Raw genomic sequence first — 72,089 nt, 5'->3', positions numbered from 1 at the left:
TAGATGTTATTTATTTTTGTATTTGGAAGACAAATGTATTGATAGACTAGCAATGTTCTTTTGAAGTTCTTCTAATAGGTTCTGTAGATGAGGTACTAAGATCACTAACTTAGTAGGCTAGTGCAAAAAAATTGTAGCTTACTATACCATTTTTTTGCACATGTGTAGCGTTTGTTAACCATAAAGGGAAATGGTTTTAATTGGTGCTTTTTGGTAACTTTATTCTAGGCTTGGTGAGATGGGAAGATCCACCAACCATTGGAGCAAAGACTTTCAAATGGTACTACAAAAGGCCACAAGCGCAACCATGGAATCTCATCAATATTTCTCTGTCTCTCTTCCTCTCGTCCATTCATACAAACTGTCACTCTCTATCTCTCTCTATCTTTTTCTCTCTCTTCTTCTACCCCTTAGCATCATAACCTATGATCATTACCTCTCTCTCTCTCTCTCTCTCTCTCTCTCTCTCTCTCTCTCTCTCACACACACACACACACACACACACACACACACACACATCTCCACAAATGAATTATACAATTTCAAAACAACCTTTACATGTAGTTCATCTCATATTTCTAGCATGTTGATGTTTCCTCGAAGTCCTAAGCACACTGATTTCTCCTAATGGTCTTGAGACTTAACTAGAATCTGTGAATTACAAAGTCCACCTTTCTAGTACATCCATTTGAAGTTGTAATCTATACTAAATCAATAAAATGAAGGGCCTTCTAAAATGCATTTGTGGTTATATTTACTGACTTGCTATCGTCTATATGCATCAAATTGACTATACAAAACATTTTTATCTTTATAGAAACGAGGGTTTCAACAATACCTCTCCATACACTCATCAACAATATATCTATCTCCATCTCTATCTCTCTCTCCCCCTCTTTTTGTGCCATTGCTTGCTAGCTCATGGGTCACAAAGAGCATGGTGACACCTAATGATGATCTTGCAACTACTCGAAGTAGAAAGTGCTTCTTCCATGGCATTATTTTGGACACTTTCCTCTTCTTCTTCATCCTTCTTCAATGTGTCACAACACCAACATCCTGTGCATGGATATATTTTTGAGAGCGGTGAATTTTTCCTAAGCAACACACTTTATATTTCATGTTGCAACAAAATGTATGGCTTTGAGAAATTGATGCATGGGTTGCTATTTTGTAGGTGATTCCGAATGCCATATGGCTCATTCCAACATCTTCTTCAATCGGTGCTTCCATGCTAGCCAAATGAAGGTGATGGTGACAAGGTGCATCCACGATAGTCGAGCAAAAAAGAACATTAAGTTGCACCCTTCTCCGACTAGCTCATAATGATTTGACATACCATATCACAGTCACATTTGGGATCAATGAATCCATTGTATGAAAGTATTGTCATATAACTATTGAAATCCTTACAAAAAATTTGAGATCCAACTCCATCTTGATTCTTTTAGGAGACCATCTTAGAAATATTTTTACGATTTTTCAAACATTGACTCTTTTCCCTACTGCATATGGGGTAATCGACAATAGCCATATTAAACTTGCTAGGAAGCCTAACATTGAAGACATACCTGCCCAATATTGGTGCAAGCACCACTTTCACTTGGTCCTTTTGTTAACATGCAATATGTTATGCATATAGACATGTATGGGATTTTTGTGTGCTAGTGCCCAGAGGTGCAAATGATGTAGGCCATTGGAAAGCTTCTTCCACATGCAAGCATTTTAGAGCTCTAGGTGCTTCAAGAGCTTGTCGTTCATTTCTAAGGTGTCTATGTCATGCCTTACTTACTTACCAACAATGGATTCAGGGCTTTTAGGCACCTCATCACTACCTTCAAGAAGTCTCAGCTTCCAACAAGCGATGACTAGAAGCAATTCAATTGACACATGTCCAAAGGTCGTGTACGCATTGGAAATACATTTGGAATGTAGAAGAATCATTGTTGCATTCTTAGATATATTAGTTTAGGTTGTGTTCCCATGTACATTGTTGCCTATTGTGTTCTCCACAATTTTCTTTTAGAGAACACAAGTGATGAATTTAGGGAGGATAACTTTGATGCACACCCTAATAACAAAAATGTTGTCCAAAACATCACAAGGCCTGAACGTGTTGAGGGCCAAACCCTACGCTAGGAAATGTTTGAAGAGTGGAATGCCCATATTAATCTTTGAGAATGCATGGTTAAATATTCCTTCATTCCAATATTTCCACATTTTTTGTAATAAAATGTGTGTTATGCTTCCTTTTTTAGAATTTGAAATCTAGTCCACAAAAGAATATTTTCACTTACGTGATACACAACTTGTATTCTTTGTTTTTATTTTGGTGTTGTGCACACATCCTTCGCACAACAGAGCCGTACATAAATCTTTTTTTTTGTGTCTCTTACGCAATTGTGCTTCATGCAAACACGGTGAACATGTTATTGTTTTGAACATATTGTGAGGCACATGATTGCTGCCATAATTGTTACCAACTTGCCCCTATTTTAAAATAGTCCTTGGTTGTCCAAAACCAGGTTGAAATGAAGATTCTCTTCTATATTTCCTTCCATAGCACTCTGTAAGCTCAATAGCCTTAAAGAGAGAAGTAGGGTTTTGTGCAATGACATCAACTGATAAAGATGGCTCTAAACCATACATGTACTTGTGGAGCTTAGCCTCATCACTATTGCTTTCTACATACATGGTTAGATTGAGAAATTGGTTAGTGTACTCTCTTACACTTAGACCTCTTTGCTCCAAACCATACCAACTCCGTGCCAATTTCTCTTTTTCAAGTGGGGAGACAAATACTTCAGCCATAAGTGCCTCGAAAGCTTCCCAATTCTCGACAAGTATATTTTCCCTTTTTATATACCTCCACCAAGTATGGGAAAATCCCTCCAAATGTAAAGAAGCAAAATGAATCTTCATGTCATCCGTTTTGGAGAATATGTCAAAGTAAGATTCCATCTTAGAGGTCCGCTCCTCTAAATCAGATGGTGAAGATGACTGACCATTAAACTTGGCTAAAATGATCGTGTATTTCAGCTCTCTTTCATGGAATGGTTGTTATCCCAAAGTAGATTGATCATGAGTGCTATGCATTGAACCCCCAAATTGAGATGGAAATCTCCCAATAGGTGACTGAGAATCACTATGCAATCTTCCCATTGGTAGTAGAGGACCCCTAGGAAGTTAAGTATTCAGCCCGAAAGTTTGAGAGTTGGCTCCATTCAAACTGCCCAAATAGTTGTCATGCCTTTGTGAAGTCTCACCTACTTCATATTGGCTATTTGGGATGCCTCTTCGTCTAATAATTCCATGACCATGACCATTTTGGTTAAATGGTTGAAGTGGGATTGAAGGCTCATTGTTTAAATAAGCTTTCTCCTTTGCTTCTTTAGATCCCATTTGCATTTGCATCCATTGGGAGAATTGAGCCATAATTTGAGCATTGGATTCCACCAACTTGTCAATAAAAGGCCTTTGTTTAAGTCATTGAATCCACTAACTTCTCAATGGAAGACTTCGTTTGATCAAGAGATAAAACCATTTGCTCCATTCTTAATAATAGGGCCTCATGGCGTTCTCTATGCCTTCGTTCATGTACACACAAGGTATCATTGAGTACACTAATTTCTCCTTGTTATTGAGGCTCTTCAGGGCTCTCTTGGGGTATATTCTCCAACATGGAATCTCCGATTTTCTGAGCATAATCATCTTGGACCTTATTTTTACCCGTATGCCCTACCATAATAGTGTAGTCCATGCCTACACCCTATTTTAACCATAATACCAAACCCTACAGAAGGCTGAGTAGGACCTGTGGGTACCCTGTAGTACCTACACCTGTACTTCAGTAATGAAGTTTGTACCTGTATGGACTTGTAAATGCCCTGCAATGTCCTGTAAAATTCATGTTTTACCCTGTTTTGATCATGAAGATACTTGAGCCTTTGGAAACTCTTCAATCTTCAATTCTCCATTCGTTGTACTTGTGTGAGGGATAAAACGGCATGACAAGCTCCCTACATGGGCTCCGAATCACTGGGAGGTGGGCAAACTTCCCCCTGGATTGGTTGGTTGCACCCCTTCGGGATCTTTGATAGTGAGGGAGGGTCACCTCTCTTTTGTCCCACTATCTCCCCCGGCATCCACCTTTTTCCTCGGTGGGTATATCAATATGGCAATGTTATTCTATTATAATCAACCAGCATGAAATGCATTGCTGAAATATTCATTCTTAGTCCCTTTCATGAGATGCAATTGAATGAAATCTGAAAATTTTGGATAAGGAAAGGGTCTTACCAATGCAATTCAATGACTCATTGATTGCTTTAGTACTTACCCTTTTTACAATATTTCAACTTGGACAAAAGAATTCAACCAAACAAGTCAAGGTTATGCATCAAACTTAGCAAATGATACCTATGATGAGATTATGATTGAATCAATACTGAAATTCAATGGAATAGGCTAAGATTAATGAAAATAATACTAATCTATGATCTATTGATCAATTCAAACAATTAATTGATCAATAATCTCTCATCAACAAGTGGAAAAAGCTTTAGCAAGTGGATTATTGAGAGATTTCAGAGATTAAGCAAGAGAAATACCTTGATTAAGCTTGAAGAGGATGACAGATGTCAGGTCCAATCCCATTGATGGAAGAATTCTTCAAAATCCACCATGAAGCTTGAAATATCCATTAAATTAGTCCATAAGAGCTCCAATATGATCAAACCCACGAAGAATCAATGCCCTGAGCTTGCTTGAACACTTGAATACCAAAGATTCAAGCCTCTTAAAGGAAAGCCCCAAAATAAACCTTCAATATGAGCTCCAATGTCCTCCACAAGCTGAAATCCTTGCAATTTGTTCAAGAATCCTCACTGAAATGGTGCCATGGTCTGAATTGATGAAGAATCCTTAAGAAATTGTTGAAGATTGAAAGCTTGGGCTAAAGCTTTCATGGCTGCCTATGGACTGTTCATGTAGGGTTTCAAGAGTGAGAAAGGATGAAGAATATAGCCCCATTTTGGAGTCTACACATCAAAGAGTTGAAGTAAACAATGCCAAAGATCATTGAGAAGCATCAGTGCTAGAGATTAGCTGAAGATTGGTGAAGAATAGGCTGAAAAAAATCAGCGCAATTTTCGGGTTGATGTCTTGCACATGTGGTTGTTCCTTTAGTCATGAAAATGGTGTTCAACATGTAGCATTTGATGCCAAGAAGGCCATTATGCATGCCATTGTTGAAGGAAAGCAAGGATCAGTGAACAAAGAGAAGATCTCTGTTGAAGAACTCCATGCAAGCTTGGCCAAAGCTTGGAGAAAGAGGAAAGGAAGACCTCTTTTGAAAAGTAATCATAGTTTAACCCCAAACTAAGCCCGATTAACTCTCCTTTACCCTAGTTATCTCTAGTTTTGCATAAAATTAGATGACAATATGCTACTTTAGCCATCCTCCGCCATATCTGACCTTGGAGATCTTCAGATGTAGTCTCTTACTAACTGTAGATGGTCTACAATCCTCCACTAGTCACTGTCTTGTCCAAAACTTGTCTAAAATTGATTTTGAATGGGGAAAATAGGATTGAAAATAGAAGGAAAAAAAGGATCAAAGACCAATGCTCTGATACATTTTGTCAAAGAGTGGACTAGAGAGAGAAGAAGAGGAGAGAGAAGATTGCAGAAGAGAGAGAAAGTGAGTGATGAGGAGAGAAAGACTAGAATTGGAGAGAGAAAAATAGAAAAGAAAAAGAGAAGCCATAGAAGCTATGAGTAAGATGGAAGAGAAGGACAGTAATTGTATTAATGTGTCAAAAAGATGTTAAAATTTACATGTCCTCTCCTTTTAAACCAATGTCAATGTGACATGGCATAACATCCATATTATTTGTACACTAAATCCTTATTCTTTCTAGCTTCTTACAAAAGCAAATTGGCAAATGCACACAAAGGCGAAAAAAGTAAAGAGAAGTGCAAATCAAGTGAATGACACAATGCATATAATTTTTTGCCAAAGCTCGCAATTGTACAATTCATTGTAATATTATTTTGAAACCCAAGCATAGCACCTCTACAAATTGTAGAAAGACCCATATCTCAGCAAGGGTATATGCATTAGCTTTCATTCATTTTCATGACGATCGTTATAATTTAATACGCATGTATAAAGTGGAAAATGCCATTCAAGAGCCAAATAGGAGAGATGGGCACCCAACTTAAGTGGAAACCTAGACTCCAAACCCCATGTATAAAAATTGAAAAGAGAATAGATAAGCTCATTCTTGTGGCGTGCAAACTTGAGCATGTTTCTTCTTCTTGCTTCTAGTCTCTATCTACTTGTGCTCTACCTTGAGAGTGAGAAAGAGTGAGATTGTGAGCACGAGGGAGAGAGTGAGGGACTTGAGAGGTGAAGCTCCTTCTTCACGTGCCCTCTTCTCTTCTTCCCCTTCTTGGGTGAGAGGCAGTTTGGGGGAGAGATTAGGTGTCCTTTCTTCGTCTTTGTGTTTTCTCTCACAGATCAAGTGCTTGCAGATTGGATCATAAGCTATGGAGTAGAGGTTGCAGATCGAGTACCATCGCACAAATCATGGAGCTACCATCGAGCCTTTACTTTGTGGTATGAAGGAGAAGGTAAGGTGGTGAGTTCACTATACCCTTGTCGATTTGTTTGTTCTTGCTTTCATGTGGTTTGGGAGAAGAATGGATGGATTTATTTGTTTGCGCTTCAAACAACAAGCGTTTTGTCAAGTTTGGTAGTTGAGCTTGTGAAAGCTCTGCCAACATTTTGGTTTTGTTATTGAGACCCAACGGAATCATGTGTGAAGGAAAACATTCTGTTGATCATGCATCAAAATAGAAGCACTACTCTGAAATGGAATAGGAGCATGTGCTTCGAAACGGATTAGAAGCAGAGATTTGATGAATAAAGTAGGAAAGATTCAAAGATTTTTGGTTCTAGAAGTCGGATTTGAAGTAGATTAGTGGGTCACTATGACTTAAGAATAAACCTTAAAAATAAAAACAACAAAAAATCTAAAATTTTGGCCTGCTTGTGAGTCTAAGCAAGGCGCTTGGAAAAGTTGGGTGTTTGAGGTACGTTACAACTCATTGTAGGTGCTGTGAATTGAGGGAAAAGTAAGCCTTGTATAATGAATTCTCTTTGAGAGCTATTGGGGCATGGGTTGGTCATTCTTCATCCTATTCAAAATACTTGTGCTCTAACCTCTTGGATGTGTGTGGCTCCTCCTTGATTGAGTGGTTAGATTGGTTTAATTCATGGATGTCTTCCTCTCGTTCTACACTCTCTACTTGCATCTCCCGGACCTCCTTAGAGTCTAATTCCAAGACCTCCTCATTCGGCCTATTAAAGGGTCTACACCTCGACAAGGAGGCCGTGAGCAATAGCGAATTGGTGGAAAGGCTAAAAGCCCATCATCGACTTCGCGAGTGGCGGTCTACTACTACAAGAGGAGCTTTTAGGGGGGGAGAAACATGCCTCGGCCCTCCAGGCCAAATGCCAATAACCCATCGCCATCTTTCAAAAGGTCATTCAGTCCATGACTTGCCATTTCAAGGACACGCGCATTCACTCCTCCCCACTGCCACAGTCCACTCAGTCAGTCGGCTGTTATCCATGGCAATGCCCTCTAAATTTCGGCTGCTTTTGTTTTATTAGCCTTTAAAGCCTGAGCTCACCTTATAAGTTATCGGCCGGCCATCCTTCACATCATCACAAGCGCTGCATAGTCGACAAGGCCCTACAAGGCTTAATATACTATAATATCATTGCTTAATACGCCCACCAAGCGAGCCATTAGACGATGAGCCATGACATGGAAAATCAGACGACAAGGCGGGTCAAATGAAACTTTTTGGTTGATCATGAGGCCGCCGCGACTTGTATGATGACCCTCATCAAGGGCTATCATTTGGTATACCGAGTGCTATCATGTATTTGATGGAAAGAAGCCACATGCATTTGATTCGGCCATGACCATGCCATGCTAAATAAGGGAGCGACTCATTGGGTGGCCAAGTTTTCCCCTACAAGGTGGGCAATAAGGCCCCTTCCAATTTACCCTTATTCGGCCTCTCGCAGGCTACCGAATAGACCCCACCACCCTCATCACTTTGGTCCTCAAGCAATGGGCATGTGGGCTAGTCACTCATTGGCTTGCCTCTTAACCTCCCAGCTTCAACTCAACCATCATATCTTCAGCCTACGCGGCTAAATCTATTCTCCTGGCCACCAAGGCCCCACGTTACACCTTCGCTAGCCATCCATATTCATAAGCATGAGGGGTAGCACACACCCATGCTTGGACCCATCAAGGACTCCACATAATCACCACCTAGAGCATTCTTCAAACCCACTTGGACCATAGTGGCACCATTTTCACCTTGGGGTTTGCAGTAAACCATCACACTCATGGCCACGCCACCTTACAAACTTAAGACTTACACAACTTGAATGTTTGCCATAGAACAATTCCAACATTTGCTTACATCCTCCTAGAACACGAATAGGACCATTGGATTGCTTATGGACATTTGACTATGTGATAGGGTGATGATTGCAAAAATAGCATCCTAAACCACCACGTAAGAGCCAATATGATCACACCACTTTAAGATAACACCAAAAATAGCCTCTTATCCATACCTTGACCGAGTTTCCTAACCTGATTAGATCCTTGGTAAGCTCAGAAGGACCAAAGCAACCATTAGGGGAATCATAAGGTGTCAACATCATGGCAAGAATTTTTTAACCCCACCGGCAGGAGGCAAAGAAACCCCGCTCACTAAGAATAGAAGATCAATTGTATACTTGGTCCTAGACTAATAGCCTAACCTAGCCATACAATGGCTAGTTTTGATCACTACTCAATTGAACATGGCTAAATTACATCTAGTTCCTTGGGACCAAAAATGCATCCTCTCAAATGACACCATTACACACCTCACATTATCTCATAAGAAAGCCTAATGTGGCTCACAGTTCAATAAATTTGTTGGGATAACCATAATACACGTATTCCACTACATGCACAATAGGCACAATGTGCATTTACTTTTAGCTTTTCATGAGGGGTGAATGACCCTAGGAAACCATTAAGGTCACTCCATAGAAACTCAAAGGCAGAATTCTATGCGCCCCAGTGTGTAGGGCAAGGGTCAAAATAGAAGCAACGATGAACAACAATGTGTTGGAACCACTAATGTACTTGAGGAAAGACAACCTAATTTTAACATACCTTCAATTGAACTTGTACAACAAAGTCACCAATTCAAGGTATTTCCCTTGAGCACATCCAACTACTTGAATTTTTCCTGCACATATCAATTGAGGGATTGAATACTCCACTCTTTGGGTTGCAAACAACTCTCCAATGTCAACTAAAACCTAAATCTATCAAACTAGCCCACCCCACTAAGCAATGTGGGGGTTCAACTACTTGAATTTTTCCTGCACATATCAATTGAGGGATTGAACACTCCACTCTTGGGTTGCGAACAACTCTCCAATGTCAACAAAAACGTAAATCTATCAAACTAGTCCACCCCACTAAGTAGTGTGGGGGTTCAAGTGGGGACTTAAGGTTATCTTGAAATTCAAAAGCAAGCCATAACATAACCATCCCATTGAAAAGTTCCAAGTGGGCTAAGATTGAATGTTCACAAGCTATCCTAGAGCTTCACACAAGCTGCACTCAAGCATTAGGGCTAGGGATAAGGAGGAAGCTAGTGATCTCACATTTGCATAATTGGCAATGAGAGGCTAGGTGCATTTTTTAATACTAAGTTGGAGCTCTATATCACCATTATTTCTTTTAGGAGAAGATACAGATAAGCTCAAGTCAGAGGGTGAAACTCACAAGCACTTAACACATTTTAAATTAGACTTATAGAGAACATGAATAACTTGAGATGGACTATGATGATACCATGTCAAAATTTTCAAGAGAAACTCTAGCAGGAATGTGATGTGTCATAGGATAACCATAAGAAAGATAGAACCTAGCAATTTAAACCACTAGCAGAGAAATAGGACCTTGTAGTTAAAATTACAAAACAAGGCTTGCTTGCAATAAAGGAACCCCATGAACTATCAATGTGGAGGACCTAAGTTAGCAAGCATTGGGATGATCAAGTGCTATCAAGAGAGAAAGCATTGGGACAATATTCGCATATGCTAGCAAATTGAACTAGAGGACCTTAAGCTTGCTTGCTTGCTGATGAAACCTCTAACACAACAAAAGTAGGCTCCTACTAAGCTTCACATCAGCACACTATCTCTAGGACTTTGAGACTCTTGACCTTAAGGAATAAAAAATCCCTAACCTTTGTTAATTGGTCACATCCCAACAGAAACCACCTCTCTAGCACTCCATTCTCACATAGGCTTCACGAAATAGTAGCAAAACCCTCAACCTATCTCATTGGAGTTTTGTTGAGGGAAGAAAGTAAAACTTGCATCACAAGGCCATCTAGCATGAGAATCCTAGTAGCAGATCCACACGCTAATCTAGAATCTTGCTAGAAGCACCACACTCAAAACCAAAGAGCCAACTACAAGTAACTAGTGACAATAGTTCATTCACATGGCTCACAATTGCATGAAACTGATGCACATAGTAGCTTAGGAGTTTCTTAGAAAGGACATGAAACCCTAGGTTACTCCCACACTTGGACACTACATGTTTTGGGGTCCATTGTCATGTAGGTTACAACTAGGAGTGCATTGTCATGTTTTGGGGTCCACTGTCGTGTAGATTACAACTAGAAGTGCATTAAGTAGCATTAGAGCCACCACCATATGCACTAGTCGTGAGGAAAATTGCATTCTGTTTAGAATCCCCAAGGTTACAATTGAAAGTGCCAACAAGTCCATTCTTAAATAAAGGAAACATTGTGTCTAGAATTGAAGAAAGGAGCTACAATTCATGGTTTTAGGAAGTTGATTGTGCATCCAACGATGTTGATTGAGAAGCAGAAAGCTTGATTGAGTAAGAGGTTGCACCTAGGAGACTTGAAATTACCTATGGACACATTAGATAAGAAGGCCAAAATCTTGTTTTTGCATGCTCTTATATCACAAGATCCTAAGGGAAGGTCTAGAACATCACATGTCCCACGTAATGAAGAGCACAAAAGAGAACAACTTGTCACTACATTAAACAAAGCAGCAAGCATGGAAGAATTGGAGACACCATTGCAAAATGACAACAAGAGAATAACGAACCACGCCAAGATATAGTTACAAGAGAGACAAAGGTACCATTAGAACACCAATGGGAATGAGCCAAATAAGGGAGCTTCTAATGAACAAATTGGAAAGAAAACAAACCTAGAGATAGGTCTAACAACTTAGATAGAAGACAAAAGAAATGGAACATTCTATCACTAGAAAGCCCACACATAACGGCTAAAAATAGAGATCATAGAGCTCAAAGGGGCCACACTAGCTATCAAGGGCAACTAGGCCACCCAGGATCATTTGCACATTGTAATTCAGATTGCACTTAGTTTGAACAAAATGCAACACCAACACAATAATAAATCAACTCAACAACTCTAACCTTGAATGCAATAACAGTAGCTTTGCACGAGCAAGCCATAATTCCAATATGCAATCCACATCTAATAGTATAGCTAAGAGTCTACAGATCTGCATTCGAAAGGTTGGGGTTATAGAGTTGGGTGTGAAAGACAATGAATAATAGCTCTTGCTTATCTTAGTTCAAAATTATTGTGAAAAGAGTGCATGTTGCTTATGCTCTCATTGGCAAAGGAGTGGACTTTCATATTTTGACCTACGAAGCATGGACTTAAATAGGTCAACTAGAGCTTATATCAACCAATGCAATCCTCAATCCCTATGGAGGAGAACCATATTTTCTCTTGGAAAAACGCAAGATCCTCACAACTATCAAAATCAAAAGCCTACCCACACCTTATTCCATGTACTCCCAAATTGTGAGGACGTGGGAAAGAAAATACTTTTTACTAGAGCTTTCAAGCGAGCAACAAAATGTGAGGTTCATTATGTAGTGCAATAGATACATCTAACCCTCCCGAATGTGAGGATAGTTACAACTTTCAACAAGGGTGATCTTGTTTACCCTCAAGGGAAAGAAAAGAAGCAACTCTCTAACCTAAAAGAGATATCAACTAGTGATAGAAGTAAGGAAACACTTGAGGACTGCTCAAATGAAGAGAGAGAACCTGTTAGCACAATCATTCTTCAAACGAAAAATTTAAAGAGTGATACCAAGGATACAAAATGGACCTACAAGAATAATAGAAGACTATTGAAAAGACTCAAATTTTGTCAAAAAAAACCTTGGTTGCCCAAACCACTTGCAATACCACTTCCATTACACCATGCATGAATGCCTCCTCAATGGAAGAAAAACAAACCTAAATATAAAGCAAGCATGAAAGGGAACAATAGAAGGAGGCAACATTGACTATAATCCCTTAGGACAAGCCTTCCATAATTAAATATTATAAAGTCCCAAAGTTGGAAACTAAGCAAGTGCAATTGTTAGCACCCATAATTAATATGTTTAATGAAGGGGAGAGTAAGTAAGAACAATTGTCGGCACCCACAATTAATATGTCTAATGAAGGGGATAAAGCCCCAAAGTTGGAAACTAAGCAAGAACAATTGTTAGCACCCATAATTAATATGTCTAAGGAAGGGGATAAATCCCCGTATTTGGAAATGAAGCAAGAACAAATGTTAGCATCCATGATTAATATGTCTAATGAAGAGGAGACAATTGAGAGGGTTGACTTTGCAAAACAAGAAACAATTGAATCAATGCAACCTAGCAATATTGCTCGTATTTGACCTAGGGAAGCCTCACAAGGAGGAGACAAAAGGGAATGAGATTCCTAATGAGCAATCCAATGAACCTTCATTATCCAAGAGAAAGAAAAGAAAGAAAAAGAAAGAGCAACAATAGTAAGCAATTGCACAAGCCACGAAAAAGAATTCCATAAAGTTGAGCAAGAAACCAACCACCCTAACATGTAACTAAGCCATAGACACATCCATTTTTACTCCTAGAACACCATCATTATGATGAGCTACTAGATAATCTTCTACAGCACATCTTAGATGAGAAAGCCAAAGAGCACCGCTTAACAGTCACACTAATGAAGTGCTTTGTCAACTTGATGCTCAAAAGGCCGAGGAGTTCAAAGAACAAGTTGAGGGATGAAGCCAATTCCAAAAATGGTGGTTCAATAATCGAGCTTTGATGTAATGACTTGTCGTAGAGGAATGATGAGATCCAACCTATGTAGCCCCTATGTCCTTTCACGTCTTGGCTATTGTCTATGTTATGCCCTTGGTAGGACCCATCCTAGACCATTCCTTGCTTGACAAAATTCTAACGAAAGAGGAAATACATGTTGTTAGTAGATTAGGACAAGGAACAATACTACCTGATGTTACACAATACTTGTCCTTCCTAGTAAAGTTTTCGCAACTCCTTGATGCTTGCACTACACTAGAGTATAATCTGAAGTTCTATGATTGGCTTGTCACATCATGGACTGACATGGATTCGTTAGCTATGAACATGTACATAAATTAAATATACTTACAATGATTGTGTACAAATCAAACAAGGTTTTATTTATTTATTTATTTATTTTTAAATCGCACACCCTATAAACAATGACTGTCAAGCAACTATAAACACAATCGAGGTCATTACAAGGAGACTCAAGTAAGTAGTACTTTTTCTAATACATCCCTATCAATGGATTTTGAAGCACTCAATTACATGTACTCTCATATTTTTATCAAGTAACTACACGATAATCTAGCTAATCAAATATTTGAAGCCACCAAGAATTATTGTCACTTGGAAGAAATACTGAAAGCACTACACAGAAATAAAGGCATAACTCAAACATATCACTCAGAAAGACTTTAAAGATCACATCTACAAAATCATGCTCCATATACAAGTCTATCTCCATTGGCATTCTCTTAGTTATTTTCTCTTTCCAAGAACAAGGCACAATAGCCCACGAGAAGATAAGCTCCTATCAATGGCGAAAGCTCCTTCATCAATCAAGCCATAATTCAATAATATCTCACCTTGATTTCCATGAACTACTCCATCCTCACTTCTCCCACTTTAAGAGCCTCCTTAAGTCTCTTAATCTTATTGTATCCTTCTCACCAAGGCTAAAAAGTCCTTCTGCAACATATTGTATTTCATAGAAAAAAAAAGAAAATGAAAAAAAATGAGAAAAATATACATGCACAAACATGGGCACTGCACCTAGGGGGGCTCAAGTTAGGTATGCTTAGTGGCCTTGGTTGACCGACTCTATCCCTAGCCCCACTTTCTGGTACCCAACATACACTCAACAAGGGCATGATACACCTAGGGAACCTTGGCTCAACATGTCTCCATGATTCATTTGCACAAGTTCTTTCAATCTCTTCCAATCTCTCACACCTATAACAACAATATGGGAAGTACAACAACCAACAAGTTATCTAGGCATCACCCAATGATGCACTCCTACTAAGCATCGTAATATCTATTCATTAAAAGGAACCTCTATCATCATGTCCATGAATGTGAGCCCCATTGGCTACATGATACTTAGAGATTTTTCTCATGATACCCTATAGATTCCTCCATCCCTCAACAACAAATATAATGCTTTCTATCACCTACCCATCAACAATAGGTGCCTTATTTCATTGAGAATCAATAGACTAAAGCCTTCATGATGTCTTCTAACTATGTAATAGTCTACATAAGCATATGCACTCACATAATCATTGCACCATAACTTATACATGGATTGGGTCCTCGAGTGTGGGACAACACTCTGGCTTTTGCTTCAAGTTTGATCAATCTTCCAAACCATACATACATCATCTACATGCAATCAAACTAGCACTCCCCTAGAGAGAGAGGCATGAGATGTTTGCCCTTGTGTAGATACAAGCTAATATAGTGGCTTGCAACTTCTACCTTGAGTCAACATCCGTTGTGATGCCTAGCTTCAACCAATCCAATTGATTTCAAATGGCCTCTCACCACCAAGAGATCCTAATTCCATGGGCTACATTCAATCCATATTTCCACTTTCTACTTGGCATCCAAAGTGCAAAACAACTCCAATTCCCACAAAGACCTTCCAATGACTTCAACATCCAAATCAAGCTCCAACAACAACCACCATGCTCCTTGTAATGATTCCCTAATTGTCCCTCACATTCTTCGTCTTCAGTTCAAGCTAAAGCATGCTACCTCAACAAAGAGTGCCATGGGACCAGCACTCATCAGAAAGGGGATAATGTTAACCATAGGACAAAAGGCAATAGGATAACAAAGCAAACCAGCAAAGAGGATCAAAGGTAGAAAAAGTAAGCAAAAGTGCAAATCAAGAAAGAGGATCAAAGGCAAAAAAAGAAAGGAGAAGTGAAAATCAAGCAAATGGCACAAGGCATATACTTTTTTGTCAAAGCCCACAATCATACAATTAGTTGTAATATAATTTTGAAAGCTAGACATAACACCCGTGCAAGTTGTAATATTTTTTACAAGGTAGAAGGATCCGTAGCTCAGCAAGAGAAGGAGCACTAGCTTTCATTCACTTTTGTGATAGTCGGTATAATCTAATGTATATGAATAAATCACAACCAAGAGTCAAATAGGAGACATGACTTCCAACTTAAATGGAAGCCCAAACTCCAAACCCCATGTATAAAAACCAAAAAGTGAATGGATAAGCTCATTCTTATGGTGTGAAAACTTGAGAGCATACTTCTTCTTCTTGCTTCTAGTCTATCTACTTGTGCTCTATCTTGAGAGTGAGTGTGAGAGTGAGAGAGTGTGTGTGAGGGACTTGAGAGGTGAAGCTGCTTCCTCATGTGCCATCTTCTCTTCTTTCCCTTCTTGGTTGAGAGTGTGTGAGGGACTTGAGAGGTGAAGCTGCTTCCTCATGTGCCCTCTTCTCTTCTTTCCCTTCTTGGTTGAGAGGTAGTTTGGAGGAGAGATTGGGTGGTCTTTCTTATTCTGTGTGTTTTCTCTCACTGATCAAGTGCTTACAGATTGAATCGAAAGCTATGAAGTAGATGTTACAGATCAAGTACCATCACATGGATCATGGAGCTACCGCATCGAGCCTTCACTTCATGGCATCAAGGAGAAGGTAAGGTGGGGAGTTCACTATACCTTTATCAATCTATTTGTTCTTGCTTTCATGTGGTTTGTGAGAAAAATGTATGGATCAATGAGTCTAAAGGATGTATAGGCTATGTGAGAAATCAAACAAAGCACTTGAAACAATAAGTGTTCCATCAAGTCTTTCGATGATTGAACTTCCAAAAGCTTTGACACTCCTATAAATCAATACAAGGGACTTTCTAGTTCAGATATATTTTACAAGATAGATAAAGAGGTATTTGTCAAAAAAAACAAAGACAATAAAGTTTGAAGGACTAAATGTGCGCTTAGAATGAAGAAAGCCTAAGGAGTCCACCCAACATGGACATGCACCTCAACATAAATGATCATGCTTGGTTTGCTTTTTCTACGACAATGGAAAAACAGAGAGTTGATCTTATGTGTTACCCTTAGCCATGAATTCATGGAGCTTCATTTGATCTTAACAAACATAAGAGCCTTAACTTCCCAAAAATTCCAAATCTATTTGCCAAGCATCTTGATTCAACATACTTATTTCACCCCAAGGATATGGTGCCATTATTCTCTACCTTCATCAAGACATTTAGAAATTTTTTGGATCCAACTTTCTTGATCATTTGCAACCATCTTCACTATTCATTCTTCTACTATGATAATAGGCAATAGCATATGAGAGTTAGCTGCCACCACGACATTTGATGTAAATGTCAAATTGACCAACTTGCCATGGCTAGACTTATTCTCCATGGGACATCCTTACTAGTTTATTTCTTGGAGTTTTTGAGAGACATGGCTAAGAGTCTGTTTGTCTATTTCTCTCACCCCTCCCCTTCCACAATCGCCCATCCAAATGTGACTAGATGTCAAATACTACTTGATGAGCAAGGTTTTCCTTTCTCAATCATTATATCCACAGCTTGAGAAGTAAAAAGCATTAAAAGGAAGAGAGAACGAGGAAAAGATGGAAGAAATAAAAGAGAGCAAAAGCTCCACTATTAGATAGGTGCATACACTTAACACTACATCTACAGTTCCTCAACTTAGAGGTTTCCTATGGCCATAGTCAATGTCACCTCCATCTCTAAACCCATGTCCCATCTTCTCCCACACCAATAATTTAGGGCACACAACATCCATGGCCCTCTCCTGTGAGGACCTATCACCTTAAATTTCACTACACAACCACCACCTTACTAATTGCATCATGAAGTATGGTGCATATGTAAGAGGTTTAGACCTTCCTAATGATAGACCCATCTACCAATCACATTGCATGAGTGTGCACTACTAGCACCTATAGATTCAAATATTACCTCAAGGAGAGAATGAGGTTTTCCTCTCAGGTACAACTCAAAGACATTACCACTAAAACCATCAATGTCTACCTCTGTTCTTAAGAGCTTCCATCCCAACCATTACCTCTTCATCTTTCACATCCATGCATTGAAGTCTTTAGTGCTTGCTACCATCGCTTACCTCAAATTGACATGCCAAGGGACTAGTACTCATCTAGAGATGTGTCAAATCAATAAAAGTTCAATCAAAGGAGGTGGAAAAGACCAATTAGTGGGCCAAGAGAAGGAACCAATTCTAATTGCACATAAATAGAGTATTGGACTTGAAGATTGACTATTTTTTGAGAAATAATGAAGATGCCTCGGAGACATGACACTCATGTGTCAAACAACTTAGCTCTTATGATATCACCAAACAATTGGCCTCACCAAAACAAGCTACCAGGAGTTTAGGGTTCTAAGGGAAACCTACAACAACAAACACATCCTACAAGCTGGCTTCCAAGATGTGCATGGCACTCATTATGCAAGAACTCATCAAGATAAGGTGTTTTACTCAGTGAGGATTAGGATTATCCTTTCTTAAGTTCCAAGTTACTTGGGCCCCTAAACAAGATGCTTGGTGCCTACTCTTATGAGGTAATTGGTCTTCCCGAAGCTATCAACCAAAGTGGAACTTGTCCGATGAAACCAAGGGTGAAAGCATTTTGACCTTGTGATGGCACTAGAATGTTAAGAGGAAAACGTTGAGCCATCTAAGACCTTTAATAATGCTTAAATTTGTTATAAGGTACTACCTAAGCTCTTTTTTTTTAGGGTCAAGCTTCTATTTTCCAAGGTAGATCATCATCAACGTTATGGATTTATTCATGGAAGGAATATATAGGATTCCATTCTTCATCTTGTCGTGTCTATGGATTTAACATTGAGCTCTTGGGCTTATTTTTTCCTCATCAATATGGATATCAATAAATCTTATGAGATAGAGTATGTTGGTCATTCACTTTGGCCACTTTCAAGACTTTGGGACTTGTGCCTATATTTGTGAAGATGGTTGCTTCCCTTTTCACTAATGCTAAGGTTGTAGTGAGCACTTAGCATTAATGATATGTTTCCCATTTGATCTTAGAATGTCCATTAGAAAAGGATGTCTCCTTGCCCCACTCCTTTCATCCTTGGTAACTAATTTTCGCTTGAGAAAGATTGATAGAGAAAATCTAGGATGTTGTTAAAAGTATACCTCTTCTTAATTGTAATACCATTGATGCTTAAGTATTTGTTGATGGCAATTCTAGAGTTGTGTTTGTAGAAAGATATGTTGTTGATGCTCTGCTTAAGTTCTACAATGAATTTATTGAGTTGTCAGTATATGTCATAAGTAAACCCAAAATTGTAATGGTGTTTCTAAGCTTCAAGGAGCCCCACCATTGGCTAAATCAATATCACTTTGAGGTGATTAAGTAGGCTAAGGTGTTTAGATATCTTGATTGGCCACTGAAAACTTTGGGAACAACCATGAAGCAAGTATTTTAGTCATTTTGTGACAAAGTGAAGAATAGCATTGAGAAATGGTGTGGCACACCACTGTGATTTGTCGACAAATTCATAATCATCAATAATATATTAATGGCCACCATGGTCTATGTTGGATCAATATTGTAGTTTAGTAAGAGTGCCTAGGAAAACATTAACAAGCTCTTTAGGGATTTCCTTTGATAGCAAGGTGGCAATTCACATTCCACTCAATTTCATGGGATTCGATAATAGTAGATAAGATGGATGGTGGCCACAAGCTAAAGAACCTAGCCAACAATGCTAAGAGCATTAGCTTTGCGCATCTTGAGGCGATGGACCTAATCCAACCTTGGATGTTTATATTATCCCATTGGATTACTACTATGTGCATCCATGGTGGTTGTTGGCTCGGATTGAGTTGGGAGGATGCGCTCTCTCTTGTGGTCAACTACCGCTATAATGTATTGGCAGTTTGTACTGGCTCAAATGTTGGTCAAGTCTTGGAGGCTCACATTCAAAAGAGCCAAGATGGGAAAGAGATGAATTTAAGGAAGGGACCTATCTTTTCCAAGACAATACATCTAAATGTATCCCAACCCACCATAATCCATGTTTAAGTTGGTCCATCATTTTCTAGTCCAAGTCCTTCGGCCTTTTTGAGTATAAATTTCAATCGGACAACCTTGCCTTTCAAAGTTATATCAAAAGGTCTTACATTGGTAGCATATTCATCAATGGACTTCTACTTTGGTAGCTTCCACTTTGGAGGCTAGGTTAGCAACATAAGGCAATAGTTCTTCATAGGCCATATGTGGCACATGCACTAGCATTCTTGTCTGATTGCTAGATTATTGTGGCTCTTTGTTTTGGCAAAGGTGAGCTAAAGAGAAGATTATCAGGTTGACCTAATATGGCTTTGTTGGGCTAATTTACAGAAGGGACTTATATCAACATCTACATTTAGAGGAGTTCCTATTGTTAATTGAATATAGTTTTTTAGAGCCAAGTTTCTTGTATACAATCTACATCTAGGAGTGCTACACCTACACAAAACAACATATTTATATGGGCATGATCAATAATATCATCCCATGCATTACAGGGCCTTAACATTTATGAATCATGGAAGATGATGTTCAAGTTGAACATCATGCGACTAGAGCCAAATAGTAATGAGTCATTTCAATCATGTATGAGATATCTACATAACTTGAGAAGTAGATAAAGGGTACTCAAGTTCCTAGCCATGCGTAGTGGGTCCATGAATTCAAATATATGGGGTTTAATCTTGGCATAGGGATAAAGGGGGGCTTAAATCATGCTTAGGAGAAGACAACCTTTCTTCAGTTATAACCAACTAAGAATTCTTGACACTTCTGTGTGTTGCAAACTCCTTTGATGGTGTCTCACAATCCACCCAAATGTGGACCAGTTCTCACTATAGCTTCATCACTAAACCAACTTGTGCTTATAATAAGCATGATAAATTGTGGAGGATTTTATGCTTGCTATGGAAATTCTTCATTTAGCTTCTTCACATAGGTGCAAATCAAGTATCTTATGCATATTTTCTTCATGTAGTCCTGCAGCCACATATTTGTAATGGGTATTATTGGACCAAAATCAAACAATTCCTTGTTCCAACAATCTATGCATTAGAAACTAGAGTCGAAGGATTTAATCATGACTAGATGGGATAGATAAATTCATATGTTGAATAGGTATTAAAGTATAAAATATTTTGGAACGAACGATGGCAAGAGAGTAAAGCAAAAACCCAAGCAACCACGGATTAAGTTAGAGCTCTTAGCTCTACTACTTTGCAAATATATTAAAAGGAAGAAATCCAAAAGATACGTGTGCAACCCTAAAATAACAAAGAGTAGTCTACGCAAGACCAAAGTAAAACAACATAAGGATGAGAAAAACCAAGGCAATCCTAAGTGTGGTCACACATCTTTACCATAAAATAAATTAACATGGCAAAGCAATGATACAAGCAAGGGAGTAGTGAGATGAACTCTACTATGAAAGAGTGAAACAAAACACACATGCACACGCACAAAATCCTTACCATAATGCATCATAAGAGGGTAAATCAAGAATACAAGCAATGGAGCAGCAATATGAAGCTCTTTAACTATACTAGCAATGATAATGAAAGGGAAATAGCACACAACATAAAATACACAACCCTGAAATGAGCAAGGTTAAGATATATACAAGCTCAAGGAAAAAAAACTCTTGAGAGAGACACCCATGGAGTCTTCAAAGTCTTCATGCATTACTACCTAAGTATATGATGCACAATCTCACATGGGAATGAACAATATGATGTATGAATTCAAGAAAGGTTAAAAGCACAAGCATATGGCAAATCAATTTTGAAACGGTGATGAGTTTCAAGCTTTGTGAATAGGTCTCAACTTCTTATGGGAAAAAAACTTCTTTATATACAAGTTTACCAAGTAATCATGTGGAGGTAAATGCCAAGCCAAGCTCAACTACTAAATTTTGCTTCTATACACACAAGGTTACACTTCTAAGTGTGAAAGACTACCATCCTTCACACGACTACAAAGTAATTTGACTATCGGTATAGATATTGGCAAGAAATAGCCAATCAACATCAAGTCGTTTACATCATAAACATTCATCTATTTTTGTGAAAGGCTATGTACTTAGCCTCATAGGCTACTTTTCATCCAAGAATACATACATGATGCACACAAGACAAAAGCAAATATGACTATTAGACACTCCTACCATAACATACCCAATCGAAATTACAAAAGTATGCGAGTATGGATAGTAGAAGCACCACAAGGATAACATTATGAAAAGTACAATGCTACTCTATCCTCAAACATTTCAAGTTGAAAAGTCCCATAGTTCTAAATGGAATTGGGGATGCTGTAAAAAATTACACGGCGCAGCGAACAGAATCTAAGAAAGAGAGAGAGTACACAACAGATAAGAGGAGAATCAGTAAATTCTTTAGCTCCAAACAACTGATATAAAGATGGCTCTGTGCACCCATGCGCTTTCACTGTGTGAAGCTTAGATCGCGATCTAAACAGAAGATAGGTGAAGAGCTTAAGGCTAGCTGGAACAACAACTCTGATTGGGTGAAAGATAAATGATGGATGGCTGTGAAGGGGTTTAGCTTTTATAGCCTACGAAGGCCGTTAGGTCGACCTGACCGACCTACCATATGAACCTCCACTAGTCAGCCAGGGAATATTGCCTTTACCGTCGGACCGAACCCTCGCCAGGGAGGCCGCTGGCCCCCTTGGACCCCCCAGCCAAGGGCCGCTTCCGCGACCCCCGGATCCCAAAATAAGAGCCCATTTTATCTCCCTTACCCCGCAACTCGATGCAATGCACCTCGAGTTACTATGAGCTTAACCACTACGTCTAACCCAAAGATTAGACCCACAACGATCACCTTTTTGCCATCCGATCACATAAACCTCATTTGATATACAAGTCAAGACTCAACCAATGTCCGAACTCACATTTGATTTCTCCTCATAATGGAGACCTTACAACTTTGAGCACCATGGATCATTGGTAGCACCTAATGAGGGTGGGACATTGATCATATCTAACAGATGCTTCAATGCTTAACCCTAGCCATATCAATATAATCCTTGCATTTCCACCATGAGGAACCATGAGCATATGCAAATAAAAGTTAAATGTAATTTCTTAGGCATCATCTCCCAAGTCATGGATGTTTATACACCACCATCATAGATTTGAAGCGTGTCCAATAAAACCAAGGTATGAACCATACAACTTGTAAGCTTCCAACCAATGACGCACCATGTCACTACCTTCCATTACCCCTCAAGGTCCGACTCTTTACAAAACTTTTCATTTTGCACATGAAGGATAGTAGTTTGTCAAATACTGATTTCCAACACAATTCTAAGGCTGGTTCATTGATACTTCAACATAATCAGCACCATTGGAGCTGATGAGAGCATGGAATAAGTTGGCAATAAGTATATTCAAATTTACGAAGAGTTGAAATTATTGCTTAGGAAGCACAACCCCCCCAGTGGCCGAGTCAAATTTCACGTAATATTCATATACTTGCAAATCAGTACACTCGGTACCACACTAGTTTCATCAATGTTCACTTCCCCCCTTCTCTCCATTGCAGTGATTCATCACACGATCTATTTGCATCTCTCATTCATTAAAAGACTCATCCAATGGCAAGCAAACGTACCCCTCCATTGCAAATGTACAATCTAAAGACATCAACTGTAAAAGTACAACGATTCATCTTTTCAGCGAATGCGCACAAAGCAATTTTACGTTTAGTGAGCATGCACACAATAATGTTTCATTTTCAGCGAATGCGCACGCGCAAGCACACATGCACACAAATATTGGTTAGCATCAGCCTCTTTGGAGAGCCATAGCGGCAACCATAATTGCTGAGATCAATACTGAGCGATGGCAATACGCAACCACCACACCTACACGTGCCCAATTCAATGAAACAATGTGCAGAAACGCTTCAACATGTGCATGCACCAAGCACGTGTTCCCACAGTGAAGTAAAGCAAACAAGTTACAGAAAAAGACTGGAAGGAAGACACCGTTTCCTTTGAATAGGTAGTGTAACAAGGATCCTTCCAAAGCCCGGGCCCAACAGTGCCAAGGTCACAGGGCATAGTTTATTTGCCATCGAGCTGCATAAACAGAAATAGAATACAGGAGCAGCTAGGCATAACTTTCTTTCTATATTCAAGGAAAGCACCAATGTTCCGACAGGTACTTCTCTGAACATTAGAAAACTTTGAAGCCGACCATTATGTGGAGTAGCCCAACATTGGTCTGCAGCCATGAGAACACCCTTGAAATTCACATCTCGTTCCAAGAATATAATGCCTGCCCTTTTCTACTTTTACACAAGCTCACCACCCAAAAAAGCACAAAGATGACCAACACCCTGAGCTGCAGGAGCGCACCGGGTATGGAATCTTGCTTCAGTGACTAGGTTGATTTTCAGAAGATACTTGTGCTGGCGAGCTGAATTTTTTAGGGCCAAGCAGCTGTAAATTTGAATCTTTGTTTGACTTGAATCGTGAAAAAAAGTGCCCACTCGACAGAGATCTAGGGAACAACCCGGATTGCACTAAAGATTTGGATTGACCTTTTCCACCAGGTCGCGCTGACAAAGATAGCCTCAAATTTGGAGCAGACATTTTCCAGAAATTGGACCCAATTTTTGAGGCCTTGCTCTTAGATGGTCGTTTCATGCCTTTCAAACTATCCAACTGTGCTCTTAGATTTGCTATTTGGACATGGTCACAGTCAGGACAGGGTGGATCGTGCCTGAGTGCGTCAGGAACAACTTTCTCAAGGCAATCTGCGTGGTATACATGCCCACATACAAGAACAGCCACGACTGGTAATTCATTGTAACTCCAGGGTGACCTTGAAACCAACCAATTAGAACATAGGGTACACCTCTCAAGTTCTATTTGAGAAGTGGAAGGGGGAGGCTTCTCCCTTACCAGTCCTGACATGCCAACATCTAGACCAGCTTCCAGAAGAGAATTCCAATTAGACCATGCAAATCCTTCTCTGTGCGAAGGTACATGTTGAGGGAGAAACTGCAGCAAGGAGTCAGTTACACCTGCTTCTTGGCTTGCAAGCGATTGTGAACTCTGTCCATGATCCAAACAAGTAGTTGGACTGTTATTGCAAAGAGTTTGGTGACATCTGTGACTTTCTGATTTTTGCCTTGAGAAAAGCCAATTTGTACCAAGCTTAGACAGACCCGAATAACTGCCACTCAGGTTTCGGAAGAATCCATTCCTGTTGGATGTGAGACATGCACCAGTACTGGAAACAGACGATATCAATCCTTTTTCCATGTGTACCTGCCACATATTATTAGGATATCAAAGTTTGCACACGCCATTGAGCTGAAACCTACCCAGGAGATACAAAACTTATCCTCTTTCACAGGAAGCAAGCAATATCCTAGCATTGTAAAAGAACAAAGGGTCTAAAAGACACAATGAAAAAATACAGGATTTAAAAGACAAAGAATAAATACAGAACTCAGTTGATACAGTGTTGTCCTCATGAACACGAAGCAAACAAAACAAACTTATACTGCACCAAACAGTGATCCGCATATATATATGCATACTTGCAAAGAGTGATAAGCTACTAGGCCTAGGCCTACAAGCAGACAGAGACAAGCAGGCAAGCCCTGCTTTGATACAATTGGTCAATATTCTAACCCAAAGGCCGAAACACTTGCACAAAATAGTACCTCTGACCCCACCTTGCCTACTCCTTCCCCCTCCCACATGGATTCACAAGTTCTAGAGGCAATTACTGGATGCTATTTACAGCTCCAAGTGTTGGCACAAGAAGATAAGCTCAATGCATTATGGTCAAAATAATCCATTCTGGAGCTAGTAGACCTGGAATCTGCTAATTATATGAGGACCCTATTAAATGCAGCCAATAAGAATAATTTCATACTTTCGGAAATTATGCATTTCAAGGGGTTATTAAGACAAGGTGAAGTAAAAATCAATGTCAAGTCACATATTTCTCTTGTCGTGGCACATATTATAATTGTCATTCTATTCCTTTCACATACCCTAACCTTCTCTGCCACAAAGCCACACAAACATCCTCTTAACATGTGCTACTATCTAACCAAGCTTATAAACACCCCAATAAACAAGAACAAACAAAAACAGCAGTATTGCACAGAAACACAGTACCAAAAATATGATTAGACACCTGGATGTATCCAAAAACTGACCTGTTTTGATGGCACCAAACCTAGGGAAGAAACAGAATCTGGAAAAACAAATACATCACTCCAAATCAGGCCATCGATCACTATTTCAAAACGCAAAAGCTTAGATCTCGCTATTCTAAAAATAATGGATTCGTTTATTGACTGTGCATTTAAGAAAACCACCATATATATCTACATAGAGTCTATCTATCACAAAATTGCAGATGTAATTATTAAAGTTACTTAAGCTATCCACTGCACTTAGGAGCGGAGACTGTCGACCAGTCACTATTCCTCATAAGGAGGGTCTAAGAGAGAGTGCCGGAGGTTGTTGCCCTCCGATAACAGATCCTGAGTGCAACAAAACCACCAAGAATGATGGTGATGTAGTAGATTGTAGCTAAGGGTGATAAAAACACAGCAGCAATGGGCTAGTCAATGCAGTAAATGATGCCATATAGCTGCTGGCTATCAAAAGCATTGTTAGGTTAATGGTCGGCATGCACACATGCGCGCGCGCACTCACAATGGACAATGGACAAGAAGAGCAAAGAGACTGTTGGAATGTCACATCCACAAATATGGAATTATGAATAGTATCAAAGTACAATCCCTAAGGTACTAAAGTACCACAACTAAAGTGGATGTTCACACAAGGAAAAAACCCTTCTCCAACTAGAAAGTAAAAAGTGCCTATGGATAAGGGAGCGTTCACACCAGAACCACAGAGCAACACAATAAGTATAACAAAACCACCAGAGTGAATCATGTGAACACATACGAAGAATGAGAGATCAATCCCCAAATGGTAGTAAGCATAGTTGTGGAGTATGAAAGGTACAATACCAAATAGTATGATAAAATATGGTATAATATGGTACCTTAAGATTTTATAAGGTATGGTACAATAGTAGGACCAAATAATAATAATAATAACTTGATTGTTTTGGACAAAAGATGATAGAACACATGTTTAAAGTCTAAATAGCAATGCGGCATATACAATAGAGCTTTTGACATACCCTAACCTTCAAACATTTTTCTTGAAAGAGTTTTAGTATATACATCTACCAGATTGTCATGAGTAGGGACATAAACCAACTCAATCTCCCTTGCACGAAGCCTCTCTGAGACATAATGATAATGCACCTCAATGTGCTTAGTACGAGCATGAAACACCGAGTTTCTCACAACTACCACCGCACTTTGACTATCAATATAATAGGAGTGGTTGACTATTGTCCCACAATGAGATCAATTAAAAGGCATCTGAGCCATACACATTCCAATCTAGCTATAGATACTGCCACATATTCAGCCTCACCATTGGATGTGGCCACTCAACATTGCTTCTTGCTTAGCCAAGAGATGCATGAATTACAAGCATGAAACAATTACTACTAGTGGACACTCGCCTGTTAAAACAACCAACCCAATCATTGCCTATGGATGCATGCAAGTAAAGAGCATTGCCTCTAGGGTAGATGAGGCCTATTGACTAAATGCCTTTAAGATAATGAAAGGCACATTTTACTACTTGCCAATGTTTAGTGTCAAGGCTGTGCATGAAGCATGTCAACTGAGAAACCTCAAACTAAATATTCGTCTTTGTATTATAAGTACAATAGACATCCCATAACCTGCTAATAGAGAGATGCATCGAATGGATCCCACATATCCTCAAGTGTAAATGTCATGAGGACATGTATTTTTGAAACCTCACTTAACATGTGGATTAATTTTTAATCACATGATTAAGTAAATGTTACACATGTGGGATTAGAGTAAATTCACAAGCCCAAGACCCGAGAAAATCACAAGATATCAAAGGCAAAAGTTATTATAAGTTATGTTGCATAGGTACTTGGTGGTATCTAGCGTCAATTGTTGGCCTAGGTCATTCATTTGGCCATAAGTGTCAGTTAGTAACACTAGAGATGTAACGTTTAATGGTACCTAATGCCGATCTAATGGTCAAATATGGCACAAAGAAACTCGGGAGTGAAAGATGCCTAGCCAATTTAATTACTGACTAGTCAAACTATTTTTCTGGACACCGAAATAATTATTAGATTAATTTTCAGTAATTAAAGGCTGAAAATTTATATTGAATGATGAATAATGTTGGAAAAACCATTTGGGAAGGCTGCCACTTGGCAAACTTGCCCATACAAGCTGACAAAAGGCTGAAGAAGAGGGAAAAACGAGATCATTTCTTGCTACAGCAAATGTGGGAGATCTGTGAGCAGCCATGGCCAGCCTATTTTCAACCATTGTAGCCAACCACAAGTGAGTTTTGAGGAGGCGATTGCAATTTCGGACCTTCCACAACTGGGTGATTGTACCCAAGTACAAGATGACAGCTGACTTGGATGTCTCAGTTGTAGGCGACAGTATTTAATGTTGTTGTGGTAGGGCAGCAGCTGCATTTGACTGATTTTCAGTCATTCTTCGTGACAAAACTCTAAATTTTTTCACTCTACAGCTTTCTCTCTCATCTCCTAGCCATTTCACAGCCTTGCTCCGAAGATCTCTGCATTTGGATCCTTGGAGGCTGAGAATTTGCAAATTTCTCTGCTGTAAACCCTAATTTACAACAGAAATTAGGGTTTAGCAACCTTGGGAAGCGTGCTAGAAATTGGAAGCTCCAAGATTTGGATTCAATAAGGCTAAAGGTGAATTTCGGCTAAATTCAGGTGGAGGACTAGCCAACCATTGAATTTGGGGCATTTCCATCATCTATGAAGTGGGTGAAGACCAATTAACTGCCCGAAACAAGAGGCAAAACAAATTGAAAACTTGTTGGTCACTTTGGATAGCAAGGGGAGTTTGGATTGCAAAGGGGATCGGGAGAATTCCATTGTAAATCAACTTCTTCTTCAATAAAGCTAAAGAAATACTGAAAGGGGCGCCAATTTTGGGACCAATCGGATATGCATTATCCAAGATCAATAGGTAAATTCATATTTTCAGATTTGCATTTTTTGTTTGCTACTGTAATTAAGTTGTAATCAAGGATTTACCACCCATCCACTAAAGGAAATCTGGTTTCAGTGAGGTCTTGCATTTGAAAATGCTCAAGGAGCTGCCCAATGTACTTGGACTGTCACAAAGCAATGCCCCTCTCAATTGCAATGAACTACATGCCAAGATAGTAGTGTAAATGGCTAAGATTCGTAACATCAAATGCATGCTACAATTCAGTCTTCAAGACTGCAACATGTGTCTCATGGGGCCCATTCAATAGCATATCATCCACATAAAAAATGAGAACCAAGAGATCATCCCCATTCTTGCAGACATATAGCGTGCTCTTTGTGTGTAAGTTACTTCTAAGGAGGCATTATGGTCCTGATTTGGAGGACAACGCTCCTTCCACTAACCTTTCTTGTAGGGATCACTCACCGAGGGCCAACTATTATTTGTCTCACTCCTCCAAAATGTGCCTCTCAATTGGAGCACCCTACTAACAAGATTGATCACCTCTTTGTTGAGGAAAGACTATCCATTCGCAACGTAGCAAAAAATTCAAACTCTTCACAATCAAGCCTAAAGGCAAGGTCGTACAATCCATTTTTGTGTATATCCGATTTTGTCTATACTACTCCTTGAGCTATGCAAGAACCAACTTTAAGTCATCATGGACACCCAGATTGGTACCAGTATGATTTTGAAGAAAACTATATGTTCAGAGATGTTTCACAAGAGTTTGGTGCTTCCCATTCACCTTCACATTTTCTACCGTTCCCTCCCACTTTCATTTCACATTTAGATTCCTCTTTTTCCACTCTAGACCCTTACTTTAGATCTACCATTTAGATTCCTCTTTTTCCAATCTAGACCCTTACTTTAGATCTACAAGGAGTTATCCAACCTTAGCGCACATTGTCTTTGATGCACAAGGCCATCACTAGACACTCAGAGGTATACCATTTTGTACCCTAGTTCATGGTGAACAGCAATGCTACCGTTTAACATTGTGCCTTACACACCCACAAGTGTGTTACTCTCTATCCTCTCATCCTATTGTGTGGGAGACCCCCCCTCCTACACACTATACCACCCTTCAGTTACACAAATGCATGAGTGCCCATCTTGTACTGACGAGTCACCTTCTTCTTTGAAGAAAACAAGAAGTGGAAAGGAATCACCTTGACATATAGACCCCATTTTGCCTTCCCCGATTGACCCTAAATACGAACCACGTCCCAATGTTGATGGTCAATCTCCTTCTTTGAAGAAAAAGAAAGCGGTACACTCACACTCTCACAAAGAAGAATAGGTTTGCACAATTTCCCACAAAACAAACCATGTAGATCAACGGCCAAGGGTCTTACACCCACACCCAAAATCACCTCATCCCTAGCTAAAGGATCTTCTACTGACACCAAAGTTGAATCCAATCCCCATTCCTAAACCACTCCTAGAAGGTTGAGAGAGGGTCCTCCCCAAGGAGGTAGCGCAGTTTCTCTGCCCCCTCATAGTTGTATTCATTAGTGGCTAGCCACCTGTCCAATGGATCATGGATCTCCCCCTCTGTCAATGCCTTGCAGCATTTCTCAATGGTTTGGTCATTATCTTCTCCTAGACTAGTCTCCTAGGAGTCCTAGGTCATCCTTAGAAACCTCATGCTAGTTCTCTTTAGGCTTAGCCATACTTTTTCAAGTCTTCCGCTACACATTTCCTTTTTTCATTCACTTCCACTGCATCTCATGCTCACAACATCCAAAGCATCTCAATATGAAACATATGATATGCCGATCTCTTCATTGATCTTTTCATGTTGGATTCTATATTTCAATTAGAACTAGCATTGCACGTCCTACATAGATTGAAGGTTTGTCTTTCGGTCTGAGCCTTAGTAAGTATTGCCTCCATGAACATGGATATGAAGATAGTATCTTCTCTCCCGAGATTGGGTCTTGGGTTTCTTTCTTCTCTTGGCAATCGTTCTTCTTTCCTTTCAATTGAGGTTTTCTTATCATTTAACCATCATTTTCTACACTTTTAGTTTATTTTTTCATAACAAGTGGACAACCACTTTGGTGATTGTGTCTTAATACTCTTGGCTGGCATCGAAGCCATCCCTCGACGTCGAGTTTCAAGAATGCTTGCGATACTTGGTCACCATTGGAGCCCTCTCCCAAGAACAAGTACAGACCCATCTTGACTACTGACTTTCCCTTGCTCTTCCAATTGGGAAGGGCTAGGTCTTCCTTCTTAATCCATTCAATCTCTTTGCATGGTGGATTGCTCTCCTGGCACTTCTTGACTAGCATGGAGCCCTTTCCCAAGGTTGAGATTCAAGCTTGCCTGGTCAACTTGATTAGCATTGGAGCCCTCTCCCAAGATGGAGTATAAGCATATTCCGTTTACCTAAAAGGTTGATTCTCCTTCGGCCGTTCCAGCTAAGGGATGTAAGGTCTATCTTCATCATGATTCTTGGCACCATACAAAGACCGACATCAATTTTCTCTTCCTCCTTCAGCATCAACAACCATGGTTGCAAGGGGATTCCTATCCTTCATTGTTGGTATTCTACAAGTTTCAAAATTTATCTTAGATATTGGTTTCCCTTCCTCGTTGTACCTTCCCTTTGCATTGCATGATCATCATCATCTTTGTAAAAGGATGCTTGGACAAGTGAATGATTTCCCCACAAAGAATACTATCCAAGTTGCTCATACTGCATATGCATTCTCATCATGTACCATTACTCTATAGCTTGTCTGTTTTGAGATGTGGCGGATTCAACCATCCCTTTTCATTCTTCGCCCAAGGCATTATTACTTGATGGGCCATAAACCATATATTCCCCCAAAAAAAAGGGAGTTCAATGTGGCTTTATCCGCCTTTGGAAATCTTGGTAGGCCACTGGGCAGCCAAGGAGTATCCTTTGTTCAATGCATTGGCCTCTCTAGGGTAATCACTTGGGCTCCCTCTGGTAAAATAACCATCACCTTTATAGTCTTGGTAAGCCACTAGCCAACCGACGTGCACCCTTTGTCCAGTGCCCTTTCTTCCAGTTTCTCCTTGGTTCCAGTTTTGGACCTAAGAGGGGATATTGAGCTAAAAATGCATTACAAACTAATGAACTCTTTAAAACAACCCCAAAACATGTAAATTACAAAGAGTTTTATTAAACAACGCATGGCACTAGAGAGTTTCTATGTTCCATAACCAATACCCTAATTTGGGAGGATTCTTTTGCATCTATAAATAGACAAGCTGTCCACCATTCAATCTATCCTTGTCTTGTAAGTTTTGGCCATCAACACTCTTCCACTAGCTATCCAGCCCCCAACATCTGCTGCTACGTGCTCTACAACTATCGCCGAACCTCCCATTGCTACTAGTGATCAATTGCCTATTGAGCTAAAAAATGCATTACATGTTGATTAGCCTCTTAAACAACCCCAAAACATGCTTAATTAATGAAAAACCCTAAAGTGGGGAGTGGTTCGAGAGAGTTACTATGTAAACCCTAATTTGTTTGTTTTGTGGTGGGGGGGGGGGGGGGGGGGTGGGGTGTCCATCCACATCTATAAATAGAGATGTTGTCCACCATTCAACCTATCCTTTTGTATAGGTTTCTCACTCTACCGTGCAGATTTCAGCTATCAACCACCTATCATCTATGCTCTAGCCATCACGAACTACAGCCCATTCACCATCTAGCCCTAGGCTACCTATTTCCAACCATCACCCTATTGCTTGGAGGCCTCCATCTGTTGTGTCACCATAGCACCTAATCAACGCGCATTTTCAGTATCTAGTGCTAAGCATTAGACTATTGCCATCTCTCCCACCAAGGGACTACTACGATACCTGCATTTTTGCTGTCTAGCAGGCCATCTACATCACCAAACACCTCTCTCCAATTGCCATTTGGCAATTCTCTACCTTCGGTGATCAATTTTCAATCTTCTCTAGTGGTATACTATTGTGTTTACCAGATTTCAGCTCCCAACTACTGTGTTTTGGTAACTAACCTGCTGCCCTTCACTATCCAACACTCTCTCACCTCTGATTGGTAGTTACAACACTTGGGATCTGTCTCTGGTGGACGTCACACTTCGACACTCTACAACTTTTCCCTTGAGCATTCTATGCACTCTTACATTCATTCACTGCATTGATTCATTCACTTCAAAGTTCTTCTTCTCTCTCTATTAGTGTTTGTGTTTTTGCGTTTTGATATTTGAGTCTCGTGTTTTACGTTTAGGGTTTGATTTTTGCAAGTCAATGTTTCTGTCTTTGTGTTTTTGTCATGGTTGTACCTGTGTTTCCTTAGTGCAAACCCTAGTAGTTTATTCGCATGGTATCAGAACCGATTCTCTTGTAAAGAGTATCCTACAAATATCATGGAGGCTTGGTTTTGTGCAACGCACAACGACAACTCATAACCGGATCATAATGTCTTAGACACCTTCTCGAGATTCCATGATGTCTTATCAGGCTTCTCCATCATTGGAGGCCCTAATGATGCATTATGGACTCAACAAGGAAGACAACACCCCATCTTCATCTTCACCTTTTATTTTTTCCTATTCCAAATTTCAATCTCGTGACAAAGGAGTTTGAAAAGCACTTGCGCATCACGTATAGTCAAGCTTACACCCCTCCTATCAACTTTGCTACATCATCCGAACCACTTGGTGAGGTTGGCCACCTCTCCGATCATGGAGGACATATGACATTTGGGACAACTGGCGACTCATCTTCTTCACCTCAGCCAAACCCAGTATCAAGTTCCTACAATCTCTTTGAGTAGTATGAATCAAAACCTTCTCCTATTTCTCCTTTTGGTGTGCAAGATCCGCATGATTTTCTGTATGTAAACTTAAATAGAGGGGGCTCTTGAAGCAAACATCCTTCATCAAGTATATCTACATCTTTTATTTCATTTGAGTATGTAAACCACTCTTCTCAAATCCCTTCCATCCCACCCTCTTCTAACCCACACCTCGATTTCCTCTCTTCATTCCAAAACCTCGGATTACACTCCACTTCTGCATCCAACACACTAGAACTTGGATCCTCCCTCTCCACTCCTAGTACTCTCTCTTTCTCCACGCCATATTCTACCTATCCTCACTTCACTGCTCCTTTGCATCCCAGTACATCATTAGGGGGAATGCCATGAAGTGACAGATGCACAGTGGAGATGCAATGGTCAACAATGGTAGTGGCTGAGAGAGAGAGAGAGAGAGAGAGAGAGAGAGAGAAAGGGTGTGTGTGCATATGTGTGTGTGTGTGTGTGTGTGTATGTGTGAGCAGCAATAGGGAGTAAAGAGTGTGAGATGCACGATGTGAGGGTACAATGAGTTGTACCTCTTTTAGGCTTTTGTGATAGATATACGTAAAGTGCAAGTGCCAAGGGTGTGTTCACACCCCAGCATGTATAAAAGGCACGGTGGCCCTTTCTTCCCAACAACCTCACACCTAAACGCAATGTGCCTTGAGGTTGAAGAAAAGAATTAGCTAAGTCTAAATATATACAAAGCTGAAATACATATACTATCCAACTCCCATCATATGTCGGCAATTAGCAAAACCGCTCTGCTGGAAGACCCTTCATGAGAAGATCTACAAAGTTTTCATCTGTATATACCTTGACAAGCTCAATGCTCTTGATGTCAAGTCCATCTCCGATAAAGTGATACTTCACATATACATACTTCATTTTTGCATGAAAGATGATTCTGTGCTAGCATGATAGCACTCTGACTATCACAATAGATGACAAGGGTCTCGATAATGCCAAGCTCTCCCACCAAATGTGAAAGCCATAAAGCCTCCTTGCATGCCTCAATGGCAGCCACATACTCTAACTTTGTAGTAAACAATGCAACACACATCTGTAGCCTAGAGATCCAAGAAACGGCTCCCCTGTGAAGATGAATACATATCCTAAAGTAGACTTCCTAAAGTCAACATAACCAACAAAGTCTGCATCTGTAAAGAAAACAACAGATGTCTTCTGCTTTCCAAAGCAGATGCACAAATCCTTTGTGCTCTTAAGATATCTCATGATATCTTTCATTGCTTCGTAATGCTTTCTACCAAGATGAGCCGTGTACTTGCTAACCACTTCCACCACAAATGCTATGTCGGGACGTGTAGCAACTATAGCATCCATCAAGCTACCCACCACGACTGAAGCATATGGAATCTTGGCCGTTTCAGCCTTTTCATCATCAGATGTAGGGCTATCCTTTGCACTGAGTTTCACATATGGCGGCAAAGGGTAACCCCAATTGCTTTCCGCCCTCCATATTGAAACGCTGCAAAATTTTGGATACAAACTCATGCTGTGATAGATAAAGAAGACCTTTTGATTTGTCCTTGAGAATATGCATGCCAAGAATGTAATTTGCCTCACCAAGATCCTTCATGTCAAAATTGCTATGTAGGTTCTACTTCAATGTATTCAAAGCACGAATATCCCTATCACCAGTCAGCATGTCATCCACATACAAAACCAGTATAATAAGGCTGCCATCTGTTGCATTCTTGTTATATAAGTAGTGATCCACTTGACCCCTTTTGAATCCTTGAGATTGCATGAATGTATCAAACTTATGATACCATTCACACGGTGCTTGTTTCAGCCCATACAAGCTCTTATTGAGTTTACATACTATCTTTTCCTACCCCTTGACCACAAAACCTCTCGTTGTTGCATATATATGTCCTCATGCAAATCACCATGTAAGAAAGCAATCTTTACATCCATCTATATAAGTTCCATATCCTCACATGCAACCAAGTCCAATATGGCGCACAAAGTAGTTATCTTGACTACAGGAAAAAAAATCCTGTCAAAATCAATCCCATATTCCTACTTGTACCCTTTTGCAACAAGTCATGCTTTGTACTTTGATGAGGAACCAAAAGTAACCATCTTGTAAACCCATTTGCATGGTAAGACTTTCTGCCCCTTGGGCAAATGTACCAAATCCCAAGTACCATTCTTCTTTAGAGATTCCATCTCTAACAACATAGCTTTATGCCATTTCTTGATGTCCTCTCTGTCCATTGCTTCCTTGAAGCATGATGGTTCACCACAATTTGTCAGCATGACATAATTAGCAACATAATGTGCACCAGAAACAAACCTATCTAGCTGTAATATTCATCATCAACCTACGGACCAAATGATCAATGTTTGTAGCTGTTCAAACCTACAAACCTGCATTAATACCTTGCTATTCAAATGGTTCAATATGCTATCCTGCATGTTCCAACTATCCTACTAACACATTTTCTTGCGGAAGATATGTCATGGGCAACATCTTACTGATCAATTTCAGCATCATTCCTTGCATTAATAGGGTCATTTACAGCAAGTATTTGTTGTGGTACAGCAGGAACTCTTTGCTGTCCTACAAGTATCTCTCCTCGGAACACAAGCCTTCTGACTTTCTTAGTCTTTTCGGGCTGTTTATGTCAGAGTGCAGCAGTGCGGAAGCATAGGACTGAGAGAGAGAGAACGCAAAGAGAAGAGAGAGAGAGAGACAGTGAAAGATGAAGATCTGCTGCATAAAGTGTGCTGTATACAAAGATATGCAGATATGTACACGGGTGCAGTGCGCTGGACTGCGTGTCTCCACCTCGACGATGCAACCTGCTGTTCACCGAATGCAGGAGACGCATGGTTACTGGCTCACCACTATGCCCGGCAACCCTTGAACAAGCTGTCCACGTGACGCCCTCCGAAGATAATCATAGTTGAGGTGACCAAACCAATGATCCAATCAACTGACGATAGCGGGAAGCATCCGCCATGGGAGAGACTGAATGGGAAGTGGCCTTCCAGTTCGGATCCATAGGAGTAGAAAGGGTCCAACAATCCTCCAGCGCAAAAGAAACCAAGACCTCCTGTACATATCTCTGCTGAGAGATGAAGATCCCCCTCTGAGACTGATAAATCTCATGGCCCAAGAAGAAATGGAGTAGACCCAAGTCCGTCATCTCGAACGTCCGATGTAAAGCTGCCTTCATCTCTTTGACCTTCTGTGCATGATCACCTGTGACAATCAAATTATCAACATACAACACAAAAAGCACACAACCAGCCTCGGAAGTGTGTACATAAAGCTGCGGATCGGCCTTGGAACGCCGATATCCCAACTGTGACTGAAGGAACGAATCAATCTTCTCATTCCATGCACGCGGAGCCTGCTTGAGGCCATACAAGGCCTTCTTCAACCTGTAGACTTGCCCATCTGAAGATCCAAAGCCAGGAGGCTGTTCTACATAGATCTCCACCTTCAAATCACCATTGAGGAAGGCCGACTTCACATCCAACAGGTAGACCATCTCCTATGGCCAGCCAAGGCAAGAACAACTCGAATAGTCGCCATACGAGCAGTGGAGGCAAAAGTATCATGACAATCAATCCCTGGGTGCTATGCAAAACCTTTAGCAACAAGGCGAGCCTTGTGCTTGTCCAAAGAACCATCGCTAAGGTACTTGGTCTTGAAGACCCATTTGATGTCAATCACCTTCTTATTCGGGGAGCGAGGCACGAGTGACCAAGTGCCATTCCTCTCAATAGCCTCCAACTCGGCTTCCATAGCTTTCTTCCATGGTGCGGACAGTAAAGCCTCCTTCACGAAGGTGGACTCTCGATCCTGCATAACATGGGTCATCAAACAATAGTTAGAGCAAACAAGCTCCGTAGAATGTGCCTAGTGCCTCCGTAACCGTCGCGGACCATCCTGCGGTCCCCACTCAATAGGGACCCCCTTGATCCCTGAATCATGTAGTGTGTCACGGGCCCATCGAGGAGGAGGCCGGACCTCTCCTCGTCGCTCTCCATCAGCTGAAGATTCTGGGATATCCACCGATGGTAACTCCTTCGGGGTGACTGGTGGAACAGTAGACTCTGTCCTCAAAGAGAAGCCAATCCTTGGAGTGGGAGAAAGCTTTTGACTTCAACGCCAAGAAATAGGCCCATGTCAACCTGCTGTAGTCATCTACGATCAACATGAAGTACAAGCTTCCTCTCAAGGACTCGTTCCTCATAGGCCACAAAGATCTCTAGATACAAGCTCCATCGGTGAAGTAGACCGCCACGAAGCTTTGTTGGAAATCGCATCCCTATGCTGTTTCCCACGAATGCAGGAGACGCATGGCTGCTGGCTCACCACTATGTCCGGCAACCCTCGAACAAGCTGTCCACGTAACGCCCTCCAAAGATAATCATAGTTGAGGTGACCAAACCGAGTATGCCATAGCTCTAGCTGTGTCTGAGAGGTCAGAAGAAGAGTAGAGAGGGCGGTAGAAGACTTCAATTTGTAGATGCCATTCTTCTCATATCCTGATGAGAGAACCTTCCTTGATCCACGATCAAGGACTCGCACCGAATCATTGTCAAACTCCACCAAAAGTCCAAGGAAACAAATCTTATGAATTGACAGTAGATGATACCCTAAACCTAGTACATGCAAGACCTCTGAGGTATGGATACCACCACGTCCATCTGGAATAAGCTGCATCTCACCCCGTCCTGCAATAGACACCGAAAAGCTATCTCCAATGAGAATCTGCCCACGCGAAGGTCGCAACTGGGCAACACCATCTGATGAAGGAGTCATGTGCCAAGAGGCACCACTGTCTACGATCCACTCTCGAGCCTGGAGAGCTGTCATCGCAGCATCAGAAGCATTCGGTGTAGAGTCCTCAATGACAGCTAGATGAAGAAACGCAACTGATAAGGAAGAAAACCTTGGCAAGATGGCCGGTCATACAAAAAAAGGGATGGGTACCCAAAGGGATAAGGGCATGTATAAAAGCCAAAAAGTGAATAGAGACTCTCATTCTTGGTGTGTGGCAAAAGTGACTCTCTTCTTCTTCTTCTTCTTCCTTCTTCTTCTTCTTGCTTGCTTGTGCTTGTGCTTAAGAGAGAGAGAGTGTGTGAGGAAGTGAGTGTGTGAGGGTGATGGACCGTGGTGGAGAAACTCTTCCATCCTCTAACAATGGTTGTGAGTTCAACTCGAAATCAGAGATAAGCTCTAAGAGCGATCCAAAGATACCCCGACCGCCTAAAACCAGATGCACTAAAGGGAACATACCGGTCCACCTAAGGCACAAACGGTTGAAGAAGGAAAAGAGGATAACCAAAAGGGTCAAAAGTCGAACAACAAAAGAAAACCCAAGACCTACCAAAGCACTTCACTTAATTCAAGAAAGGGGACAGGGTAGTGATCTTGTTAGGTGCAAAGAGACAAGAACTGGCAAGTGAACAGATAGAAAGACTTGCCAAAGTCAAGGAAGTCAACTTAGCAAGGAAAGAGGAGAAGCCTCAACCCATGTCTATAGCTGATGACCTGACCGAGCAAGAGGAGGTTGATCTTATTGCTCTCTTGTGAGAGTACATAGATGTGTTTGCCTTATTCCTAGACGAGGAACTCAAAGGAGTTGATCCAAGGGTCGTGATACATAGCATTCCAATGATTCCTGACGCAACACCAGTAAAACAACGACCTTACCCAATGAATCCAAAGTGTGCTCACGCCGTGAAGAAAGAGATTAATAAGTTATTGAAGACAGGATTCATCTACGAGATTGAGCACATGGACTGGGTATCACCCATTGTGATCGTCTTGAAGAAGAATGGAAAAATCTTAGTAGTATGTGTGAACTACAAGAAATTCAATGCCGCGACTAAGAGAGATAATTATCCGTTGCCTTATATGGAGCACATGCTTGATAGAGTAGTAGAAAAAGAGGCCTACAGTTTCCTGGACAGCTTCTCAGGTTACAACCAAGTTCAACTACACCCCGATGACAGGCATAAGACAATGTTCACTACGGAGTGGAGTGTGTTCGGGTACATAGTCATGCCATTTGGGTTGATGAACACGCCTACTACCTTTCAACGTTTAATGTGCACCATCTTCAAGGGCATGCTTAGGCGAGGCTAGAAGTATTTGTTGACGATCTATACGTGCACTCTAGCTGGAAAGAACACCTGGATAAGCTTCGCGCAGTCTTTGAACAATGTAGGCTCTATAGTCTCTTTGAACCCCCTAAAGTGCCGATTTTGAGTGAAACACGGATGTATCTTAGGGCACGTGATGTCCAAGAACAGCATTGCCACTAACTCCTCTAAGATTCAAAGTTATTGTCAACTTGCCACCACCAACCAACTATAAGGAAGTTCAGTTATTTCTAGGACACACAAGGTACTGTTGGTGCTTCGTTCTGAACTATGCATTGATTGCTAGACCACTCTACAAGTTATTGATTGTATTCGAGTAAATCGAGGAGTACCAACGTGCTTATGAGGAATTAAAAAAGGAACTCACTACCGCACCAATTTTACAAGCCCCAGACTAGAACATAACATTCAATATGCATATTGATGCGTCAAAGTTTGCCGTTGGAGCCAATTTGTACCAGCCTGGTGAACATAACCTTAATTATCCAGTAAGCTTTACTAGCAGACAAGCCACAGATACAAAGATAAACTACATAACAGAGAGAAAGGGTTTGGCCATGGTATTTAATGTAAAGAAATTTCGGCATTATCTTTTGGCTACGTCCTTTACCTTCTTTGTTGTCCATCAAGCCTTGCTTTATCTTGTTAACAAACCTTGCGCTACTGGACGCATAGCTCGGGATGACGTGATCATGAAAGAACTGGTCGTGAAGCAGCTTGTCAACCAATGCAATCTGGGAAAGTACATGGAGAAGGTCGGACAAGCTATTGACTACTGCAAGTGCATGGAGTTTCTACAGACCTTCAATGCTAATAGGAAAAGCGGCACTGTAACACTGAGACAAGGAGAAAAACCCTACAAGGTCAAGGTGGAATTGAGCCCAGAAATGGTGCAAAGGGCGTTGGGCTTGGTCAACAAGGTCGAGAGGCAACCTAAAAGAGGTATCTACGGCATGCTGGGAATGAACAAAGCCCTAGTCCACACCAATGATAGCATCAGCCTAGCTGATATTCCAAACCCTGAAGTCAAGTTACAAGCAAAGACGATCCATACCCTGTTCTCTAATAAAAGGTACAACGCCTTAATGAGAAAAATTGGAGTCCTCTTGCTAGAGAGCCCTACAACAAAGTCCTTGGATGAAGTGCATTGGAATGGCTACGTGCGAAAAACCATTGAAGCTTCGGTAAAGGCACTAGCCATAGGTTTGTAGCCTAGCGGGCAGGGAGTCTCCACCTTCCATAGCGAGATAGAAAGGAAGAAATCATCATCAAAAGCATCGATATAGGGTTTAGTGGGGTGCTAGCCCCTATAATCCAAGAGGCTATGGGAGAGACAAAAGGTGAAGAGGAAGTGGGGGAGACACCTGAAAGATCACCACCCCAAGAGCAAGAGCAATCGAGTGAGAGAATAGTGAGTGAGGGCAGAGAACCGAAGATACCATCTGGTCAAGGAGGGCCTAAGAAGCCAAAGAAGAAGACTCCTCAAAAGCAATGGCAAGAAACCAGAGAGAGAATGACTAAGGAAAAAAAGACCGAGTTGTAGAGAGTGCAGGCCGAGCCAAGGAGGTTTGAAAAAGAGAGAATAAGAAAAGCAGAAGCAGAGAGAGAGAAGAGTTGCACAGGAAAGAGGAAGATTTGGCTCAAGCCATTCGTATGTCGGTGGAATAGCCTTCCACGGAGAAGAAGTTGGCTACTATGAGTCCACTAAGGAAAGAAGACCCAAGAACCAACACAAAAGTACCAGAGATTGAACCGCCACCAATGACAGAAAGCAAAGGCAACGGCCTATTGTATCCAATCCCGCGCTTGCTCCCGTGCCCCATTCCGTAACTACCACAACCACCCAAGGCATCACTAACACAGTGGATGCAAGCAATCTCATGGCCTGGGTGCAATATCTAGTGAATAAAGTGCAAGAAATAGCCCCAGACTTGAGTAAAGGAGCTCCAACGGCTAGAACTAAGAGACTGGCAACTGCAAATGCTGAATCAAGGCAAGATCCCAAGAAGCCGAAGATAGAGGTGTCGACAACGTCTATACCTACAACAGTGCCACTGTTTATAGGCTATGACGAATACGTCAAGGAGCTTCTCGTATAGCTAGAAAGAGCAAAGGAGGGAAAAAAGATAGCCGTGGTAGAATTGGAGGCTGAAAGAGAAGCATTGGCAGTCTTCCAGTTAGAAAGGACTCACCAAGTGGCAGGGTACCAAAGGGAAATCTACGAGCTGAAGAAAGAGCTCAAGGCCAAGCAAAAGGAAGAAGACAATTCGCAAGAAAGGATCAAGGAAGAACGACAGGAGTTGATAGGCTTGCAAAGGGAGTACAAGCTCATTCTTGTATAACATGAAGAATTGAGACAGCAAGTGAAAAGGATCGAAGAGGCAACGAACAAACTTGAAGCAAAGGATGCAAAAAAAGCTCAGAAAGAGGAAGAGTATCAAAGAGACATGAAGAAAATGAAGCATAAATTGCTAATGGAGCTGAAAAAGTAAAAAAGGCTAGAAAGGGAAATTGAGCACTTGGAAAAGTATAAAGAAGAAGCAATCCAAAGGTGAAAGGAACAGGAGCCAAGGATGGTGGCATGAGCACAAAGGCAAAATGAAAGCCTAGAGAAAATGAAGCGAAAAGTAGAGGAATGGATAGTCAAGTGTTATGAGGACACGTATTTTTTAAACCTCACTTAACATGTGGATTAATTTTTAATCACATGATTAAGTAAATGTTGCACATGTGAGATGCAACTGGGGTTAAAGTAAATTTATGAGCCCGACACCCGAAGAAATCACGAGATGTCAAAGGTAAAAGTTGCTATAAGTTATGCCGCATGGGTGCTTGGTGGTATCGGTGCCAGTTGTTGGCCTAGGTTATTCATTTTGCCATAAGTGTCAGTTGGTAACACTAGAGAAGTGGCATTTAATGGTACCTAACGCCAATCTGATGGTCAAAGATGGCGCAAAGACACTTGGGAATGGAAGTTGCCTAGCCACTTTAATTATTGGCCAGTCAGATTATTTTTCACGGCACAGAAATAATTATTAGATTTATTTTCAGTATTTAAAGACTGAAAATTCATATTTAATTATGGATAATACTGAAAAAACCATTTGGGAAGGCTACCACTTGTCAAAAATGCCCATGCAAAACTGAAAAACGTCTTTAGAGACTAGAGAGAGGCATTTTTAGTGTATTCAGCTTGCAAGAGAGGGGGGGAAAGATGCTGCTAGTCTGATTTGCAACCATTGGAGGACCTTCTGAGGCAATCAAGGGCAAAAGAAGACCAATCAACAACAGGTGACAACATCTACAGGCTGTTGAGACAGGGCAGCAGCAGTAAATGACTGATTTTCTTAGGTTTTTTGCATCTACAAGCTGATGTGGCAGGGCAGCAGCTGCATTTGACTGATTTTCAGTCATTCTTCGTGAGAGAACTCTGAATTTTCTCTCTCTACAGCTTTCCCTCTCATCTCCCAGCCATTTCACATCCTTGCTCTGAAGATCTCAGCATTTGAACCCTTGGAGGCTGAGAATTTGCAAATTTCTCTGCTGTAAACCCTAATTTACAGCAAAAATTAGGGTTTAGCAGCCTTAGGAAGCGTGCCAGATATTGAAAGCTCCAAGACTTGGATTCAACAAGGCTGAAGGCGAATCTCAGCTAAATTCAGGTGGAGGACCAATCAGCCATTGAATTTGGGGCATTTCCATCGTCTATGAAGCAGGTGAAGGCCAATTATTAAGTGCCCGAATCAATGGGCAAATCACATTGAAGACTTGCTGGTCACTTCAAATAGCAAGGGGAGTTTGGACTGAGAAGGGGATCGGGAGAATCCCATTGTAAATCAACTTTTTCTTCGATAAAGCTAAAGAAATACCGAAAGGGGTGCTAATTTTGGGGTCGATTGGGTGTGCATTGTCCAAGATCAATAGGTAAATTTGTATTTTCAGATTTGCATTAATTGTTTGATGTTGTAATTAAGTTGTAATCAGGGATTTACCACCCATCCATGGAAGGAAGGCTGGTTACACCAAGAGTAAGGGAAGAGTGAAAGAATTGGCAAGCTATCTAGCCCATGCTGCAGGCAACAGAGTGTTAGCAGAGAGCAAGGCAGAGGCCGTAAAGACGAGCATGGAAGCCGAGCAGTGTGCCTTCCTCAGCACCATTTTAGATGTCATGCAACCAGAAGAGAAGAAGTCTGTTGAAACCTTAAAGAAGAAGCTCGAGATTACCCACAAAGCCATAAGGCATGGCCTGTGTGTCCACGCGCACGAAGTAGAAATCGGCCTAAGCCAATGAGAGCAAAGGGAGTACCTGCTAAGGGCAGGACTAACAGTTCAAGAGAGGAAAATTTGCTAGGATGTACGGAGGAACAGGGACCACAAGAGCCAATGAGAGAATAAGAACAGCAGATACCACTTCCTGAAGTAGGACAGGACTTCGAGGTGGGGCAACAAGACGAAGAGCAAGTCCCCCAACCACCCTCTCCAAGATCAAAACCTCAACAGGAAGTACCGCCAGGGGATACAACTACGGAAAGAAAAGCAAAGGTTAGGAAAAAGAGAAAGAAAATGTTGGAACAAGCACAAAGAAGGCTAAGGGCGCAACCCCTAGCAATCCTGGAAGCTCCCATCCCACAAAAATAAGAATGCTTTCCTATCAATTGGAACATGAAACTCGCAATGTGGGAACAGTGGGAAAACAAATGCAAGCCCTTCGAATTTACTTTCTAATACCCACCCACACTGAGCCGAGTATTATCCCCTAAAGTACTGGAGGAGGTCTTAAGCATGGGCAGAAGGCTCGAAGATCCGTGGAGTGCAGAAAGAGAGAAGAATCCAACACTGTGGGGAACGGAGGCACGTGACTATTGGGAAGAGAAAGCTATGGAGGAGTCCAAGACAGTGAAGGGGTACAAGCCACAGCCAAAGTGGAGGCAGAGAATTTGGCACGGGAACATGGATGTATGGATGTCATTTTGTAGCACCCTACCTTACAAGAGAAATGACCCAACATACATACCGTATCCAAGAAGGGTAGGAGTGGACTTTTAACTCAAACATCCATGATCGTTACGATTTCCCTAAAATCTATAATATAAATGCTACTAAGCAAGAGGAAACCCTTACATTCTCTGAGGATGATCTAAGGCCCTCCATCTCCCATTTCCTTAGTGAATTCTCTTCTTGCCCTGATCTTACTTTCATTACAACATGTAACTACCTTAGGCTACTTAGATTTTTGTTTAAGCAAGAGCCTACCTTTCATGAATACCGCCTACCACACCTATTTTTTGATTTGAATGCCGGCATAGATAGTTACGCGATGGCCAGGCTCATGATAAGAGCCATCCTCCTTCCATCCTTTTACATGGCCCTACTAGAGGACATGAACAACAGCTGATTTACTAGATGTATTCATCCATTTTTATCAACAACCCCTCTAAATGTACGTATGAACCTAAAGGACTACATGTAGAGCAAAAACTTCCTTAGTAAATCCCTTAAGCCCCCAACCACTTCCTCCCACGATCAGGAACGTGAGGACTAGTTTCTCATGTACATTCCAAAAAAAACAAAAAAACAAAAAGAGAAAAATAAAAGAAAAATAAAAATAGAAAGAAAAGAGAAAAAAGGAAAAGACAAGAGCAAAAAAAGAAAAGAAAATCAAGCAGAAAGTGGAAAAACACACCTCACTTGATGAGTGCCACAATCATTGCACCTAGGGGTCCTCAAGTTAGATACATTCGGTGGCCTTGGCAGACCGACTGTGTCCCTAAACCCCTAGCCCTTTTGCTTCCCACTTCACGCTTACGGCACATCAAGGGCAGGACACACCTAGGCACGTCACACTCGCCTATGGTTAGGCCTATCTCCCTAAGCTACACCCACTGCACTTTCCCTATGCACGAACTGGGTCCTCAAGTATGGGACAACACCCCGAGCTTGCTTACGGTTCGACCCAACTCCCAGTTCCACTGGCACGAACACAATGCACTACACGGTGAGGTAGGCACACTTCCTAAGCAGTACACTCTCTTTTCGTTTTCAGGTAAATCCAACAACCCACGCCCAACCATATCCAATCCCCACAAAAACGCCATCATCGACTCACATGACCACCCTTCAATCACTCCAAACCTCATCAACAAAGTCCCGCAAGTACCATGGGACTAACACTCGACTAGGAGGAGGGAAATGTTAACCCTAATACAAGGCAAAGAAAAAGAAAGCAAAAGAAAATTCAAGAAATTTTAAAAATACAGAGCAAAGCGGAAAAGACAGCCCGACAAAAGGATAAGAGGAGAAAAGGCCAAAAACACAAAGATAACCTTAAAAGTCAAGGCAAAGACAAAGGCGCATTTTAAAATATAAAGGCACTCCCAAATTTTTTGTAAAAGAGCGCCAAGCTCCCTGTTATGTAAGTTTTAAAGAGTAAACGAGCATAGGTGAAGGCATAATGTAAATAGAAGGGAATAAGAAAAGAGAACCTTGGTAAGATGGCCGATCATGCAAAAAAGGAATAGGTACCCAAAGAGATAAGGGCATGTATAAAAACCAAAAAGTGAATAAAGAAGCTCTTTTTTGGTGTATGGCAAAAGTGGCTCTCTTCTTCTTCTTTTTCTTGCTTGCTTATGCTTGAGAGAGGGAGTATGAGAGTGTGAGGGAGTGCGTGTGTGAGGATGAGGAACCGTAGTGGAGAAGCTCTCCATCTTCTCCTCTTCTTCTCTCTTCTCCTCTCGTCTCGCACACATGGCTATGGAGCATGGAGCTTGAAGGTGAAGGATTGAGGTTGCTTGAGCTCGCATCTTGGATCATGGAGCCACTGATGTGTGTGAGAGAAGGGTATTCGATTAGGTATTAAGGTAAGCTCACTACACTTGTAGGCTTGAGAGCGCGTACGACTATGTGAGATGTAGCCATTGGCATTCATTCGGCTTGAAACGCTTGAGCAATAAGCAATCTGTGGGTCTTGGCGGTCGAGCGAAAGCTCACACAACTGTGTGCTTCATTTTCAGAATTACCCTTCTATTGGGATTTGTCTCTAGTATGCAGTGCATTGGAAGACTTGTTTTGCTGAAGTATTTTGCCTATTTAGCTCTTTCATGAGTAAAAAGCTCTCCGCATCTAAATATAACAGCATGGCAGTGGAGTTACTCATTGTTGTCCTAAAAGTATCCCAACTTTCAAGCAAAGCACATGGCAAAAATATTGCCTTGAACTCCTCATCAATGTGAAACTCCAAAGCAATCAACTAGCTGAAAATAGAGTTAAACTCATTTAAATGTATAGACATGGCTGTACCTTCCTTCATACGAAGGTTCATCATTTTTTTCAACCAATAAATCTTGCTTGCTCCACTTTCTTAAGCATATAAATCCTCAAGTCTTTGCCATATATCATAAGCAGATTTTAATCTCTCTATGTTAAAGAGCAAAGTGTCTGACACTGAAAGCTCTATAGTAAAGCGTGCAAGCTCATCTAACTCATCCCACTCATCTTGATCCATGGTTGCTGATTTTATCCCTTTTGTCTTTATGGGCTTCACTTGTTTCTTCTGCACCAAGACATTGTAGCAGTACTTCTGCCATACAACAAAGTTGTGTGCATCCTCAAGCTTCTTAATGTGCAAAAGATTGCTGCTATCACTACTGCCAGCCATGATCTACAGCTCAAAAGTGACTCAAAAGTCAACAAATGTGAGCCCAACTGTCACACAAATGACCAAGGTGCAAAGCAAGTACCAACAAGCAATGAAAAAACAAGTAATTGCAAAATTTTCAGATCTGCAAATCAATTTTCAGAGTCCTAGTGAGTGCTACGGCACACCATAAGTCATTGCAGCTGTGCCACAAGCTAATACATCAATTGCATGAGAAAGCCCCAAATTTTAGCCGCAATTTCTGCTCCAAATGAATCCATGGGCACAAATTTGACTCGCCAATCAAAAGCCCTGAAATTTCCCTGCTCAAACTACTCAAATTGCATCAAACATAACCCCTGAGTAGATTTCACAATCCAATTTTGCCAAAATTTCACAAATTTCGCAAAAACCCCAAATTTGTCTAGGGTCTAATGTGCTCAATTTGCATAGAAATTGCACGGCAAGTACATACCAAGATCAAATTTGACACAATTTTTGCAAATATTGCAAAAGCCCCAAATTGTGTGGGTCCAATGTGTCAAAATTTCAAGAAATTGTACCTGTCCCATTGCAATTTCCCCAAATACATGGAAATCCCCAATTTCTGAGACTCGAATGTGTGCAGATTCCACAAATTCCACTCAGCTGAGTAAAATCTTCAAACATAAGCCAAGAGCCCCAATTTCCGGGAGTAAATGTATGCCCAATCTCTCAGATTTATCAAACTGTGCTTACACGCACATGACAGCCTGCCAAAATTTACCAAGGGTTAACCTTTGGGAAAAAAACATGAATTTTTGCCTTCACAAAAAATGTTGACTGTCAAAATCTTGTGCGCGCCTGGCCTAGTTACTGTCGCCAAGGTGTCACCTGACTGCTGCCACAAACCTGTGCCTAGCGTACAACTAACTGCGCTGACCTGGAACTGCTGTCAAATACTGTCGCCTGCCTGCTGGACAGCTCTTGCAACAGCGACCAACTGCAGCCTGCAACCTGTGACCTGCGCACTGCCCACATGAAGGCCTCTGATCAGAACTGCAACGACCTGCTGGTCTCCTACATGGGATGAGCTGACACAGCTTGAGCTTTGATATCAATTTGAAGTGACCAGTGTGTAGTGGAGATGTGATGGTCAGCAATGGTAATGGCTGAGAGAGAGAGAGAGTGAGTGAGAGTGAGAGTGAGTGAGTAGCAATAGAGAGTAGAGAGTGCGAGATGCACAATGTGTGGGTACAATGAGTTGTACCTCTTTTAGGTTTTTGTGATAGATATATGTAAAGTCCAAGTGCTAAGGGTGCGTTCATACCCAAGCACATATATAAGGCATGGTAGCCCTTTATTCCCAACATGCCACCCTTTAGCATTGTGCCTTTCCCATATCCCCAAGGGAGCACTTCTTTTCACCCTAGAACGGCTATGATGGACATCCCTCTCACTATCCACACACACTCACATCCCCATTCATCAACCTTTCAAACACAAGGATTTCCTTATCTACTTATGGTGCGTCGTCACACATTCCTTGGGTTACTTCTCCACAAGGATTTCTATCTTCTATCCCATGATTTCCATCTTCTACTCCACGTGCCCCTACCCCTCTTCCATGGGCTCCTCGTGCAATTACCATGTCCACATTCGAACCCACTATGCATATTTCCCGGATGCATGGTGGGCACTCTAGGATTAATTCCCGAGTGTAGTCCACTCCCCCACCCTACCTCCATCACATACCTTATCCATCGCCTAGCACTATCACTCCTGTTGCAATGGCCAAATATGTCTTCATGGATAAGACTCGTTTTAATGGGTTGAATTTCATCACTTGGTCAAACTTCATGCAACAAGTGCTTGAATCTCACAGCCTTTGGGACCTCATCATTGGTCTAGAGCCTATGCCGAACCCTTGATTAGCTCACCTTGATCACATCCGTCGATAGAGGGCCCACAATGCCATAGCTAATGTTGGGTTAATGCAAGGGTTGCTTCCTGAGTTCCACTCTTAGTTACATCATTTTCCCCTTGCGTTTGAGTGGTGGAGTCATGTCATTGACTGCTACGCAACGCAAGATCACACTTGACATATCAATCTCGATTTTGAGCTTCAAGAATTTTCCATTAAGGGGATGATCTGAAAGTCAAGTTGGCTGAATATCCGTGATTACTCATTGATCTTGCCAGATTAGCTCCCCAAAGTTGGATGACGATAAGTTACATTCTTTTTGAATAAGCTACCTGAAAAGTATTTCCATTTCATTCAATACATTATCTCGTTGCTCTAATTGCTAATCTTCTATAAGTTTGATTGTTAGTTCTTGCATTATGCAAGGCTACATAATCAAATCCATTAGAAGTCCTCCACATACTCTTATTCAGAGAGGGGTCCAATTGCCTCTTCTTCACAAGAGAAACCAGAGATACCAAGAATCCACAAGATGGGAAAGCAACTCAAAACAAGGGTGGCAACCCTTCCTCCGATGAAACCAAAGCCCATATCTTTCAATACTCCTAGGACCCATAAGATTAGCTGATTGGTTTGCTAGCTCCCCACTCATTGCACTCTTTGTATCCATTCTTAGGTCATCCTCTACATCTTCATCCAAGATCACTTCTCCACCTCATCAAGTGTTTTATACGCAGCAACTTGTTGCTGGACGTATGCGACGGTGGCCTCATCTTTAGTTTTTCCTTCTTCGTCTTCCACAGCATTCACTCCCACATACATACTCATTGCATCATTCTTTCATTTAGCTTTACATTCTATTTTGTTTTGCTTTGAAGCATCTCATTACTAACCTCTATTTACAAGGTTTTGCAAATTCTGATCTCTTTTGCAAGGTTTTGCATTTAAGTGTAGGGATAACATGCAGCTTTGCACTAGCCCTTCTTGGTGGACACATGGGATGCACACTGTTTCATTCATGGTTTCATCTTTCTATGAGATTTTCTCTTCTACTAGCATGAAGGCTTCCCCTCCGTGGACACATGGGATGCACACCGTTTCATTCATGGTTTCATCTTCCTATGAGATTTTCTCTTCTACTAGCATGAAGGCTTCCCCTCCCAAGGCAGATCATGCAACATCTCTCTTGATGCTATCATGACGGTGCCTTCTATCTTGCTCTTTGAATCGGGATGCTTTATCCTCATCTTCATCTTTATCATCACGATTCTTGGCACCACACCAAGACCAACATCAAGCTTCTCTTTCTCCTTCGACATTGACATCCAAGGTTGAGAGGGGGTTCCTATCCTTTCATGGTATTCTGCAAGTTTCAACACTTGTCTTCAACATGGACCTCTCCTCCCCTATTGTACCTTCTCCTTTGCATTGCATGAATCATCTTTGTAAAGGGTGCTTGGGCAAGTGAACAATTTTTCCACGAGGAACACTATCCAAGTAGCACCTATTGCATGAGCATTCTCAGCATGTAGCATACTATGTATCTCATTGTGCAAAGTAGGCCTGAGTAGATCTTGAGTTGACTCCACCAACTAATTAGCCTCTTAAACAACTCCAAAACATGCTTAATTAATGAAAAACCCTAACACAAGGAGCGGTTTGAGAGAGTTTTTGTGTAAACCCTAATTTGAGAGAGTCCATCCACATCTATAAAAAGACAAACTGCCCACCATTCAACCCATCCTTCTATGCAGGGTTCTCACTCTCCTATGCAAATTTTAGCCATCAACCACGGCCCACCTACCCTTTGTTGTCCAACCATCACCAATTGCAACCCATCACCATCCAATCCTAGGCCGCTCGACCTATTTTCAGCCATCGCTCTAATGTTTGGAGGTCTCCATCTATTGCGTCATCATAGCACCTGATCAACTTGTGTTTTTAATATCTGGTGTAAGGTGAAAGACTTGCCATCTCTCCCACTAGGCAACTGCTTTTCAAGCCACCTACATCAACAAACACCTCTCCTATTGTCACTAACAGTTCTCTACCTCAAGTGATCAATTTTCAGCCTTCTCTAGTGATACACTATTGCGTTTACCAGATTTCAACCTCCAACTATTGTGTTTTGGTAATCCAACTCCATTGACCTTCATTATTCAAGACTCTCTCATCTCTAATTGGAGGTTATAACACTTTGCATCCATCTCTGGTGGACGCCACACACCAACACTCTATTGCTCTCTCCTTAAGCATTCTGTACACTCTTACGTTCATTTACTGCATTGATTCATTCACTTCAAAGTTCTCCTTCTCTCTCTATGTGTATTTGTGTTTTTGCGTTTTGCATTCAAGGTTTGAGTTTTGCACGTCACTGTTTGTCTTTGTGTTTTTCCTCAATGCAAACCCTAGCAGTTCCTTCACATTGCCATCATCTTCAAGTAGTTACATTGTTCTATCTACCAGTTCCAACCCCGAGGATTATTGCATTCTAATTTCCAACCTACTTGATTTGTGTTTGCATCTGCAACAAATCATTTTTTGTTTTCAATACTTTTCTTCATGAGCCTTTGCTTCAACTAGTAGTTACTACACTCGACATCCATCTCCGATGGACGACACACATCAACACCTCCCTCAGCCCACTCCTACAAAAGCCACCAGTTGTTGGACAACTCTACCCTTTTGAGCCTATGCGAAGCTTAAGTACACACTGCAAAGGTCTCAAGAGAAGTAAAAGAAGGCACTTGATCACCATAGGCATGCTTTATAGTTTGCCAAGGGTGATTATATATTGTTGCGTTTTGTAAAAGCAAGGCTGAAAAAGATGAAAGGCAAAGAGCTATTGTATCCAAAGCTGAGCATGTGTTATTATGGACCCTTCTAGGTGTTGGAGAAGATTAGTGATGTTGCTTATAGGCTAAAATTGCCTCCACACTGGCAGGTATATTATGTCTTTCATATGAGCTTGTTGAGGCCTTTTCATGATGATGTACCAATGGATGTATCTGTTGAAATTCAGCCAAAGGTTGAGGAGCTAGATGAGATATTGATACCCGAGCAAATATTGGCACATAAAGAGAGAAAGATTAGAGGTAAATTTCTAGAAGATACTTGGTGAAGCTTCAGAATTACTCATCAATGGATGCTGAATGGATTGGAAAAGAGTGACTTGCAAACTACTCTCAATTGTTACAATTTAACCTCAATGCTTTTCAATTAGAGCCAACTTTGAATCAAGCTTAGCCAGGTTCAAGAAAGCGGAGGTTCATAGCATTGTCTGATACTCTAGAGGAAGGGAGCACTTCCACTCTTCCAATGATGGACAGCTCCAGAGTATAGTGGATCTTGGATGTATTCAGCATGCATCCATGATACTATACTAACAATATATCTACCATGAAGTCACTAGTCAGTGTACAAATCACTGCTATGCGTAGGGTATGGTTATTTACATGTAGCTTTGAAATTATACATTTGCATCAATGTATGATCTTCAAAGATTGATTATCAATTCCTAGTTTTCAATGGATGATCATTAGTTATTCGTGATATTCAGCTGATTTTATGGATAGCAATGTGTTTTATGAATGTCATTGATAGTTCAACCATAGTTGATGCTCAATTTAAGTTTTGCTATGGTTGTTTAGCCAAACAAGTTGAGATATCTCAATAATGGATACATCCTATGGGTTTCTAGCAAACGTTTTGGATTCTTTACGAGTCTTATGTTTTCCTTCTACTAGCTGGCAATTTTCAACGAGCATCAGTATTTTGCTTTTGGCACATGGTAGTGCAACCGAGGGCAATTCTCAGGATTTCAAGGGAGTGGTCTATCACAAAGATGTGAAATTTTGATAATTTGCTTAGCATTTGAATAAGGTATTGGTAAAATGTACAAATGTGAGATGCACATGTGTTGTGCAAGTAAGTTGAGTCACAATGATAGGCTAGGGACCTCGAGATGTCAATGGGTGTCAAAGGTAAAAGTTATAATAAGTTGTGTTCGATAGGTACTAGGTGGTACCTAGTGACAAAGCCTAGATCATTTTATTAGCTACTAATGTTAGTAGTGACATTAGCAATTAGGCATGGATTAATTAATTAATGTCAGTTCAAGGACTGATAATTGCTCAAGAATGCTTGGGTAACAAAATTGGCCTAGCCAAGTTAATTATTGCTTAATATTAGTATTCTAAAAATATTTAATAAGGCCCAACTACCCACAACATTCCAAGCCAATTGCAGCCAGCAAAAGACCCCATAGGAGAGCTGGTGACCTGCAAAAGAGTCTACAACACCAGCGGACAGCAGTTGGGGCAAGCAACAACGCATTTTGGGCTCCCAAGAAGCAAAAGTGCAACTGGTCTATGACTCACATAAAGCGGTAGTTCCTTCAATTAACACCTGGTCTTTACATACACACACATAAACAGAGACCTCTCTCCCTCGCTCGACACCAGATTGGCCCCGAAGACCGGCACCCCTCTCGGTATTTCTTTATCAATTAAAAGATAGAAATTTGCAAAAATGGTAATGTTCGAAAATACATAACCTGTGAACAATTGGTTTTCATCTCTTCTAAGTAAATCCCAGCTGCATAGAAACAGTACAGCATGTCCAGATCAACATCCCTTACTGTCCAGCATGTGCAGAATTCACTGTTCTTACTGTCCAGACACTGTTCTTACTGTTCATCATGAGCAGAGTTCACTGTTCTTACGATTCAATATGTGCAGAGTTCACTGTTCTTATTCAGCCTGAGCAGAGTTCACTGTTCTTACAATTCAGTGTGTGCAGAGTTCACTATTCTTATGATTCAGCATGTGCAGAGTTCATTGTTCTTACAATTCTGTGTATGCAGAGTTCATTGTTCTGATTCAGCATGAACAGAGTTCACTGTTCTTATTCAGCATGAGCAGAGTTCACTGTCCTTACGATTCAGCATGTGCAGAGTTCATTGTTCTTAATCAACATGAACAGAGTTCACTGTTCTTACGATTCAGCATGTGCAGAATTCACTGTACTTACTGTCCAGCACACTATTCTTATTCAGCATGAGCAGAGAAAACACAGAATTGTACCTTCGATGGAATCAATCCATCATGCAAAGCATTTCTTCTGAGAATAGAGAGAGAGGTGATCAGAGGGAGTAAGCTCTACCTCCGTGCTTGAGTCAGAGACATAGAAGGACTCTCCATGGTTGGTTTTCTTGCAGCAATCTGCCCTCAACTCCTCAAAACTTCATTCTCCCATCTGCCCCTTATGCTTATTACGTTTTTTTTTTTAATGCTCTCTCTCTCTCTCTTTTGGTAATGTGTGCCACATGGCATACATGTAACAATTTTCCCGTTTAAACCTTCCGGTCTAAAATTCTCCATGATCAGTACAAATTTTGACCTCGGCACAAACCAGAGAATTAATCCTCGTGTAAAAATGAAGACAATGACAAGAACAGATTCTAGGGTCCAAAAATAGTAACTCCCTAAATTTTAGGGATGGTGACCCCTCGTCCCCTACATTCCTCAAGTTGTTCTATGCAACTTTTATCATTGCGACCACATCAAAAGTGTAATGTGGCTCAGTCACAGTGACTTTTATTCCATGAGCATTCTCACATGTGCATCTTCTATCTTGGCCAAGCTCATTGTCCTACACCATCTCCAGTGGCTAAGCACACAATCCCAAACCACCGGCATTCTATTCTTCAGTGCCCATTCAATATGGAACTGGTCCTAAGGCTCAGACAAACTATTAGTCCAATTTGTCCCAATGGCTACCTCTTCTGGCCATGCAAAGATCCCGCTTATTCCAAGAGAACTCTGGGGGTAAGCAACAGCAATAAAAGAAAAGAAAAATAAAATATTTATATAAGTAAATAAGAAAAGCAACTGTAAAAAGTATCACCACCTAGTGACAAAGAGACAGTAGTAAATCACTTTGGAAGCAGGGCAGCAACTGATTTGAACAGTTTCTGGCAATGAAACTTTGAAATCTCTCTCTCTCTACAGCATTCTCTCTCATTCTCCAACCATTTCTTATATACCCTCAGCAAATTTCAGCAATTCCAGCTATTGGGGTGGAAAAGTTGAAGATTCTCCACTATAAACACTAATTTACAGGGTGAATTAAGATTTACACAATCACCTCAAAAATTATGCTCAAATTCCAAGGCCTAGAACTTGAATTTCAACAGATGAAATTGGAGAATTTCAAGAGATTCAAGAGGCTAGCCAAGCAACATTGAATTTGGAGCCAAATTTGTCACTCAAGGAGCAGGGCGAAGACCAATCTCCAAGCAAACCAAGGGGCAAATTGGTTTAAAAGCTTGTTGTTCATTTATAACAACAAGAGGCATTTGGAGAGCGAAGGAGATTCAAGGAATCTCAATGTATTCCGTTCGAATTGCAATACAAGATAAAGAAATACCACAAGGGGCACCAATTTTTAGGCCAACAAGTAGTCCATTCTCCAAGATAAATCGGTAATCTTGCATTTTCAGTTTATGTGAATATTCTTACAGTTAGTGTAAATCAAGTCATTACCACCCTTTCCCCAAAAGGAAGGCTGATTTTGGTAGATGCTTTCAATGGGGGAGATCAAGCACAATATTTTTACATGTCAAGCGAAGCAAACTGCCATAATTAAGATGGCCAAACCTATCATGCCACAATTTGGTGTCATTCATAATAGTAACATCAACTTGTTGTGAGAAATCCACCAGCTAGGAAGGAGAGAGAAATGAGAGTCAGTGACAGTGAGTCAACTGAAGCAAGAGAGTAGAGTGTACTTGCTTAACTAAACGATAGAGTGAAATTACAACACTAGTTTAGATCATGGGTTGACCTAACTAGCCTTCCACCAACTAACTAGAGTTAGGCTAACTTACTCTAGTTCCTAGTGTCACTACTTTCATATCTAAAGACACTACTTACACACACTACATTGACACTTCAATAAGTGTCCACACCACATGAATTATATGAGCATTGCCCAAAATTAGCAAATTCTAATACCCCCCCTGCAATGCCAATGTGATGCAATACAAGGATAATCAATCATCAAAGGGTAATAAGTTTAAGGACTTTCGAAAAGCCTCAAACTTCTCATATGGTAAAGCTTTGGTAAAAATGTCTGCAATATTTTCCTATGTGGATACATACATCAAGCTAATCTCTCCTGCATAGCATCTCTCTCTAGCATAATAGTAATGCACTTCAGTGTGTTTCATGCGAGCATAACACAGGATTTCATGCTACTGCAATAGCACTATGACTATCAAAAAGAATGGGCATAGGACTCTCCAATGGTATATGTAGATCAACCAACAATTTGCATAGCTATACACATTCCACTGTTATCATGACAAGGTAGCCATTGTAGGTTGTTTCTTAGTTGGCCATGAAATGCATGAGTGGCCCAAAAGAAACAATGTCCACTAGTAAACTACCTAGTGGCTGCATCACCAATCTAATTCGAATCACCGTAAGCCTATAGATACGTCTCGCCCCTTGGAAAATAATAATGCATGTGACTAAGTACGTTGAAAGTATCTGAAGATCCACTTAACAACTTACCAATGTATGGTCCGTGGGCTATGCATATACTTGCTCACCTAAGATATTGCATACTAGATACTAGGGCATGTTTTGCTAAGATAAATAAGATAGCTAACATCTGTTCTATAAATTGCAACATCAAACATCTCTTCACCATCATGCATAGACAGCTTTAAGCGTCGCTCCATGGGAGTGCACATAGATTTGCAATCTTGCATGTTCAAACTATGTAAAATCTTGTCCATATACTGTGACTGTGACATGATAATACCATGCTGATTTTGGGTGGATAGAATGTTGAGCTAAAAATGTATTAGCTTTACTTAAATAACCCCAAAACTTGCTTAATTAAAGAAGAAACCTTGTTTATTTAAAAGAAACACAATTCTAGAGAGTTTATGTGTCCCATAAGCACAAATCCACTTGGGAGGGCCCAAACTTTCTATAAATACATATGCTACCCTCCATTCAGTTTTCAATCTCGTTTTTGCAAATTTTAGGTTTTTCAGCTTGCTGTCCACACCCCGTTGTTGTGATGTTATAAGGACATAGTGTGAAAAAGTATGGAATGCATCATCATCCAACTTCTCTATTGATCTAGAGAGTCAATGTGATCTGAGCCATTAGTACTAGTATGAGTTGCATGGATTATCCGAAAATACTAGATTTTTGGATAATTTTAGTCTATTTTTTATATTATTTACTGTAAAAATCCGAAAAAGTTAGAAAAAGCTTCTAGATTAGGATGGCATGCAAAAAGCTAGTTTCTTTTTCAGCCAATTAGGAGATTTTTCATAAAAAAGACAGATTGACGAAATCGTGCACGTCGCGATTGCTATAAACAGACTGAAAATTGCAGATTAAACCAAAAGAATAAGGAGTGATCTGGGACATCCACGTCGGGTTCACCAATGTCGAAGGGGATTTTGTCGAAAGGTCGAATCCACTGGGGATCAGAAGTAGAAGGAAGTAGAGATAGGAGATGGAAGAGAAGATAGAGAATACCCAAGTAGTAAACACGACAAAAACAAATCACATCGAATTGAATCAATATGTATTGAAAGAACCTGGAATCTTTGCACTACTTAGAAGCAATCTCCAGGCATTAGTTCTCCTGGAGCTCCTTCGTAGACCAAAAACGTGGATTAGAAAAATCAGCTCTTTCTCTACTGCCCGGAACCCAAATCTGATGGCTCCGTTAGCTCCAAAAGGGGGGTAAAACCCTAAGACACCTAATCACGGATCTCCCAGATCACTCCTTCTTTCAATTCAATCTGCAGTTTTCAGTCTGTTTACAGCGATCGCGACGCGCACAATTTCGTCAATCCTTTTTTATGAAAAATCTCCTAATTGGCTGAAAAAGCTACTAGTTTTTTGCATGCCATCCTAATCTAGAAGTTTTTTCTAACTTTTTCGGATTTTTACAATAAATAATATCAAAAATAGACTAAAATTATCCAAAAACCTAGTATTTTCGAATAATCCATGCAACTCACACTAGTACTAATGGCTCAGATCACATTGACTCTCTAGATCAATAGAGAAGTCGGATGATGATGCATTCCATACTTTTTCACACTATGTCCTCATAACATCACGACACCGTTTGCGAAGGACATCTCAGCCAAAGCTATCCATTGCTGTCTACATCAGTTGGCCCTTGATTTCCAGCCCTCTTCTCACAGTTTGGAGCTGATCCCAACCAGGCGATTGTTGTTCTTGCATAGACCTACTGCCATAGTGCCTGCCACATCATCTACAGCCTGCGTTTGGCAGTTTTCTCTCTCCTCCAGCTGTCGCCCAGCTTCTACAGTCTGTCGCCAGGCTATCCAGCCTGCGTTTGACAATTTTCTCTCTCCTGCAAGCTGTCCTACCTACGTTTTTAGTCTTTCTCCTGCAGCCTGCATTTCATATTCTCTCTCCTCACTCTTGTCTGCATCAGATCCAACTTCTCACTGCTATGTTTGCTAGTGTTCGACATTCCGAGGCTTCCTTGCTGCGATTCGGGATCCGTTCGGAGTACAACACACTCTCCAACTCATTACCCTTGCCCTAATCCTTGAGATGCAGGAGTTTGAGGTTTAGTATTCATTCACTACATAGTGTGTTTGTTGCATGAGCATTGTATAATCAGCAATTATATCACTTCAGCTATTTTCTATGTTCATTGTCTCTGAGTTACCCTAACCCTAACTATATTCTTTTATTAATTTGTGCTTTGTCGTACAATAGTTATTTGTGTTTCTGTGTCAGAGTATTTCTTTACATGGTATTAGAGCCTGGTACTCTCTGAGAAACTTAGGCCTTTGATTTGAAAGCTCTCCACAAGAAGCAAGAACAACAGTAGGTTCAAATGACTTCAATCACACACAAGTTCCGACATGGTGAAAGACACTTCTGACAACATGGAAGAAAGGCTATACAATTCCACTAAAGAATATCATGTGATTATGAACTTTAGATGAAAGAAGATTGAGGAGCTCAATCGAAGGATTGCCCTTCAAGAGAAGCTACTCAATGAAGGTATCCATGAATTTCTCTCTTCAGATGTTGCACGTAAATCTGATGATATTGTAGGGCCGTCGAGACCTTGCTCAAGGATGGGCCCCCCTATTGGAGAAAGAGATCCGGAGTATATTCCATTCTTTCATCCTCTTCCGTCCACTCCGGTGCAAGGTACTTTAGATTCGTCTTTTGTTCCTTCGTCTTTTACCTCTTCTGCTTTGCAATATACTGATAGAAATCATGAGGAAAATAGAGCACAATCCATTGACTACGGAAAAGGTTCTCCTAAGGACCAATTCTTGTATGTTAACACACGTCATCGAGATTATAAGAAAAAGCCAAGTACCTCTTCTTCTCACCTCCCTTCTTTTCAGTTTACTTCTCAAAATCAGAATGAATTTGATGTTCCTATTTCTACATTGCATGATGCATCATCATCATCATTTCATTTTCAATCATTAAATGGTGAAAATGAACTAAATGCATATGTACCTTTCACACCACAAATTCAAAACCCACCCATCCCACCACAATCTTCCGTTGCTTCTCCACTTCCTTTTACACCATTTACGTTCCCCTATCAAACATCTCATGTGGTACATCACACCGCACCGGGGGGGTATGAAAACATAGCCACCGCCTTTAGGACCTCATCCTTTCCTCAGTTCGACGGTGTTCCACCTTCTTCTCATACACTTTCGGGATTATTGCAGCTTGGGTAGTACCCCCCCAGTCTCTCCTAAGTGTGGATCAGTTGGTACCACACCTTGCCTCTATAGCATTATCTAGTGGATCTCCTAGTCATGCTGCTATGCCCCGGCCGAGCTTTGGACAAGGCTTCTGTGTCCCAATGCCTCCACTTCCATTGGCACCTTATGGAAACATTCATGTTCTAGTGCCTCCACATCAATTGGCACTCGTTGGATACTCCCAGCCTATTTCTGCCTACCCACCTTTTCCCCCTCATTCTTCCTATCAAACATCCCCACCACCACCATCTTACCCTCCACCTCCATCTTATTCCACTTTCCTCACACCTCATGGTTTGATCAAGTCACATTGTTTTTTAGCAAACTTCCCAAGAAATACTTCAATTTTGTGAAAGGTATAGTTTCAAAGCCTACCATGCCTACTTTCTATGAATTTGAGCATCAAATGTTGTGTTACGCACAGTTGTTCGATCAATTTCATATGAATTCCTCCTCAAAGGGAGCTCTTGTTACTCATTCTCAAAAGAGGCAACAAGGAAAGGGCAAACAAAATCAAACCTCCACTCAAAATCCAAAACAAACTCAATCCGGGGAATCACAAGGAAACTCCCAGTCACAACTCAAACAAGGGTGGCAGAATGTACCTAAAAAGGATAGGTATTGTCAACATTGTCAAAAGGCTAGTGATTTTCACGACAAGTATCACTCGAAGGCCAAATGCACAATACCCAAATCTAAGTCTTAGACCCCTACCCCTCAGTCAGGCAACCCCCAACACGGGAGGCAGGATGATGGCAAGGGGCAACTTAAAGGTCTCATACTGCCACTGCTCGGCCATCTCAGTCGACAACATTCTCAACTCCAGAGGGCTTGTCTAACTCGTCTGCAAAGGCCCACATCGTCTCCATTAGGACAACATATGCGAGTCTCGTCCACATCTGTGAGTTGTCTCCTAACAAGATTACCGCAGAGGTCCACTCGTCACAATCAAGCACTTCAGCTCCTATTTGGATTGTGGACAGTGGAGCTACACATCATATGACTCCTATAGAAGACATTTTCCGTACCCAAGTTCCTGCAGCCGGGCAGGTTTGCGTAGGAAACAACTCCTTGGTTAAGATTCAGGCTCAAGATAGCATCAATTTTGCCACTGACAAGGGTCCGGATCTCGCTTTGCAGGACAATGTATACCATGTCCCCCAGCTTGGGGTGAGCTTATTATCTGTTCAACAGCTTTGTCGGTTGGGGCGAGCAGTTTTCTTTACAACGACCACAGTTGAGATCCTTGACTCTCAGACTAATTTAATCATTGCTCGCTGTGAGACACAGCCTAATTGCCTTTGCCACATGACTCACTTTCTAACCGAGTCGACAACCGAGGGCTCTGTGTTCCACAGCTTCCAGGCATTAGCCACATCTCGGGAGCCTATGAACAATGAGCGTCTTTGGCACTTTCGCTTAGGGTATATTGGTTATGACTCTCTTTATGAGTTATCCCCCCATGAGCTGGTTGAGAGCCTTCCACGCCTAAATTTGGCTCGCGATGTCTCTAAAGCTTGTCAGCTCGGAAAGTAGCACCATACCCCATTTCCTCAGCAATCCACACATCGTGCTGAGGAGCCTCTTAGATTGATCCATATTGATCCTTATGGGCCGACATCCACTTCCTTCTTGCCAAACCCCTGTGGCGACCTTCAACCCTACGCGCTGCAACAACGCTTGTGGATTGCCTCAAGAACATCTTCAAGCATTCGAAGTTGCAGTGAGGCACTAAAAATGCTCAATGTATTGCGGTATGGATTCACGATCTCTTTGTTGCAAAAGATCCCACTGTTTGATTGCTTTTTCATGGAATTGAGGTGGAAGAAAATTCTGCAAAAATTTCTTTTGAAAGGCCTTCCAAGTAGTAGGACAATCAATACTCTTGCGAACAACAGTCCACCATAACGATACTCTGTCTACTAGATGGTTAGTGACACATTTGAGTTTATCTTTCTCAGCATACTGCTCTTCATGGAAATAATCATCAAATTGATTAATAAAAGTGAGAATAGTTTTTCCATCACGTTGCCCATTAAAAGCACAGAATTTGAAATTTATTTTACTTATCTTGGCTTCTTTTCTGAGAGATTGTGCTTCGAGTGTTGCATCAATCGTACGTCGAATAACATCTTCACGTTGCGCTCCATCTTGATCAACAGTGGATTGTTGAAGTGTAGCCAATTGTACTTACAAAGTTTGACGTGCTCTTCATTCCTCTTGAAGTTGCATCATAATTAGGTCCAATTTTTGCCCTCGTTGGTTCCTGTAAATCATCTTCGGCCATAAAATCTTCCATGTTTTGATCGAACATCGTGCGAAATCTCGAACAACCTTACACACTCGAAATATTGTTAAAGGGATCATGTTATATAATTTGTAAGCCTTTTGCTCATCACTATAATCGAAGAAGATACATTTTCTGCTTTTTTATTTTAACTTGTTTCTTTTCTTATCAGGAACATGTGCATAGTATTAACATCTAAAAGTTTTAAAGTAAGAAAAGACTAATGGTTTCTTACAAATGTAAGCCTCATGAGGTGTTTTTCCCTTGAGAGCCTTTGTGTAGCTCTAATTAAGAATGTAGACTATAGTATTTATAGCTTTGGCCCCAAAAATGATTTGGTAATCCCTTGTCTTTTAGCATGCACCTTGCCATCTCCACAATGGTGCAATTCTTATATTCCACAACACCATTCTGTTGAGGTGTATGAGGCACTGTACTTCTTTTTGATAGTGGATGATCATTCTAGATATATGTGAGTGTACTTCCTCAAGAATAAGTCAGATACTTTTTTTTTTTTTTGCTTGGATATTGCTGGTTCATAACCAGACTGGACATCATGTTGGTTGCATGAGGAGTGATAGCCGTGGTGAGTTTATCTCCCACAAGTCATGGAAATGGCACACTCTATATTGTTCGCAATCAGAGCTTCGTGAGCACCTTTGGGTTGAGGCTATTGACACTTCGGTGTACATCCTGAATCGGTGCCTGACTGCGACTCTTCTTCAGAAGACCCTATATGAGTCATTTTTTGAGTCATTTTTTGACTCTTGCCCTGTCATTTTCCACTTCAGAGTCTTCGGGTGTCATGCCTACACACACGCGCCTGATGATATTTTTGTCGGATATTCCTCTGAAGCGAAAGCTTATCATTTGTTTGATCTTCGGACAAACAAGGTAATCATTAGGAGGGACGTCATTTTTTACGAGAGAGATATCGTACAATCCTCTGCATTGGATTAAGATCCTATTCCTCCTTCCACATCATCAAAGAGCGTGCCTACCGAGCTTGGTCTACTTCCCGCTCCTGACATTACTACATATTATTCATTTCCCAAGCCCCCTCCACGAGATCCGTTACCTCACTCGCACCCAGCAAACCATGCGGGATTCGAGAATCCTGCCATTGGATTTCACTTCGGAGAAACCTAGAAGATCTACCCGGTTTGCTCCTCATGCTTCAGTTGCGTTGCTCTTTACAGCCAATTACATAGCACATTCTAAGCCGGATACATGGCAAGAGGCTTTTCAGCACCCTGAATGGTGAGAGGCCATGGAGAAGGAGCTAGAGAGTATTGACCGAAATGAGACTTGGACATTGGTGGATCATCCAAGCCACAAGAAATTCATCGGGACAAAGTAGATTTTCAGGACCAAGCTAAAAGCTGATGGAACTTTAGATAAGTACAAGGCTCACTTTGTCATGCAAGGGTTTTGATAGAAGCATGGCATTGATTATGAAGAGACCTTTGCTCCTACTGTGTGGCTGACATCTTTCCAATTGCTTCTTGCACTAGCCGCTCACCACAGTTCAAGAGTGCCTTCCTAAACGGTTATTTGGAGAAGGAAGTATGTGGAGCAACCACCACGCTTTCTTTGAAGAAACCCAAGAGATAAGGTATTCCGCTTGCAAAAAGCTCTTTATGGGTTGAAGCAAGCACCGCGATCTTGGTTCCATACGATGGATGAGTTCTTACGGACTCATGGATACCATTCTACCCCTTATGACCCAAACTTATATGTTCAATCTACTGCAGAGGGGGTTAGCTATATCCTGCTATATGTTGACGACTTACTCATTACATGCTCAGATTCTCCTGCTCTAGCAAACATCAAGGCAAAGCTTAGTGCTCCTTTGGTTTGTTATCTTATTTTTTGGGGATGGAGGTAGTTCGTTTGGGGGGATATATTTTTGTGTCACAGCAGAAGTACGCTCTTCAACTAGTGGAACAACACACTTCGGATCAGACATGTCACACGACAAGTAGCCACGCCTCTTGATTTTACTGTCCATTTGTCGAAGGATATCCTAGGACAGCCCTTCGATGCACATACCTATTGCTCTATTGTAGGAAATTTTCTTTGATTAATTCACACTAGACCAGATTTAGCTTACTCAGTCAGCATACTCAATCAGTATTTCACAGCACCTAGGATGTCACATTGGATTACATGTCTTCATGTGTTGCGTTATTTACGGTGTACTTATTCTTATGGCTTGACATATGGTTCCGGTTTATGTTTGCCGAGATACACTAATTCTGATTGGGCAAGAGATCCCGACACCTGACGTTCTCATGGCAACTACCTCTTTACCTTAGGCACGGATTCCATTTCTTGGTCAAGCCATAAGCAGGAGACGGTGGCAACTTCCACGGCCAAGCCTGAGTACTGGACTCTCTTTGATGGCCCCACACCAAGGCCACGCCTCTAGATCCTACTATCCACTTATCAAAGGATACTCTAGAACAGCCCTTAGATGAACATACCTATCATTCTGTTGTAGGAAAACTTCTTTGGTTCAGTCACACTAGGCCAAATTTAGCTTACTCAATTAGCATACTCAATGAGTATTTCACAGCACCTAGGATGTCACATTGGATTGCATGTCTTCATGTGTTGCATTATTTGCAGTGTACTTATTCTTATGGCCTGACATATGGTTCTAGTTTATGTTTGCACGGGTATACTGATTCTGATTGGGCAAGAGATCCTAACACCTAGCGTTCCCATGGCAACTACCTCTTTACCTTGGGCACGGCTCCCATTTCTCGGTCCAACTGTAAGTAGGAGACAGTGGCGGCTTCCACAGTCAAGGCTGAGTATCGGGCTCTCTTCGATGGCACCACCGAGGCCATCTATCTAAGGAGTTTACTGGCGATGCTTCACTTTCCATGCGACTCTTTCATAGTTGTCTACTATGAAAATCAAAGTGCCATTGCCCTTGCGAGCAATCTGATCATCACACCACGAACACAACATGTGGGAGTCCACTTCCACTTTTCCAGAGAGCAGGTTGAGCTAGGTACTATTCGCCTAGAGTTTGTGCCATCGTCAGATAATTTTACTGATATCTTGATCAAAGCAGTCAACCTGCCGGTTCTTCAGTTCTTGCTACCTAGGTTCGGCTTTGGGTACACGGTCCTCTACTTCAGCTTGACGGGGAGAGGGTGCTTCCCTATTGCTTTCCCTTCCAGTTTGAGAGGGGGCGGCTTCTACTCTTGATAGTGACAGTGATGATGCTTGCTGTTTTTTTTAGATATTACATCCATTTATTCTTTCGTGTTGTATTATGGACATTTGTAGCTTCATCCACACTGTTAGGATGACATGATTGTAAAAGGGCACTTGGACAAGTGAACAATTCCCCTACGAGGACATTGTCCAAGTGGCACCATTGCATAGCATATTGCATGAGCATGACATCTTGCATCTCCCTTTGCATTACCCCAATGCATTGGCATTTTGTTCATGTAAACATACATATGTGCGCGTTTATCCCTTTTTGGTCTTTTGAAGTGGTCGACTCTAGGATCCACCATATTCGTGGCATTGCACATGGCCGTCTCCAAGGCAATCTTTCCCAACTTGCTTGCTTGCTTGCTTTGCTTGTCTTGCTTGCTTGACATATTTGCCATACACACACCTTAGCAATTTTCTTCGTCACCGACACCCCGTCATGGTAGGGATAGTATACTTGTTATGTAAAGGTCTTAGGTCTCACCATCCCTTATCACTCTCCCGTTTGGAGCATGGATACTCAATAGGACAAAAACTGATTTGAAACCCTTACTTAATGCTTAATCTATCAAACCTAAAAAGCCCTCACACAAACAAAAACGAAAATTTAAAAAAAAAGTCCATAGCTAATTCCATCCACCTTTGTAGGGCTTGGTAGACCACTGGGCAACCGACGTGCATCCTTTGCCCGATGCCCTATCCTCTCTGGGGTGATCACTTGGGCTCCCTTGGTAAGATAACCATCGCCTTTGTAGTCTTAGTAGACCACTCGGCAGCCGACGCGTACCCTTTGTCCGATGCTCTAGCTGCTTTGGGGTGGGCCGCCTTGGGGTAAAACATACACAAAGAAAGGACTTGACTGGCCTCTATTCTCGTGGCACTATTGTTGGGCCTGAGAGGGGGTGTTGAGCTAAAAATGCATTAGCTTTACTTAAACAACTCCAAAACATGCTTAATTAATGAAAAAACCTTATTTATTTAAAAAAAATGCGATCCTAGAGAATTTCTGTTCACACATGCACAAACCCTTTTGAGAGGGCCCAAACTTTCTATAAATAGGTATGCTGCCCTCCATTTAGCCCTAAATCTCGTATTTGCAGATTTCAAGTGTCCCACATGCCACACAAACCCTTTTAAGAGGGCCCAAACTTTCTATAAGTAGGTATGCTCCCCTCCATTCAGCCCAGAATCTCGTTTTTTGCATATTTCAGGTGTTTCAACTTGCTGCCTACACCCTATTTGCGGAGGATATCTCAACCGAAGCACATTGCTGTCTCCATCAATTGGCGCCTAATTTCCAGTCTTCTTCACGCAGTTTGGAGCTGATTCCAACCAGATGACTGTTGTTCCTGCACAAACCTACTGTTGTACAGCCTGCCACATCATCGCCCAGCTACTACAGGTGTCAACTGGCAATTTTCTCTCTCCTCCAGCAATCACCAGCTCCTACAAGCTGTTGCTAGGTTATTCTACCTGCGTCTATCAGTTCTCTCTCCTGCAAGCTGTCCTGCCTGCGTTTTTAGTCTTTCTCTCTCTCATAGTCTATGTTTGCCTTTCTCTCTCCTCACTATTGTTTGCATCAAATCCAACTTCTCACCGCTGCATTTGCTGGTGTTGAACATCCGAAGGCTTCCTTTCTGTGATTCAAGATCCGTTCGGGGTACAACACACTCTCCAGCTCATTACCCCTGCCCTGATCCTTGAGATACAAGAGTTCGAGGATCAATATTCATTCACTTATACTGTGTTTGTTACATGAGCATTGTATTTTCAGCAGTTATATCACTTCAATTATTTTCTATCATTGTCTCTAAGTTACCCTAATCCTAACTAAGTTCTTTTATCAATCTGTCCTTTGTCGTACGGTTTCTGTTTATGTTTCTATGTTGGAGTATTTCTTTACATAGGATCCCACTCAAAGAGCCTAAAAATACCCACATGGGATCTCCTATATGAAGCTAGACCTATCCTCTCAAAAATTTGTTCTTTTTATCCAAGATCAAGACGAGTTTACGGCAATGCAAACTTAGTCCCAATTGAAGTGTCACGGTTGTTTGATTTGAGTAAGTGTGGCTTCATAAAAGCCAATTCCCAGAGGACACACTACCATTTGTTCGACTTACTAATGCATCTAGCACTAAGCATTTAGAGGGTATAGAGTTATCCATCCATAATAATCACTTGTCTTTCGCATACACAAGTAGTAACAACATTTTATGATATAAAATGCAAGATACAATAGCAGTCAAGATTGTAAAGTCTATAGACCTAGTCTACACATCTAATTGCATTGTAATGGGCAAACAGTGTAAGCAACAACTGAGTGGGACTGCCACATCACAAGTTGGCCAAGTTGCTAGCTAGACCTATTCTTTGTGTCATGACCAATGCACCAACTTGTCACTCGATAAGGATTTTGGCCTACTGTTCATTGTTTTCATCATTCAAGACCAATTAATAGACTGCCCACATAGCAACATATCATCATAATTGAAAATTTCATCATATCCTCAAACATGCTACCTTTTACCCATCCCTTGCTTAATTGTCCATCAATCTAATAATCAGTTTGGAATCCACATTGTTGTGTTCACCACAACTAAAATCTACAAGTTCTGTGTTTCTTTATTGCCATATCAAATTTACATCATGATCTAGGAGAGAGCCTATATAATCCTTCTTAGTAGCTCCATCTTAGGCACCTTCTACTCATTCCTTCATAAACCTCACTTTTTTCCACCATCAACACTACCTTAGCCCAAAAAATTTGTCACAAATTATTTCATGAAGAAGCAACACCAAAAGAGTTCTTGCAATTAGTAAGAGCTAGTTTGCCAATATCTAAAAAGAGAGACCAAAAACCAGCACCCAAGAAACTTGATGGATTCGTTGAAGGGGACTGTGGAAACTAATGTAGCACATGGTGCACATAAATAGCCTGCATTTTGCAATTGCATTCTACTAATTGCACTCCCCTAACACTAGGATTAGTGAATCAAAAAATCTTTTACAATAATCCTCAAAGAGATGCCCAAAAGCAGAGATGATAGATACAACCCAACATTACAATATTACTTTTCTAGTATGTTGAACACGTATAGTTAAAAGTGTTTTGACACCAACCAATTGCAAGGATAAGAAAGGTGATGAGATAAACCTCGTATATCATTCAGTGCTCCTCAAAGAAGTACAAGGATTACATTTCAAATGGCAATGAGAATAATTAGAGTTTAGACTAGGAGGATTAATGAAACTTCTCTAAAGGCTCATCCCTCCAAGATAGACCTTTTTTTTTTAAGAAAAACAAACAAAGCATTGGTTGTAGACTTATTCCATGTATAACATCTTAGTACATGAAAAAGTTTAAAGAACTACACAAAATGAGCTTTGAACACAAAGATGCAAAACATGTTGTGGATGGCTAAAGAAAGAATCGGTCAAGATTGGTTAAAAGGAAAAGAGGGGGTAGCTAGGTTCAAAATGAAGCTAAATATCTTGAAAAGCTCAATCTCAAGCAAATGTTAAAAATGCACAAAGACTATGACAACACTACTTTAGAATTGGCAAAAAAGATATGCTATCGAACAAAAGTTCAAACTTGACTTTTCTAAAAGCAAAAAGAAAATCAAAGAGAATAGAAACAACACGCCATACTCAGAACTAGAAGATCCTCCAAATACAAACAAAACAAAAAAAGATTGGAAGATGATTGTACTTTGCCTTTTATAGCCTGTCATGTGGATGATGATTTCTCCTTTACCATTACAAGGTATAGATATTTCCGAATTGATATATTTGTTTAATTTTATTTACAAATTGATAGCTTTAGCCAATTTTACTGCACAAAAATTCACTTCTGTAACCTAGGAAACGAAATAAAATCAACAAAGTGCTTGCTTTAAGGAGTTGCATCTGCAGCAACTTTTTGTGTTAGAGTTTGTATCTTCGACTGATTAAGCTTCCTTTGATTGTGACTCGAATTAAGACTCTTGAGAAACAAGTGCATGGCTTTCTGCCAAACTATAATCGTTCACCATACGACCAAGAATTTAGTAGAGCCTTAACAGTAGACAAAACCTCAATTTCAATCCTTGCCTCATTTTAAATATTTGCAAATCGTGCAGTACGACAAGTATGGAAGTAATACCTAGACCTGCAAGTGCAAAATCCTCGAGGCTAGCAGCTTCGGGCAAGGGAGTCCACTGAGGAGCACGAAAGCTGTCCAGAGGGCTGTTCAATTCTGAAGAGGCGGCCTCAGATGGATCACTCTGATTTTGAGGCTGGTAACTGAACGACCCTCCGCTTTCAGCCCTGCTTGTACTCTGGCTCAAAGAAAAAGTGGTGCTAGTAGGCAGCTGCGATACATGCGAGGAGGAGCGGGCAAGATCCCCCTGGTTATATTCCTGTTCCCAGCTTGATGAAACCGACGGTGAGAACTCCCTATTGACTCGCCAGTAAGGCTCTCTGAGCCCGATGGAGAAGCCATCACTGCCTCTGGAAGATCCATGTGGCCGAGAGGCCACACAACAAACCGACCCCGTCTTGACAGGTGCAGAAGAATTCCCTTTCCACGATTGACGTGATTTCTGCGAGGCTTATTACATGACTTCATACACATCTGCTGGAGAGTCCCATGAAAGCCTGCCCGCAAGGCATCACAATAGATGACTTCGCAACTTAACTTCCATATCTACTAGAGGCATCACTCTTGTCCATGAAAGCCTGTCGGTAAGGTATCACCATAGATGACTTGTCGAGCTGCGGCAAGGCTTGATCGTCCCACAACTACAAGGATTCGTATATCACCTGTTGTACCGTAAAAGACGCCACACATCAGCTTCCCTATAAGCAACAGTGCCCCGGCTCACATGCACAGAGACGAAAACAGCCGAGCTGCGTAAGAGTGCCTTGCTTCCCAACTTGAGATTGCCATGAATTTAGCACGCTGCAAATCAGAAGGCTCTGGTTTTATGACAAAAGTCTTGCATTTTTTTCGACTTTTCAAAAGTTATGTAGGGTCGCTGCTTCCACGTCAGCCTGTGAACTTCTGAAGAGTGGCACGAGTCGCGACTAGGACGACCCCGTCTCAACTCAGGCCCATTACACACCAGGCTGAGGACGCCCAGTCACCAGCGTGTGTGAAAAGGGCCAATCACAGGCCTGGATTCCATAAAAGGGCAACTGGCCCTTTACACACTGGCCGGAGCCAAAAATGGCTAATCACAGTCTCCAGGCGGGCCATGCGCGACTTTCTCCTATTGGGTTGACCATTTTCCCTTCTCTTCATACGCATGTCCTTGTTCCCAATCGATCTCCCGCCCCCGCTCGTTGATGAACTGTTGTTGTTTCTTACTCATTATATCATCAGGACTGGTGTCTGCAAAAGCCCCATCATCACAGTCAAGGCAAAGGTATATGTTGTGTTTTGACTACAAGGTGCTCTCTCTCTCTCTCTCTCTGGGTATGTCTATGAGTCTTGCTTTACGTTTTATATTATTGCATGCTTTATGGTTCATGATTTATGTTTTGTGCTTTGAGTAAGCTTTATGTCAGATTCAAGAAATGATTTGATATGAAAAAATTTTGGGTCTCATGCATGTGATTATAAATCATTGTGTATGCATTGCATCATCATGATAACTATCATGTATAGATGCAAAAATCTTTTATATTCTCAACTCTTTTACATGAAAGTTTATGGTCTTGTATGGTTTGGGTTTGTGTATCATTTATACATTTGCATTGTCGTTATAAGAATCATCTATCCATGCAAACTCATCATCATAACTTCGTAAGTAGTCTATCCCAAGTATCATGTATTGATGCAAGTCCATCACCATAAGTTCGTAAATAATTTACGATCTTCTATGATATATGCTTGTAAATCATTTATGCATGGCATCATCATGGCAAGTATCATGTATTCATGCAAAATCATCATCATAAGTTCTTAAGTCATTATGGTCTTGCAAAGTTCACGATTGTGATTTATGTATGCATTGCATTATCTTCATAAGCTTCATGTATTTATGGCTCCAAAATGGTAAGGCTAATTCTTTACCTTATGAAAGTTTGTAAGTTAAGGAAGACTCGTTATTCCTTAAGGACCCTAAACTTTTTTCAATTGATATTTTATGGTCTTGTATGATATAGGGTTGAAGTCATCTCAAGTATCATGTATTCATGCAAAATCATTATCATAAGTTCATAAATCATTAATGCTCTTGAAAGATTTGCAAAGTTGTGTATTATATATGCATTGTGTTATCTTCATAAGCGTCATGTACTAAAAAAGCATATGCAAAAGTATACATTTAGAAACATGCCATGGCAATCCAAAGGATACAAGGTCATCTAAAAACTTTCGTGCATGATGATCCATTGATGAATAGAGAAAAGCGAGCTATTTATGTTGTTTCTCTCCCCATGCAAGCCCATGCCATTCCAACTAAAGCAATGTATTCAG

General features: G+C 41.0%; 1 protein-coding gene across 1 annotated transcript; it reads right to left on the bottom strand.

The window, feature by feature from the left end:
• Positions 1-23,253: 23,253 nt before the first annotated feature.
• LOC148029672 (uncharacterized) lies at positions 23,254-70,206 on the bottom strand. The gene is made up of 3 exons (XM_087685946.1): positions 69,777-70,206; positions 25,821-25,858; positions 23,254-24,915 (listed from the first exon to the last, which is right to left on the bottom strand). The coding sequence occupies exon 3, from the start codon at positions 24,907-24,909 to the stop codon at positions 24,016-24,018; it is 894 nt and encodes a 297-aa protein (XP_087542072.1). The 5' UTR covers positions 24,910-24,915; positions 25,821-25,858; positions 69,777-70,206; the 3' UTR covers positions 23,254-24,015.
• Between the last annotated feature and the right edge of the window lie 1,883 nt (positions 70,207-72,089).

This window comes from Lygodium microphyllum, chromosome 10 (assembly GCF_053477565.2).
Source record: "Lygodium microphyllum isolate KBCC chromosome 10, Lygodium_microphyllum_v1.1.10, whole genome shotgun sequence".
In the NCBI taxonomy this organism is placed as follows: domain Eukaryota; kingdom Viridiplantae; phylum Streptophyta; class Polypodiopsida; order Schizaeales; family Lygodiaceae; genus Lygodium; species Lygodium microphyllum.
This window is presented reverse-complemented; position numbering and strand designations above follow the sequence as displayed.

Excerpts from the sequence above, each read along its gene's own strand:
- LOC148029672 (XM_087685946.1), bottom strand. The coding sequence starts at position 24,909 with ATGGAAAAAGGATTGATATCGTCTGTTTCCAGTACTGGTGCATGTCTC.